We start from the raw sequence: 71,925 nt of genomic DNA, 5'->3' as shown, positions 1-71,925 counted from the left end.
ACAACTGGAATTATAACTTTCTCTCTGATTTCAGACAACTCTCCTTCTACCACTTCATAATAACTCAATAAGCTGCAATACTTCTGACTCTCACTTTGCGAGAAAACTTCAGGTCTTTTTTCAAAGTGCTGCATTTATTGTAGCATTTATATTAGCTATTTAACATGTATAAAACTGTGCTACCATTTTTATTAGATTCCTATTTTTTTATTGAGGTGACATTTGTTTGTAACACTATATAAGTTTCAGGTATACAACATTATAATTGGACGTCTATATACACCACAGTGTGCTCAACACCAAAAGTCTAGTTTCCATCTGTCACCATACAATTGACCTTGTTTACTCATTTCGCCCACCCCGCAACCCGCTTCCCTTCTGGTAACCACCAATCTGTTGTCTGTATCTATGAGTTTGTTTTTGTTTTGTTTTGTTTGTTCATTTATTTTATTTTTGTTTTTATATTCCATATGAGTGAAATAATATGGTATTTGCCTTTCTCTGTTTGACTTATTTCACTTAGCATAATACCCTCAAGGTCCATCCATGTTGTCACAAATGGCAAGATATAGTCTTTTTTTCTGGCCGAGTAACATTCCATTGTATCTATATACCACATCTTTGTTATCCATTCGTCTGTTGATGGACACTTAGCTTGTTTCCATATCTTGGCTATTGTAATTAATGCTGCAGTGAGCATAGGGGTTCATATATCTCTTTGAATTAGTGTTTTTGTGTTCTTTGGATGTATACCCAGAAGTGGAATAGCTGGGTCATAAGGTAGTTCTGTTCTTATTTTTTTGAGGACTCTCCATACTGTTTTCCATAGTGGCTGCACCAATTTACATTCCCACCAACAGTGTACTAGGGTTGCTTTTTCTCTGTGTCCTCTCCAATACTTATTATTTCTTGTCTTTTTGATAATAGCCATTCTAATGTGTGAGGTTATATCTCGTTGTGGTTTTGATTTGCATTTCCATAATAATTAGTGATGTTGAACATCTTTTCATGTGCCTATTGGCTGTCTGTGTGTGTTTTTGGAAAGATGTCTATTTAGATCCTCTGTCCATACTTAAATTGGATTGCTTGTTTTTTTGTTGTTGAGTTATATAAGTTCTTTATATATTTGGATATTAACCCCTTATCAGATATATGGTTTGCAAATACGTTCTCCCATTCAGTAGATTGCCTTTTCATTTTGTTGATGGTTTCCTTTGTTGTGCAGAAGCTTTTTAATTTGATCTAGTCTCATTTGTTTTTGCCTTTGTTTCCCTTGCTGTTGGAGTCAAATCCACAAAAACATCACTAAGACGAGTGTCAAGGAGCTTATCACCTATGTTTTCTCCTATGTGTTCTGTGGTTTCAGATCTTACATTCAAGTCTTTAATTTACTTTGAATTAATTTTTGTGTATGGTATAAGATAGTGGTCAAGTTTTACTCTTTTGCGTGTGCTGTCTAGTTTTCCCAACACCATCTATTGAAGAGGTTTTCCTTTTTCCATGATATGTTCTTGGCTCCTTTGTTGTAAATTAGTTGTCCATATATGTATGGGTTTATTTCTAGGTTCTCTATTTTGTTCCATTGATTGCTGTGTCTGTTTTTCTGCCAATAATATACTGTTTTGATTGCTATAGATTTGTAGTATAGTTTGAAATCAGGGAGTGTGATACCTCCAGCTTTCTTCTTTTTTTTTCAGGATTGCTTTGGCTGTTCAGGGTCTTTTGTGGTTTCATATGCATTTTAGGACTTTTTGTTCTATTTCTGTGAAAAATGCCATTAAGATTTTGATAGGGATTGCATTGAATCTGTAGATTGCTTTAGGTAATATGGACATTTTAACCATGTTAATTCTTCCAGTCCATGGAATTTCTTTCCATTTCTTTGTGTTTTCTTCAATTTCTTTCAACATGTCATAATTTTCAGTGTACAGATCTTTCATCTCCTTGGTTAAATTTATTCCTAGGTATTGTATTCTTTTTGCTGCGATTGTAAATGGTATTGTTTTCTTAATTTCTCTTTCTGATAGTTTGTTGTTAGTGTATGGAAATGCAGCAGATTTTTGTATATTGATTTTGTGTCCTGCAACTTTACTGTATTCATTTATTATTTCTAAAAGTTTTTTTGTGTAGTCTTTAGGGTTTTCTATCTATAAAATGATGAAATCCACAAATAGTGACAGCTTTACTTTTTCCTTTCCAATTTGGATGTCTTTTATTTCTTTTCCTTGCCTAATTGCTCTGGCTAGGACTTTTAATGCTATGTTGAATAAAAGTGGCAAGAATGGTCATCCTTATCTTGTTCCTGATTTGAAAGAAAAAGTTTTCTATTTTTTGCCATTGACTATGATGTTATAGCTGTGAGTTTGTCATATATGGCCTTTATCATGTTGAGGTACTTTCCTTCTATACCCATTTTATTGAGTGTTTTTGTCATAAATGGCTACTGAATCTTGTCAAATGCTTTTTCTGTATCTATTGAGATGATCATATTGTTTTTATGCTTCATTTTGTTAACGTGGTGCATCATATTGATTGATTTGCAGATATCAAACCATCCTTGCATTCCTGGAATAAATCCCACTTTATCATGGCAGATGATCCTTTTAATATATTGTATTCAGTTTGCTAATATTTTGTTGAGGGTTTTTGTATCTATGTTCGTCAGACATATAGACCTGTAATTTGTTTGTGGGCATTTTCCTTGCCTGGTTTTGGTATCACGGTAATGTTGGCCTTGTAAAATGAGTTGGGAAGTGTTCCCTTCTCTTCGATTTTTTGGAAGAATTTGAGAAGAACAGGTATTAAATCTTCTTTGAATGTTTGGTGGAATTCACCAGTGAAGCTGTCTGGTCTGAATTTTGTGTTTTGGGAGGTTTTTGATTACTGTTTCAATCTCATTACTACCAGTCATTCTAGTCTAGATTTTCTATTTCTTCATGATTCAATCTTGGAGGGTTGTATGATTCTAAGAATTTATCTATTTCTTCTAGGTTGTCTAACTTTTTGGCATATGGGCTGTTCATAATTGTCTCTTGGGATCCTCTTATTTCTGTGACTTATTTCATTGTAACTTCTCCTCTTTTGTTTCTGATTTTATTTATTTGAGCCTTTTCTTCGTGAGTTTAGCTAAAAGTTTGTCAATTTTGTTTATCTTTTCAAAGAATCAGCTCTTAATTTCATTGATGTTTTCTATTGTCTTTTTAGTCTCTATTTCATTTATTTTCACTGAGATTTTTATTATTTCCTTCCTTCTACTGACTTTGGGCTTCATTTTTTCTTTGTTCCTAGTTTCTTTAGGTGTAAGTTTAGATTGTTTATTTGAGATTTTTCTTGTTTCTTGAGATAGGTCTGTATTCCTATAAACTTCCCTCTTAATCTCGCTTTTGCTGCATCCCATAGATTTTGGTGTGTTGTATTTTCATTTTCATTTGTCTCCAGGTATTTCTTGATTTCTCCTTTGACTTCTTTGTTGACCCAATAGTTGTTCAGGAGCATGTTGATTAACCTCCACATATTTGTGATTTTTCCAGCTTTCTTCTTGCAGTTGATTTCTAGTTTCATTCCCTTGTGATCAGAAAAGATGCTTTGTATAATTTCAGTCTCCTTAAATTTATTGAGACTTGTTTTGTGTCCCAACATATGGTCTATCCTTGGGAACGGTCCATGTGTGCTTGAGAACAATGTGCATTCTGCAGTTTCTGGATGAAATGTTCTGTATACAGCTATTAAGTCTAGCTAGCCTAATGCGTGTTTTAAAGCTATTTCCTTGCTGACTTTCTGTCTGGATGATCTATCCATTAACGTAAGTGAGGTGTTAATGTCACCTACTATTGTTGTGTTGTGGTCAGTTTCTCCCTTTAGGCCTGTTAATAATTGCTTTACATATTTTGGTGCTCCTATGTTTGGTGCATACATATATTAATAAATGTTATGTCTTTTTGATGGGTTGTCCCCTTTATCATTGTATAATGTCCATCTTTATCTCTTGTTATCTTTTTTGACTTGAAGTCTATTTTGTCTGGTATAAGTATGGCTACACCTACTTTCTTTAGGCTACCATGTGCTTGGAGTATCATCTTCCACCTGTTCACTTTAAGTCCATGCTTGTCTTTAGAGCTCAGATGAGTCTCCTGAAGGCAGAATATAATTGGGTCTTGTTTTTTAATCCATCCATCCATCCACTCTGCCTTATGATTGGTGAGTTCAGTCCATTTACATTTAGGGTAATTATTGATATATGAGAACTTACTACTGCCATTTTATCTTTTGCTTTCTGATTGCTCTATATCTCTATTGTTTCTTTTCTCTTGTGTTTCTGTCTGCCATTTTAGTTTAGTAGTTTTCTGTGATGTTTTTCTCAATTTCCTCTTTTTTTATGTTTCATGTCTCTGCTGTAGATTTTAGTCTTATGGTGACTATGAGCTTTGTATAAAACAACTCATAGATAAAATAGTTCTTTTTCTGCTGATGGAGCTTATCTTCATTTGCCTATACAGGTTCCATCCTTTTCCTCATTCCCTTTATGTTTTTATTGTCACAAATGAATGATCTTCTTTTATATTGTGAGTTTGTTGTAGTTAGTTATTTTTAATGTATTTTTTCCTTTAACCTTTATGCTTTAATTAAGTGTTTAACACCCTATTCTGTAATAGCTTTGCAATTTTCTGATTATGTCTATTTATCACCTTACTGAAAGTTTTGTGTACTTTTTTGCCTTTTTGTTTCAGGTAGAAGTGCTTGTTTCAACATTTCTTGTAAGTCAGGTCTAGTGATGATGAACTCCCTCAGCTTTTGTTTGTTTGGGAAAGTCTTTATTTCTCCTTCATATCTGACTTATAACTTTGCTGGATAGACTATTCCTGGCTGGAGGTTTTTATCTTTCAATATTTTGAATATGTCATTTCACTCTCTCCTGGCCTGTGGAGTTTCTGCTGAGAGACCCATGCAGCCACAGGTCAGAGGGCGGAGAGGCTGGAGCCCCATTTGGAGGAGGTGGAACAGAGTAAGAGAAAACTTCGCTCCCTCCCCAAAAGACTGTGATCTGGGACCATGCATGGCCTCTGAGAGGGAAGGAAGAGGGGAGGGGATGCTCATTTGTGGGAACATCAAAGATCCCTGAGATCCCTTGCAGCCTACAGGAAAGCCCCTACTGAGGTGAAAGCTAATGTGGGGGTGACCTCATCAAGCCAACACCCCAGGAAAGCAGATAGTGAGGACAGAACAAGAAAAGCCCAAGAGCACACAGAAGAAAGCTCTCCCCCCCAAACCCTTCCAGCGCCACTCCAGCACCTAGGATCCTGGCAGATCACAGAGAGCTCAGAATACACAGCTCTTGACCCCTGCCCAGTGGTGATAGGTGGTAACTGCAACCAAATAATAGCAGGATGTGAAAGAACAAAGCCATGCCCTCTAGCAGTATCAACAATTATATTGAATCTCCAGACCAGAGGGAAAATGACAAATGCCCAGAAATCAGTCCTGAGGACATAGAAATATGTAATCTAAATGACAGAGAACTCAAAATAGCTATCATCAAAAAATTCAATGAGTTAAAAGACAATGTAGAGAAACAATTCAACGAATTCAGGAGGTACTTCAAAGAAGAGATTGAAACTATAAAGAAGAATCAATCAGAAATATTGGAGATGAAAGACACAATTGATGATATAAAACAAAATATGGATTCCCTGAATGCTTGAGTGGACACCATAGAGGAGCAAATCAGCATAAAGAAGGATAGACATGTTGAAATGCTCCAGATAGAGGAGGAGAGAGAACTAAGACTAAAAAGAAATGAAGAAAGTGTCTGAGAAATATCCGACCCAATTAGGAAATACAACATAAGAATTATAGGTATTCCCGAAGGAAAAAGAAGCAGAGGGCTTGTTCAAAGAAATAATAGCAGAGAACTTCCCAAACCTAAGGAAGGGGATGGAAATCCATGTGGAAGAGGCTATCAGACCTCCTAAATATGTCAATGTAGAAACTGGCAAAAGAAATTGACAAAGAAAAAATACTAAGGGCAGCAAAGCAGAAGAAAATAACCTACAAAGGAACCCCATCAGGCTTTCAGCAGATTTCTTTGCAGAAACCTTACAGGCTAGGAGAGACTGGAATGACATATTCAAATGTTTGAAGGACAAAAACTTTCAGTCAAGATACTCTATCCAGTGAAAATATCCTTCAGACATGATGCAGAAATAAAAACTTTCCCAGATAAGTAAAAGCTAAGGGAGTTCATCGCCACAAGACCCACCTCCCACCAGAAATACTCAAGAAGGCCCTCATACCTGAAAAAAAAGGGAGAAAGGGGTTACAAAGCACAAGTAAGGAAAAAATAGGTAGACAAAATCAGAAAATTGTAGCTATATATCAGAACAGGTTGCAAATATGCAAGTATAACATTAAAGATAAAGGGAAGGTAAACACCAAAACCAAAGATAATCTTGTCATTTTAAGCACAAACTCACAACACAAGATGGAATAAGATGTGAGAAAAGCAACTTGGGAGTAGAAGAGGAAAGGGACTGAATTGATTTAGTCTAAAGAAATAAGTGGCCATCAGAAAATGGACTCTCTTATCTACAAGATTTTGAGTACAAACCTCATGGTAACCACTAAACAAAAAAGCAGAACAGAGACACAAATAATAAATAAGGAGAAAAAAAGAAACACAACATAAAAAACTACATAACTCAATTGCTAGACTGAAACACATGGGACAAAAACCAAAGGAAATGCAAGAGAACCAGAAGATGAGTGATAAAATGGCAGCATTAAGCCCTCATATATTGATAATCATCCTAAATGTAAATAGATTAAATTCTCCAATAAAAAGACATAGAGTGACGAGATCGATTAACAAGCAAGACCCAACAATATGCTGCCTCCAGGAAACACATCTCATCTCCAACGGCAAACACAGACTCAGAGTGAAGGGATGGAAGACGATACTCCAAGCTAATGGCAAGCAAAAGCAAGCAGGTGTCATAATACTTGTGTCAGACAAAGTAGACTTCAAGACAAGACAGGCAAAGAGAGACAAAGAGGGGCAGGATATAATGATCAAAAGGACACTCCACCAAGAAGACATAACACTTATAAATATCTGTGTACCCAACACAGGAGCACCAAGGTACATAAAGCAACTACTAACAAACCTAAAAGAAGATATTAATAATAATGCAATAATAGTACGGGACCTCAACACTCCACTCACATCAATGGATAGATCATCCGGACAGAAAATCAACAAGGAAACAGTGGAATTAAATGAAAAGCTAGACCAGTTGGACTTGATAGACATATATAGAATACCCCATCCAAAAGCAGCAGAATCCGCATTCTTCTCAAGTGTTCATGGAACATTCTCAAGCATAGACCATATGCTGGGAAACAAGGCAAGCCTCAATAAATTTAAGAAGACTGAAATACCAACAAGCATCTTTTCCTACCACAATGCTATGAAGCTAGAAATTAATTATAAGAAAAATGCTGAGGAGGGGACAACGATGTGGAGACTAAACAACACGCTATTGAACAACTAATGGATCACTGAAGAAGTTAAAGGAGAAATCAGAAAATATCTGGAGACAAATGAAAATGAAAACATACCATACCAGCTCATATGGGATGCAGCAAAAGCCGTATTAAGAGGGAAATTCATCACAAAACAGGCTGAACTTAACAAACAAGAAAAATCCCAAATAAGCAATCTCAAACTACACCTAATTGAATTAGAAAAAGAAGAACAAACAAAGCCCAAAGTCAGCAGAAGGAGAGAATTAATAAAAATCAGAGCAGAAATAAATGCAGTTGAAACAAAAAAGGCAGTAGAAAGGATCAATGAAACAAAGAGCTGGTTCTCTGAGGAGATAAACAAAATTGACAAATCCCTAGCCAGACTTACAAAGAAAAAAAGAGAGAAAGCTCAGACAAATAAAATTAGAAATGAAAGATGAGAAATAACAATGGATACCATAGGGGCTGGCCTGGTGGCACAGTGGTTAAGTGTGCATGTTCCACTTTGGCGGCCCGGGGTTCACCGGTTTGGATCCCGGGTGTGGACATATGCACTGCTTGTCAAGCCATGTTGTGGTAGGTGTCCCACATATAAAGTAGAGGATGATGGGCACAGACGTTAGCTCACGGCCAGTCTTCCTCAGCAAAAAACAGGAGGATTGGCAGTAGATCTTAGCTCAGGGCTAATCTTCCTCAAAAAAAAAAAAAAAAATTAAAACAAACAACCAACCAACAATGGATACCACAGAAATACAAAGGATCCAAACCTGCGAATCCTGGGCCGCCAAAGCAGAGTGTGTGAACTTAACCACTACCCCACTGGGCTGGCCCCAAGAGAGAGAAACTTTTCTTTTGTTTTCCAGTAGGTGGTGATATAGCACAAGTTTTTGGTTTCTCCTACCTGAGCTGCCTCTGGCTATGTTTGGGAGCCAGCACTTTCCACCCTCCACTGCCTCTGTCAGAGGTGTCCCTGGTGCCCTCATCATTGCTGCTTGTGCCTCTGGGGTTGCTGGTGCCTTGCTGCTGCTGCTGTCACTGTGGTCGTGGGCATCACTGCCAGAGTTACCAGGATGGTGGGTGCCTACACTGCATCCGGGGTCGCCTTGGTCATGGGCACTGCCAATGTGATGGGGACAGGGAGAGGGGAGGGAGCTAGGGTTGCTGGTGCCTGCGATGCATTCGAGGTTGTTGGGTTCAAGGCATTGCTGCCACCATGGGCAGGAGGGCTGGAGTCATGGGCGCCACTGTGACAGGGGAGACTGGGGTTGTGGGTCCTGCTGCTACTGCTGCCCAGTTCCCTGTAGCCATGGTGCCACTGTGACTGGGGCCCAGAGTCATGTGTGCCGCCTCCACTGCTGCCTCTGAGTTCTCTGGGGGTGTGGGAACACTGCAGCTGGTGGGGTGGAGTTGTGGGCACCAGCACTGTTGGGAGAGCCAGGGTCACGGCTCCCACCTCCACCATTGCTAGTGGGTTTCCTGGGGCTGTGGGCTCAGCTGCCACAATGGCGGGGTGGGGGACGGGGTCACTGGCACCACCTCTGCTGTTTCCCAAGTTCTGTGTTCTATGTGTTCCAATCCACTCACCTTCAGATGTACACATGTGTGTATCCCTCTGACATCCTGGTGTGCTGAGCAGAGGAACCTGTGTTGGGTTATGAATGTCCTACTAGTTGTAAACGGAAGGGGAGAGACAAAGAGAGCATCTCATGTGGCCATGATGCTGAAGTCCCCTAGATCCCTCTTTTTTTTTATGTGTCACTGATGAAGCGTTTGAGTCTTTTGCCCCAACACCATTTTTCCCTAAGGCATATGATTTCTGTTGCATGATTTTTCATAGTGCAGTGATTTTCAGGAATGCCTGTGTCATGTTATAGCAGAACTGGCTGTACCACAATTTTTTAATCTATCCACCACTTGATGGACATTTGGGTTTTATTTTGAATAAAGGTTGGGGATATTTTGAATAAAACTGTTGTAAACATTTGTGTACAAGTCTTTGGACATAGAGAGGAAAACAGTGGGAAATCAGAGGGAGCAAATATAAAGGTCCTGATGTGGCTGGAGTGGATGGAGCCTTGACCATGTGTGCATATGGGAGCACTTGGTATAGAGCTCACTCTTCATTTGCACTCCAAGCTCCCTGGTTACCTGTTGTATTCAGTGCCATCAAGACCTCCTTTGGACTGACATTTATTTTCAATTCTAACAGTAATAAGTAAGGAAAATGAGGAAAGGGAAAACTTTCTTTTAGAAGAAAAATTATAGTGTTCAATACAGTTAGATATGGAATATGTCTGTTATTTTCTTATTAGTTTGTTCTTGGTATATGGAAAATGTTAACCTTCATATAAGTTGTGTATATCTTTTCTAAAATTGGAAAGTGGTTGTTATTTCCTATTTAAGTTGCAGAGTTCTGGTGTAATCTTATGAGTAACTATTCTTTATTTTCTAGCATTAGGTAGTGTCACTGCCCACTGTCTTCCTGAAATTTTCTTTGTAACTTAACAAGATGTTGACAGGGATTTATTGTGTTGCAAAAAACTGTTGTCTTATTCAAAAAAGACCACGCTGTATACCCGCTCCGGAGATGGTATCCCATGGAGATGGCAGGACTAGCCCTATACCTCTCCCCATGTCTCCAGTCAACCAAAGCAGGAGATTGAAGAGAGGGGAGAGGAGAGAATCATTGCCCAGGGCAGGGAGTGTTACAGCTTCACTGCTCCCATAAAGGCAAAGGAGAGAACTCCAACATGAATATTTGTAGAGATTGGAGGTGCCATCAAGGAAGGGGGCGGGGTTCTTCTCAATATCTAGTTAGATTCAACATAGACAACACGTTTGGTGATGTGTCCTGAGTGTGTCTGAGAAGGGTAAGGAAGCAAGAGAGATGGCAAGCAGAGACACTTTGCCTGCACTCTTAATTTTGGTTTGATAAGTATGAGCAAAGTGAAGATGCCATAACAGGTAGAGGGACTTGAAATATTTGCCTTTGCTTGCACTGGTTGGCTGGAAGCAGAATCCCACATCATGGAACAGGGAATGTCAGGTTAAATCTGTTCCAGGTGGAACAACACCTTGAGAGAAAGGTTAAGAGCATGGGACATGGACCCAGGTTTAGATCCAGCATCGCTAAGTACATAGCCATGGGGAAGTTAACCTTAGCTCTCTGAACTTCTGTTTCCTCTTCTTCAACTGGGGCAGCTACAGTATAAGCATCATAGTTATATTTTGAGGACTAAATGAGCCAATGCATGAGGCTCTTCATTCATATTAAACTCTCAATAAATGTCATTATTTTTAGAAGTATTCTATTCAAGAAACTCGATTTATTTAAAAAATGCAAAGATGCACATGAAGGAATGTCTTGCTTTTTTGTTCATGTAGAATGCTCGTTTTATTTTAGGGAATATAAATTATGGTTTAATTTTGTTTTCACTTTGGTTTTTCAGGATGCTATCTTCATTGTAAGGCATGGTGGGATGTCTTTTCTTTTTTCACTTCTCCAATTTTCTTGAACTTCCCCTTTCAACCTTCCCAATCAGTATTATCAATGTTCAAGAAAATAACCAACACAATGGCCATAAGTCCAAGCCTTACTTTTAAACAAATGAAAACATCCCTATTGTTCAAAAGGCTATAACATAGTGCAAAGATCAAATGTTTGTGGAAAAATGAATATTTATAAATTCTTGTTTATTGATGATTTGGTCTAATGTCTAGAGAGATTTAGCACATCATTCAACATCACCTTGAATCACTGTGTACTGAGATTTTTTAGAGAAAACATTCAATAGAAAACATAATTTGAAATTGGAAATATATAAGAAGGATGAAATAATTTAAACAAATAAAAATTTAAGCATGGAAGGGTCCAAAATTTGGTTAGTGGGAGGTGAGGTTTAGACCCATAAAAGAGGTAGCTTCTGGAGTTGTGGGTGCCATTTTTCTGGCTTAAGTCCCTGATCCCCAATCTACTCATGAATTTGGCTCTTTCTTTCTAGACCCCTCAGATTCAGCTGCAGGTTCCTGATGTACTCCTGGACCCAGGCACAGACCAGCTGACCTCTTTCAGTATGGATGCTATGGAGAAGAGTGGAAGGGTTAAGAAGGCATAGCCAGCAGGGAAACTTATGGGCCCATGGTAACCCCTCCATCCCTCTTTCTGACTTGACATCTCAGGGTCTGTCACTTTCTCAGCAATCGGCTCCCATAACTCAGGGACCCCAATTTCCCTTGAATATATCAAGGGGATCTCCTCAAATAACTTCTCTCTTGCTGTCACTTCCTCCCCTCTCTTCTGCATTTGGTCAGCTCCTCCTGACTTTCTGCTGGCCCTGGACTGGCTCAGGAAATATCTCAGGGTGTCTTCTGTACCTGTGATACTCCCAGAAATCTGAGCATTCCTAGAATGGTGCCTAATCCACCTCCCTGTATCCATGGGGGCTGCTTCTCTCCCCAGGGCCTCTCAGTTTTTCTTCCCAGGAGTGGGAAGGAGGAGTGGCCCTTACAGGACACTAGGCTTAGAGTGCTGGCTGCTGGTCTCATAAGAGTTGGCTACAAAATCTTGAGGGATCTTCTAGGGGGTGTAAGAGAAACAGTGGGAGGCTGGGGAGTCAACAACTGTAGGAGAAGGCACAGCAAGAGATTGAGTCATTCAAAAGCCAAAGAAAATCAACTTCTTCTTCCTGCCTCCAACCTCCAAAAAACTTAGAAGGAACTAGAAAGACATAGCATTTCTTAAAGTAGGGCAACTCAAATGACCTGGGGCATATGCTTTTTTCCTAGAAATTTCCCTGTCTTTCTCTCTCTCTTTCTTTCTCTCTCTCCATTTTGGTTTTCATTCTTACTCTTTAGGGCACTTAGTTGACTAAAATGTCTTATCTGGCTTTCCATATTTTTGGGAGAGGGAAATTCATTTAGCCTGTGATGTCACAACACAGCAGAAATCAAGCTGGGATATTTCTTACATCAGCAAAACAAAAGGGCTTTTGGGAACAGCTGACGTGAATCTAAACATACCTGTGCTAATGGGAAATAAATAGACCTGGAGTAAGCCTCTTGCCAATTATTCAGTGAATTCAGCCTCAATTATCTTATGTATAAAGTGGAATTAACTTCCTCTGCTCATTCTCTCTGAACCACTTGGTAGAATATGATAGCCTGAACCCTTTTGAAATAGGGACCAGGGCAATTCAGACCCCCATGTCAAATGTGCTACTTTTACTCAGGTGATCTTGGTCATCAGTGCATGTTTGATGCAGTCTCATCCAGAGCCATAGAGGATGACATCTGGAAAAGGAAGAATGGACGACAGATTCACATGGCATTGAGGAGGTCTGGGAGCAGAGGGCCATGATGGGTCTCGAATGCCTCCATGATGCTGGGCAGGCAGGGGATTCTGAGCTTGAGCATCAGCACAACAAAGATAAGGCTTGGGTCTTCTTCTTGAAAGCTCGTCTTCTTGGAAGAAAAGCGTTGCAGAACCCTCCTTTTTGGGTTCAAGCCATTACCCCTTCTCTTTACAGAGAGCCCCATGGCATCAAAAGATGGAAACTGGGGATAATTGGAGGGGAAGATTTTAATCATAGTGTTGGTGTCATGCTGAGAGTTGTACAATCCAGGGGTTGTCAACACCCTTTGGTTAACACAGGAGTTCAGATTATCAGCAAGGATAACTCAATTTCTCCATTGATTGGTGGTACTTCTGAGGAAATTATTTGCTCAGTTTACTGAGGTCATTAGAAGAAATTATTTCCCTAGTTAGTATGTGATCAGGACTTGGCATTGCCACGGGCCTCCCTGCAAGGACAGCTATATCTATGAAATGTGGGCCAACTGTTTCTCTCCTGTAGAGCAGAAGGTGCTGATGTTATTTCACAACTGCCCTGACCACACACATGTGATATAAATGATGACGTCACATGCAGTCCAAGTCATAAATAACCCTGGCCATCTGGGCTGCAAGACCACTTCTAAGGTAACTTCCTTAGTCACATGCCTGGTGCCTGGGCTGGACTGGTTGAAGGACAAGCTTAACTGGGGCTGTCAACTGGAGCTGTCTACATGTGGCCCTCCCAGGATGGCAAAGATGAGTGTGCCTGGTTAACAAGGTGGAAGACATATGGCCTTTTATTACTCAGCCACAGACGTCACATTGCATCTCTTCCACCATAATCTATTAGTCAAAGCAGCCACAAGCCTGTCTAGATTCGAGGAGAGGAGACCCACCTCCCACCTCTCCATGAGAGGAATGTCAAGAAATCATGGCCATGTTTTTAGACCAGTAAGGTATCATTATATCTGTAAATATTTGTATTAGTTTCTTATTGCTGCTGTAACAAACTACCACAAATTTAGTGGCTTAAAACCACACACATTTATTCTCTTATGGTTCTGGAGGTCGGGCGTCTGAAATGGGTCTCAATGGGTTAAAACCAAGGTGTTTGTAGGGCTGCATTCCTTTTTGGAGGCTCTAAGGGAGAAGCCATTTTCCTGCCTTTTTTTTGGCTTCTAGATGCTGTCCACATTCCTTGGCTGTAGCCAGAAACAGCTAGTCAAGTCTTTCTCCCATTGCATTGTTCTAGTACTGACATACCTGCCTTCCTTGTAAGGATCCTTGTGATTACATTGGACCCACTCAGATAATACGGGATAATCTCTACATCTCAAAGTCAGTTGATTAGCAGTCTTGATCCTCCTTGCTGTGTAATATAACATAGCCCCATGATCCAGGGATTCAGACATGGACATCTTTGGGGGGGCGGCATTATTCTGTCTACTGCAATATTTCAGTCTATATCTTTAAAAATAAAGATCAGAAAATATAACCACAATACCATTATGTATTTTCCATCTGTATGTCCTCTTTAGTGAAATGTCTGTTCATGACTTTTGCCCATTTTCTAATTGGATTGTTTGTTTTTACTGAGTTTTGAGAGTTCTTTAAATATTCCAAATACAAGTCCTCTTTCAAATATGTGGTTTACAGATATTTTCTCCCATTCTGTGGTTTGTCTTTTCATCTTTTTGACAAGGTCTTTTGAAAAGTTAAGCTTTTAAATTTTGATTAAGTCCCATTTATCAATTTTGCCTTTTATGGGTTGTGCTTGTGGTGGCAAATCTGAGAACTCTTTGCCTAGTCTTATGTCCTGAAGATTTTCTCCAACGTTTTTCTCTGAAAGTTTTGTAGTTTTGTGTTTTGTTTTTAAGTCCATGATCCATTTTGAGCTAATTTTTGTGGAAGGTGTGAGGTTAAGGTCAAGGTCATTTTTTTTTGCTCTATGCATGTCCAATTGCTCCAGCACCATTTCGTAAAAAGGCTCTCCTTCCTCCATTATTTCTTCCATAAATATTTGGTAGAATTCGCCTATGAAGCCAGCTAACTATGATGGTTTTTTTGCAAAGGTGTTTCTTTTTAAAGATTTTATTTTTCCTTTTTCTCCCCAAAGCCCCCTGCTACATAGTTGTATATTTTAGTTGTGGGTCCTTCTAGTTGTGGCCTGTGGGACGCCACCCCAGCACAGCCTGATGAGCGGTGCCATGTCCGCACCCAGTATCCGAACCGGCAGAACCCTGGGCCGCCGAAGCTGAGTGCGGGAACTCAACAACTTGGCCATGGGGCTGGCCCCTGCAAAGGGTTTTAATTACTAATTTAATTTCTTAATAGAAATATATCTATTCATATTTTCCATATCTTCTTGTTACATAGTCTTCTTGTGTCACTAAATTATATTCCTGATAAGGGAGAAAAGAGACTAGTCTCCAAAGGAACAGCAAGATTTAGCAAGCATGTACCAGCCTGAGTTGGGGGGAGAACTTTGTGGTTGGATTTTGAGGGTGCTTGAGTTAAGGGAGCCAGAACACAAGACTTGATAATGGGAGCTTATTGACTTGGGGGTGCTCTTTCTGGATATAGGCTGTAACTTCCTGCCAAGCATCCCAGGGATAGGTGCACATTTGCCATCAGGAATGCTCCAGAAGCCTGGAAAAAGCAATGGTTCATGCTGGGTGAAGTTAAAATAACTCAATTGCCACGACAGATGGAGGAGAAAGGAGTGAAAAGTTTCGTGGAAGTGGGCATGCTGGAGGGGATATACTATGTGAGGCTGGAAGACCTACTAGATTATGCTCTGTGGGAAAGCCCAGACAACGCACTGTTTGCCAGAGCCATCAGGATTCACTGTGAGAGGGGCACCAGCATCTCTAAAAGGTTCAGTGGTAGCTCTCCTTTGTAGACTAGGGCTTATGGTAGGAGTGGCTGTGACAAAACTTGGCCCATTGAAAGCAATAAGGATGATGCCCTCCCTCTTTGACTCATCAAAATCGTATCTTAGCCATTATCTCTTCAGATACATCTGCTGTCTCATTCTCTCTCTCCTCTCATTTTGGGATTCCAATTAACCAGATGACAGATACCCTACACTATCATCTGGGTTCACTTATCCTCTTTTTAATTTTCTATTCTTTTGTTTCTCCTTGCTTCATTTTGATATGTTTTAGTTTTACCAATATTTCTTTGGTTGTGTTTAATCTCCTCTGAGTTTTTATTTCAGTTATTACATTTTTCAGTTCTAGAATTTATTTTTGACTTTTACAAATCTGCAATGATACTCATTCTAGTTTCCAGTTCCTTGCCAAAAAGTTCAAGCTTCTTTTATGGCATTTGTTGCATTAGCATCTGGGATCATGTTTAAAAAAATGTCAGAGTTTGAGATTTTCTAGACCACGCAGGTGTCTGAAGCTGGCCTCCTGTCCTGTCAGGGGCTGGTTCACTTCTAATTTACTTTTACTCCTAAGCCATCAGCCCAGACAGAAGATGGTTTCCCAAGGTCTGTTCACTTGTGCAGCCCTGGACTCTCAGTTTTCCTCCAGCCAGTGGAGGCTGTGAGAGATCCAGCTCACCTTCGTGGGCACCTCTTCTGAGCTGCAAACATCCTCAGTCTAAAAGAGGTCTCTAGTACCAGGCTTACATCTGTGGATTTTTCTTCTCTCTCTGAGACCTTAAACCAATACTTCCTTACTTCTTGTTTGCCTAGGGCAGGCTCTCTCTTACAGAGAATTGTGCATTCCTGGTAAATCTGTTTCAGGTGGAACATGGGCACGTTGAGAGATTATTTCCTGGTGGTTAAGAGTGTGGGACTTGCTCCAGTCTGCAGGTTTGATCCCAACAATACTATCTGTGTGACCTTGAGCGAGTGTCTTAAACTGCATTTCCTCATATGTCAAAGGGGGATAATCAGAATATATACAACACAAAGATATTTAGGTTTTGAAGACGCATGTAAATCCTGTGGCACAGGCTGTGGTTCATAGTAAGTCCTCAAAAACTGTTCGTCTTTGTTCTTGAGAAAGCTGAACTTACGAAAATGCATAAATACGCATGATAGAATTGTTGCTTTGGTGTTCATTTAAGTGGTGGATTCCCCTAGTGCATATGAATTTATGTTTGTTTTTAATACTTTGCTTCTTTTTCAGCCTGTGAGGAATGTGTCACCAGCATAAAGCCTGGTGTCCTCGGAACAACACTCATCCCCTTTCTCTTGCCCCTGCCTTGGTTGCCCCTAGTCATTCCCTCTCATTTCCTCCAGCCAATGAATCTGATTTGTCAGGGAAATAGAACAAGACAAAACAAAAGAATAGCCGGAAGTCCAGGATTTATTTAAGAAAACAAAAGGGATCTTTATTATTCTGACATTTTTAACAGAATAAAGGGCTCATAAAAATTTAGTAAGCATCTGGTGATGGCTTTGGTCCCATATCTACCCAGAGACAAGAGCACAATCATTCGCCATCCCCCTGAATATGAGTCAACTGCTGTATGACTGACTGGGAAGGGGCTTGGGGATAAGGGGGTGACATATGATTCCTCAGAAAACACCAGATGAATAAAATGATTTACAATATTGAAATAGCTTAACTGAATTAAAGAAAGTTTTCAGAATGTGGTTAGGAGAGGCTGTAGGGAACTTCTGGGGTTGCAGGGTCATTGCCTTGGTTCAGGTCCCTGCTGCCCCATCTACTCACACATCTAATGGATCCCGTCTCCTCCAGGTCCCTGATGTATTCCTGGACCCAGGCCTCGCTGGGATTGGCACAGATATGCCGGCCCTTTTTGGTGAGAAAGCTGTGCAGAGGGTTGAAGTATTATATAGAGAGTGAGTAAGGACCTTCTTAACTACCTGTGGCCCCTTCATCTTCATCCCTGCAGGCAGCTTAGGGCTAGTCCACCTTATCAAGGAATCATTCCCCAAACCTCAAGGACCCCCGGTCCCTCCCTGAGAGATTTACGGAGATAACCTCAGGCCACCTCCTTTCTGCCGTCTCTTTCTCTCCTCTCTTCCCTCTGCTTCTGGGCATGTCTTCTTTGGCTCCCTGCTGATCCCATCCCATGTCAGAAAACAGCCAGGTGGCCTTGCTCTGTGTCCTGCACTCACAAGAGGCGCCCAGAGGGCTGGGCTTCCCAGGCCAGCCTCTTACCTACCAGCTGGTGCCCTTGTAAGCTGCTCCCTCCTCCAATTCCTGTGGACACCGCCCAATTCACCTTGTAAGCTGCTCCCTGCTCTAATTCCTGTGGATACTGCCCCCCCACCTTGTGTCCTGTGTCTTCCCAGGGATGGGCAGGAGAGCTGACACATTACACTATGTTTGGAGCACTGGCCTTAAAATGGGCAACCACAAGTTTGCGGGAGATCTGCTGGGGGGTGTAGGAGAAGCAGCAGGTGGGTGGGGTGGAAACCCTGTGGGAGGGAACAAGGACAACAACGAGCTGCTCAGGAGCACAGGCAAGCCAGAGAGGGTCAGGATGAGGTGGAGAGAGATGGCACAGCTCAGAGTTGAGGCTTGGGGGAAAAGGGAACTGGAAATAGTTTAGCGTTTTTGTTCGTTTTTCATTAATTTCCCTAGCCTTGTTTATGGTTTTCTCCCTCCATTTTGGTCTCTCTCTAATTCTACAGGGAACCAAACACTAGACAGTCTACTCCCTTCTCCTAACTCTTTTTGGGGAAATGTTTTTTCTAATCCATTAAATTATATGATAGCTGAGTGAGAGTAGCTGAGGTGGTTCTGAAACTTACTAGCACCAATAGGATCTAAATAGACCTAGATTCTACCTCATGTTAATAGTCCAATAAATTAGACTTCAATGATCTTGTCTAGAAAATAGAATAAAACCTCTCTTAATTCCCATCCTGCAGCTCAGATCAATAGACTCCTTTTGAACTCTCTTGAAGAAAACAGCCATGTCATTTTGAAACCCCATTTGCGGTTCTCAAATTTCACATGGGGGTTTTCAGGCCGTGGCACTTGGAAGATGTGGACTGACTTTTGGCCAGAGTGTGGGGAGCAACTGTTAATGTGGACAACAGATTCACCTTGTTCATAGGAACAGAGGGCCATGGTACAGAGGAGGAAAAAGATGGTAGCCCCAAGGACCTTCCTAATGGGCAGGCAGAGGATTGTAGGCAGAGCAGAGATGGGGCTGGGAACTCACTCCTGCGGGCCTCCTTCTGGGATCTGAGCTTTCTGCCCTTCTTGTTATAGGCAGCCCTGGGCCATGGGGACATAGAAATTGGAGTTGCCTAAGCAATAAATTTTAGGTATAGTGGTGTTATGTGAGTTGTCTAACCCAGGGTTGCCTGTGGTTACTAGAGAGTTTTAAGGTGCACACTAGAATGGTTCAATAGCTAATTTGATTGAGGTGCTTATGAGGAAGTTGTTTCTGCAGATGGGTGACCAGGATTTGGCGTCACCCAGGATCATGCTTAGCTGTTTCCTCTTCACATGACAGCTTTCCCTCTGAAGTGAGAGGTCACAGCCTCCTTCCATAGAGCAGAGTGCTCTGACGGACTTCCACAATTGTTCTGACCGGATAAACATGACATGTGTAGTAATGCCACTGAGTGTTGAGTGATATAAGTCAAGCTAGCCACACCCTAGATGGAAAGAACAGAATTGGAAAGCCTTGAGGTACAAGAATGGTAAAAGTAAGGATTAGCCCTCCAGTAATGGGTCTATTTATCAAATATTCACCATAGACCTCCAGTGAAATCTGGATTTCACACTGGGGTGAAGGTCAGCAGCCTTAAAAACATCCATACTCTTTGAACAGAAACTCTACTTCTCAGAATCTATCCTATGGAAATAAACTCACAAATGGGGAAAATTTTAGGGACAATGTTGTTTGGCGCAGCTTATCTATGGTCAAATGATTGACACCAAACTACATACGCTACAATATTAGAATGATAAGGTAAATCCACTGATGGACTATTAGTCAGTCTCTTAAACAAATAGAATAACATGAAAATACTTGATTTTAATATTAAATTTCTGGGCCGGCCCCATGGCTGAGTGGTTAACTTTGTGCGCTCCGCTTTGGCGGCTCAGGGTTTTGCTGGTTCGGATCCTGGGCGAGGACATGGTACCACTCGTCAGGCCATGCTGAGGTGGCGTCCCACATGCCACAACCCGAAGGACCTACAACTACAATATACAACTAGGTACTGGGGGGCTTTGGGGAGAAGAAGGAAAAAAAAAAGAAGATTAACAACAGATGTTAGCTCAATGCCATAACAACAGATGTTAGCTCAATGCCAATCTTAAAAAAGAAAAATTATTAACAAGCAAGATGCAAAATTTCACATGTAATGTTATTTTAAGAATCTTGAGGAGAAAAAAAAAGAAAGAAAGAAACCCTCCTGCCTCTGCCTATCTGCTCCTCAGCCGGTGACCCAGGGATTGTCTCTTCTCCAAATGCCCTGCCTCTCTCCAGAAAGGAGGGATGGTACCGACATTACACAAGGGTAGGGGCACTGCATGTTGCTGTCACCATAATCATCAAGAAGCTTGGGATGGATGTGAAGAAAAATGAGAGAAGCAGCAGGCAGTGGGGTGTCTGCCTCAACTGTGAGGAAGTGGCAACCAAGAGCGTGAGAAAAATCAGGTCAACTACTCCCACCCTCTAAGGGGGCCAACAAGAAGTTGATGAAGATGCCACTGCTCAGCGCTGCAGAGTAGGGCACAAAAAGAACCAAGGAAGCTAAGCATTTCTTCGTTACCTTGAATTTTTATTTTGAATCTCTGCCTCTGTCTTGCTCTTAGTCTCGAGCTCTCTCTTCAGGGAAGACAGTATTGGAACAGTTGTTCCAATCTCTTTTGGGGTAACTTCATCCAGTCTACTGAGACATTTCCCAGCAAGATGCTGCCTTCTGTAAATCACCCAAAGGGTAGAGCTCTTTGGGAGAGCTGAGGGGAGTCTGCCATTTGGCTCATCCTAGGAACCAGCTGGACCTGGCATTTGCATCTTGTTAATTACTGGGTTAGGTCTAAATTTTCCAAAACTAGAAATGGGTCGTAGCCTTCCTCTACCTCTCAGATCCAGAGACTAGGATAGATAAAACTCCATGGGAAACAGCCCAGAACATTTTGAAACTTTCTGTGAAGTTCTTTGCTTTCACTTAGGCCATAGGACTAATCTCAAGTCATAGGACTTAAGTGATATGGTTTAGACGTCTGTCCAGAGTGTTGGGACACAACCCTAAAAGGAAGAAGGGACAAGGTTGAGGGAGTCTTGTGGTACAGACAAGACTAGTGAGCTGAGGGCCGTGGGGAGGAGATGGTCAATAAGGGCAGCCATGGAGACCTTAACAATATTGGGCAGGCAGAGGAGTGTGAGCAAAGCCAAGACAGGACTGGGCACTTGCTGCTGCCTACATCTTTCTGGGTTCCAACCCATGTCCTTGTCCCTTAATAGGTTACTCTAGAGAATGAGGAACTGGATGCTGGGGGTGGCCAGAGGGGAAGTTGTTGCATGGTATCATGTTATGAGTAGCACATGCCAGGGCACTTGGGGTCACACGGAGGTTCAGGGGATACAAAACAGGCTCAATTTCTGACTTGTTGAGGCTGGTTGTGTGAAGACATTCTAGATAGTGAGAGGAGTGGGGATGATGTTAGTGTTAGAGCTATACGTAAATGGAGACATCTACAGATTAACAGTTCCTCCCACAGAGCAGATCTCACGCTCGGCCTCAGCCCTTCAGACCACATAGGGTGACATCTACAGCATCCTGGGCACACGAGTCATACTTAAACCACAGCCTGGGTGAAAAGGACCATGACATCATGTTGTCAGAGTACTTCTAAGGAAATGATTAACCAACGGGGGGAAGTCAGGAGTTGTTGTCACTGGGGGACCAAGCTTAGATGGTTCCTTCTGCTGAGAAGAGATGTATCTGTGAACTGCCTCGTTCCCTTTTCCCTTCCACAGAGCAGGCATTTCTAGTGTTCTTCACTGGTGTTTTGACTGCATAGGTGTGACATATATAATGATGCCACAGAGTCTTAAATAGCCCGAGCCTTGTTTGATCCAAACCCAGATGGACAGAATGGAATTGTGGAAGCCTGGGCTATGGGCATGACAAGAATGATGAGGTCAGCTTTTAATCACTGTTTCATTTGTCAAACATTCACAAGTCCCTAAAATATGCCATCACTGGGTTTAACAATAGGGAATAAAAATGAACATGCATTGGATATGGAGTGTCTATATCAGGAGACTCAAAGGGCCTCATTTTTTGACCCAGAAAGTCTACAGCTAAGAAAATATCCTATGGAAATAATCTCATTTATGGGGAAAGTTTTATGCATATAGATATTTGGCACAGTTTATTTATGACAATTAGAAATTGGAACCAGTCCGAATGTGCTTCAATACTGCATGACAATGTTAACGCACTAGGCTGATGGCTAAATAAACTAGGCAGCTCTTAAGAATGCTGGGATGACTTGGAAAAATTTCATAATATTAGGTATAAATAAGAAAAATACAAAATTACATTCATATCATCATGTCCTCATGTAATAATACCCTCCTGCCAGATACACAGTAAAAAGAAGTGAAAAAGCAAGTAAGCAAACAGAACTATCATAAGCCTAGAAAAAAGTGCACTGGAAAGAAATAAACCAAAATGTCAATAGTATTTAGGTTGGGGAATAGAATTTTTCCTACATTCAAAGAAAGAAATTATACTCAGATTATGCTTCAGAATTCATATACACCACAATAAGATAGGAAGAAGGTAGAGGAAAACCTCTCACATCCTTACTTGCACTTGTCTTACTGGCTACCCAGCTTTCAGAAACAAAATAAGTTTTTATTCCTTTCCTTATTTTATACATTTTAAAATTATCTTTTACTACTTTTGGGGGCCTACACTTTACATTACAAATTGTGAAAAAACAATTTTAATTAAAAACACTGGTAACATTACGTTTTCTCTGCTCCTATGAGACTTCCTCCTACGCCTGTGGATGAGACTTTGTGAAGATGTGATCTGAGCAGCAGCAGCCATTTTGTAACCATGAAGTGACAAGCCCAAAGAAGAAAAGCCAACCAAACGATGGGGGAAGGGGAGATGGTTCAAGAAGAAAGTCCTTGATGATGTCATTGAGCTGCTGGACAAACCCTGGGAATGCCATCTTGACTCTGCAATAAGAAAACAGGAAATGTTCTAGAACTTTTGAGGAATGAGGACTTCCTTCTTAAATTTCTTTACTTTCTCCATTTTTAAGGGCTAATTATTACAGGAGGTGAATATGCCATAATTTATTTAATCGTAGGTCATCTTTTAATTGTTACAAACAAGCTGTGACACCACCATTATGCATACAACTTTCTTCATCTTTGTGTCTATCCATAGGGTAGATCCTTGGCAGAGCACTTTGCTGGTCAAAGGGTAACAACATTTTAAGGCTCGTCATTCATATTAGCCCCCAATTAGCCCAGCTAACCCAGGGACCAGCTGTTTTGTGTCGTCTCAGCCTGTCGATAGTGATGCTATGGGCTAGAAATGCCTGTGGCCGCTCAGCTGGTCCGTACTACTTGTGGCAGCCCCCACAGACATTTCCCCAACTGGATGCAACATTGTGGCTACACCAGCCCTTGCGGTTCTTGTGATTGCAAGATGCCCCTCAGCAACAACGATCAGGGAACTTTGAAAAGACGTGGTTTATTATTCATAAGTCCTGGAGGGTACATGGCATGCCTGAGGGCCACACAGCAGAGTCGCCGGGAGAGAGAAAGAGAAGAGAGAGACAAATGTGGACCTGGGGTTCTGCCTTTATTGGGGTCAAATGGGGTGCCTAGGGTTTTGTGGGTTCACTCTTTATTGGTGAATTTAAAACATAAGAGTGGGAATTAAAGAGTAGAAAGAGGAAAGCAGGGTCACTCAGGTGGTTAGTTAGCTAGGTCACCCAGGGCTTTCTAAAATGGGAAATTCATGGGTGGGGCCACCTGGTTCTTTATCTAGTTGTGTAGCTGGCAAAAGGTTTATTTGAGAGGGATGTCTCTGAAATGGGTGCCTCTCAGCAATCAAAAGCTTAACATCAGGCACTTACATTACAATCAAAAAAGCTGATTGTCAGGCACTTATGCTACACCAGCATCTTGTAGAGAGTCATGAATGTTTGATGAATGAGCCAAAGACTGAAAGGGCAGCCTCAAGTTTGTCATCTGTAGCTGAGGCTTCCCCAGTTTTGCTCCAACCAGGATGTGATTTTACTTTGGGTTGTGCTTCTCAAGACCCCATGGCATTATCATCTATGCCATTGGAACAGCGTGGGTGGCAAAGAGGAGGTTGAGATCCGTGGGAGAAACGCTTGATCTACAGATCTGCTCTTGTGAGAAGGCACAAGCCAACCTGGTCTCAGGGTCACACCAGCATCTCACCTCCTCTCACTTTGAAAACCATTTCCCCATCAAGTAGGCAACCAAACCATAGTTGCAAAGAGCCTGAACCTTTGTGGCTACCTAGAGCTCTCCCGGCTTATGCAACTCATAGCGTGACACCAACAACATGATTAAATTTTCCCCTCAGACTCCCCAAGTTTCCATCTTCTAATACCCCAAGGCTGCCGATAAGGAGAAGACATGGCTTAGACCCCAGAAGGAGCCAGCAGCTGCAGGTCCCCAAGTCTCGACTCTACTTGGCCACCACTTGACTTCACACTCTGCTGCCCAGCAACATGGAGGTCCCCATGGCTGCCCTTGCTGTCCTGCTCCTCACTGCAGCCCTCTGTTCCCACACCTGTGGGTCTGTCCTCCCCTCTTCCTCGCCCTGTTCCTCTACTCTCAGGCCATGGCATGGATCACAGTGCCAAAGTCTTGTGTCCAGGCTCCTCTAAGTAGAGAAATTCAGAGGGATTTCCTGCCCGAGGTGTTTTAGCAATTCTATTCTTCCGCTCTGAAAGAGTGGGAATAAGTCCCATTTTATGGATGCGAAAATTGAGGCCCAACTGGGATTCTGACAAGAGGTGGAATCTGTGTCCACTTGGCTCCTAGTAGTATGGCCTTGGCTCTCCTCATGAATTCCAGAAGGAACTCCCCAGTGAGAGACAGAGCAAGAAGGAGTTTGTTCAGAAAACTAAATTCTCTGAGTGAGACATGGAGACCCCAAACCAAAACAAAGAGAATGAGAAACACTGAAAGAAAGAGAAACACAGAAATAAAAATGTCAAGGAAAAGAAGAAATGCCAACTTCCTCAGGGATCCCTTGGCCCCCACATCCCCACCCCTGAACAGTGCCGTCTCCTTCCAGTTCTGCCTGACCCTCGAGGAGCAGCTGGCTTGCCTTTTCTTCTGAACAATGACTTAGGACCTTTCTGTCCTGTCTCACAGTTGGTGCTGACACCCCGACCACCTGCTGCTTCTCCTATATCTCCCGGCAGATTCCATGCAAATTTGTGGATGACGATTTGAGACCAGCAGCCAGGGCTCCAAGCCCAGTGTCGTGTCAGGGCCAGTCTTCCTGTCCATCTTTGGGAAGGAGACTGGGAGGTGTAGAGGGAGGCACCCGCCCGGAGGACTCAGCCCTCTGATACCCATCGGAGTGCAGGACACCAGGGGAGGTCCCTGCTGTGTTTTCTGACCTGGTCTGGGTCGTGCAGAGATTCCTGGAGGAATTGCCCCTGGGCTGAAGGAAGAGAGGGGAGGAGTGACAGCAGGAAGTTGGCTTTCTGAGGGGACTCCCTATGAGACACAGGGAAGGTCTGTGAACTCTAAAGTTACAGGGAAATTTTATGAGCATGTCTGGGGCAGAGAAGGATGGAGGGGTCACGTGGGCCCAGGATTCCCCTTCTGGATTCCTCAGTGTGTCATCCTTCCACTCCTTTCCACAGCTTCCATACCAAAAGAGGCTGGCAGGTGTGTGCTGACCCCAGTGAGTCCTGGGTCCAGGATATGTCACCGACTGGAGCTGAGTGCCTGAGTGGCTTGGGAGCTATAAGGAAGCTGTTACATCTATGGACAGATTGGGGAGCAAGCACCCGAGCCAGGGCAAGAACCCTGGAACTCTGGAAGGCACCTCTTCTAGGGCTCACACCCCCACTGCTAGCCTCTCTCTGAGGCCCTCCTTAACTTCATTTTTAGTTTATGTATCTTATTTAACGTTTGTCATCTGTTTCCATTGTTGACTTATGTGATGTAATGAGTATTTTCTATGATATCCTCTTCACCATCCCTCCTCCTTCCTCTTCAGTTCTCCTCACACTCAATATATGGATCCATCAGTGTGATTCGCTCTGTTGGTGGAAACTGTATTATATATATCTAACAACAAATGCACATTGAATGGTTTTACCCAGCACTGCATTTCAAAATATGGAAGTCACTTATATAAAAGGTGAACCAGCATTTTCCTTGTGATGACTCTATTGATTTTATTTTCCCCACTGATCAGAATCACAGGTTGAAAGGAATACTGGGGGAAGAGTAGGAAGTATGAAATATCTGGTAACCTACTCGGGGTGAATACCTCTTATGGAGTCTGTTTCCTGTTGGAGATTGATGCCTAAGGAATGGCTTAAGTGCAGAGCAGAGCTTTTCAACCTTGGCTTCACATTAGAATCACTTGAGGGAGCTTTAAAAACTCCATCACCAGGACTTCACTCCAAAGTTACGAACTTCATTGGACTTAGCTGGGGCCTTGGCATCCATAATTTTAAAACTCCTGAGATGATGTTATTGCTCAACCAGTGTGAGAACCACAGTCCAGGCGCTGTCACAGGCTGTTTTGGGCCAGTCTTGGAGATTTAGAGGATAGACAGCTCCCTTCCAATTTTTCAAGGTTTCTCAATCTGTTTTTGGTCAATTCCATTGAATGGTTAGTTAGAAGCAGAAGAGCTGTCAGCCAGCGTCGCTTCTAGAACTGGGTTTCGGAACGCCTCTCTTGCAGCACAGAGCCGGGAGCTCTGGTCATCCTTTTCACTGCCACACCGACTCCTTCATTTCGCGGACTTCTATCTCCACATTGCTCTCTGCTGCTGAAACAGTGCCACACTCGTGGAGGTCACTATAGCTCCCTGCCTCTGCGTGCCAGCTGCGCCTTCACAAGAACGTGATTGTTAATTTTGTCCACAAAATAAAAACTTAAAGGAGGGGTCTGAGAAGGGGGTGGATCAGGCAGTTTATGGACCTCACTTTTGTTTTTTCTTCTAGTGTCCCGTCTTCCCATTTGTGCTTATAGCAGAATCTAGAGCAAACTATTTTTTTTTTCCTTCTCTGCTATCAGAGGAGCCAGTTTCCAAGTGAGCTACTCTCTTTCTTAATGGGCCTTACTGATTCATGCGAGAAGTAACCAGTCTCTGACATCTTGAATTCCATTTTTGATGCAACCTTGGTAGGCAGATGGCCTTGGTAAGAATATGTCACAGGCCGTGGGGGTAGCCAGCTGCTGTGCTAGCTGGAGGTGTCCTCACTGACTTTGACCTCAGCTCCTGCCCTCAGCCAGCTCCACTATTCAGGGTCTGCTGCTTGCAGCACGGTAGTCTGTATCAGTTAGTGTTTGCATTATAATATCAGAAAACCTGACTCAATCTAGCTTAAACAATAAAAGGAACTTGTTAGCTCACATAACTGAAAGTTCAAGAAGTACCATTAGCTTCAGGCAAAGCTTGATCCAGTGGTTCTTAAGCCACGTTTCTTTCTGAATTTCTGATCTCCCTTCCATTTGAAAGCTTCATGGCAGGACATCCAACTGTAAAGTGAGTCACTTTGCTTGTAGGCACTTCCAGTTTTTACAAGTTACCCCCTCAAGACCCTTTCATTGGGCTTCAAGAGGACAAGAAGTAATGACCTTTCCTCCACAGAGGTGGAACCCATTAGGCTTGCCATTCTCCTTCCTCTTGCCATAGACATAGAATGAACGTGTGGATTTGCTTGAGCCAACTGAGCAGGGGAGAAGAAAACAAGAGGCAGGGCGGAGACAAAGAGTGTTGGGCCGCTGCTCTCCCACCATACAAAGTGAGTCTTCCATTGGTCAAGCAACCCTGTGGAAGGTAGCTGGGCTTCAGCCTTCTTCAGTGACACTCCACATGGGTTTTGGAATCCTCTGTCCCATCTTGTTTGGGGGAGACCCAGTTTATGCCAGTTGTGCCAGCATAACTACGGACAGTGTCTGCCTGGACTCTCAAAATGCTCATCCTACCATTAGGAGATCCGCTGCTTGAAGGGATTCCAACAGCAGGGGCTGCTGGGATGGTCTCAGGTCTGACAGGTCCCTGGCTGTGTGGGCAAAAGGTGCTAAAGTCCAGTCTGCACTTCACCTGTAAGGTCTTGCACCTGGCACAGGGCTGGGTGTGCTCCAAGGCGGGGCCTTTTCTTAATGTGCTCAGGGTAGCAAAGGCCCAGGTGTGCTGCCAGTGGTGCCAGCTGAGGGCAGAGGAGAAAGGCGTTGGTTGAGAGTGGGACATCAACCATCAGGGAACTAAGCAGAAAAGGGAGCCACAGGAGCCCCTCCATGCAAAGAGCTGCATGTGCCACCCCAGAGAACATTAGTGGCCTGTCAATACTAAAAAGAGAAGCAGAGATAACAAGCAGAAGGAGACAGGGACTACATCTATGGGCAGTTAAGAGAAGTTTTCTCTTTACTCCATATCACTGCACACAGACCACCCCCTCCACGCCTTATCAGAGGAGTTAGGCCTCGAAAAGAGAGGAGGGGATGGTCTCCAGAACCAAACTAAAGCCTCATTGCTCTCCAACTCCTCTGAGCCTCTTTTGCACTGGTGCGGGGTTTGGAGGGTGGGAGAAGAGGAGATGAGATCAAATTTGAGATTGGAGTTTTCAACTGAAGGAATTTTAATGACTGAATGTGACCAGTAAGTTTTGGGATCAGCCCAAGATGATGCTGAGGTGAAGCCAATGGTGGGAGAAAATTTCAGTATTTTATGTTTTATACTCTGTAAGAGTCAGGATAGGCTAGGCTGTACCCAGGTAACAAACAAACCCCCAAAGGATTAACAAAATACTGGCACAAAATCTGATGTAGGTTGGATCGTTGGTTCTCAAAATTTTGTGTGCATCAGGATCATCTGGAGGGCTTGTCTAAGCAGAGATTCCTGGGTCCCAGCCTGGAGACTCTGATTCTGCTTGTCTGGAATATGACTCAATATTCTGTTTTTCTAGTGAGCTCTCAGGTGATGTTGATGCTGCCTGGCCACAAACTATGCTTTGTGTAGTACTGATCCCAGAGCAGCTCTCCTCCAAGTGGTGACTCAGGAATCTAGGCACGTCCGTCTTGTAGCTATAGATGCTGGATGAGAAAGGAGATGGAAAAGCCATCCTGCCTTTAACTGTCTTGGCCGTGGAGTGACACACATCATTTCTTTATACAGTCTGCTGACCAAAATTAGTCATATGAGCCCAACCCAGCTGCAGTGCAGGGAAACACATGGGCTATTTAGGGAGCACCAACTTCCCTGCCACTCACTCTGAAACAAGGGGTTAACCAATGAAAGAGGCCATTTTATAAAGAATGGAAATGGATAAAAGTCATATTTGCCAGAGGAAACCACATTTAACAGGTTGAAATGTATCACCTCAAATGTCCTTCTAATGTTTATGTAAATATATATAGCTTTAACCCAAGCAAATACTATTATTATATGTAGTTCTAAAACACATATATGATAGTACAGATATTGGTATAGTTATAGATACATATATGGAATGTATATTCTATATACAGTTTTACATTAATATCAATACCTTTTCATCTCAGTACATCTATGGCTTCTTCATCCTTTTCAGTGGTTTCAGATTTATTATGTGGCTATACTACGATGTTTTAAACTACTCCTCTTTTGATGAATTCGTTTTCTCTTGTCACTTTTACAAGCAGGGCTGCAAAGAACATCTGCGTGCCTATACTTTTGTGTGTTTAGATAGCGTTTTTTTCGAAATAGATTCCTAGAAATAAGATAGCTAGATCAAAGAGCGTGTGCATTTTAAAATTTGCTAGAAACTGTATCATTATTCTTCAAAAATCCTGACTACCAATATTCCACTTTTTGATATGAAAAAGTAGAGAATTGAAAACAAAATGAAGTAGGGCTTACAGAAAGTTAACATATGCAATAAAAAAAAGTTAACATATATTTGCATTTCTCATAAGTATGTTGAATTTCTCCCTTTTGAATTCTGCAGCAGAGATCCTGGCTCAGTCTAACTTTCTCATACTTAAAAGCATAATCTAGGCCAGAAGTCAGCAAATTTTACCTGTAAAGGGTCAGATAGTTTTTGGCTTCGCAGGCATGCAGTCTCAGTTGCAGCCATTCAACTCTGCCATAGGAGTTGGGAAGCAGCCACAGACAATGTGTGATAAAATGGATGTGGCTTGTTCCAATAAAACTTTATTTATAAAAACAGGCATCATGCTGGATCTGTTCTGAGGACTGTAGTTTGCTAAACCTGATCTAGATAATTGGTCTAACAAATAATTTGGCCTCTACAATAGAAGTCTTTTTGCATATATTGGCTGATTATCTTTTTCTTCTTTAATGTTAGCTGCTGAATTTGTGGAGCATAAATTCTAGGAAAATAATGTCCGGGTTACCTGTCTATTACCATATGTACCTTATTAAGAGTGGTAAATACTTACTGGCTAATTCAGTGGTTTTTGGTCTTCTGTAGGCTTGTAAATCACGGTAAAAAATCTGGTAAAAATCCAGATCCTTAGATCCAAACCCAAGAAATTCTATTGTGAACAATTTATTTTATTTTATTTTTTTTGAGGAAGATTAGCCCTGAGCTAATATCTGCTGTCAATCCTCCTCTTTTTTTGCTGAGGAAGATTGGCCCTGAGCTAACATCTGTGCCCATCTTCCTCTACTTTGTATGTGGAATGCCTGCCACAGCATGGCTTGATAAGCAGTGCCATGTCTGCACCTGGGATCCAAACTGGCAAACCCCGGGCTGCTGAAGCGGAACATGCAAACTTAACCACTGAGCCACCTGGCCAGCCCCTATTGTGAACATTTTAAACAACCATCTCAGGTGGTTTGGGGATGCTCTGAGTAACACTGGCACAGGTTTGCATCTTATTTATATTATTTATTAGCTGAATGACCACAGGCAAGTTGTTTTAACTCTCTGAGCCAACATTTCTTCTTCTATCAAATGGGACTATTAATAATGCTTAGCCCTTGGTGAAATTGTTAGGATGTAAAGGGCAATGCATAATTCTCAAGAAAGCTTGATTTATGAGAAAAATAAAGTTAAATGCATGAATATATTTTAAGAATGAATTAACCTAGTACATATACATTATACACTAGGTGCATAATATTTTATAAAATAATCATTGTTTTGTAAAATAATGTTTTCTTTTTAACTTTCAGGAATATGTAGATAGAATTATCGTTGTCATTTCCTTCCTGCTGACTTCCCCTTGGCAGATTTTCCTCCTCTGTGTCCCCCATCACTTTTCCAACCAGAGTTCTTGACTTTGTCACAAAACAAAAGCAACAGAATCACCAAAATTTTGACAGGTTTACTTTTAAAAACAATTCCATTATTTCACACAGCTGAACACAGAAATGGTAAATAACATTCTATAAATATTTGTTGGTTGATGGTTTTGGTACAATTTCCTCTAGAAAAAGCTAAACATAACCACTCACCGACACACTGAGTATGTGCCAACCACTGTGTGATTGGAGGGGCTGAGGAGGGGCGGTGGAGAGAGGGCTGTGATGTCTCTCCCAGCAAGCAGTCAAGAACAGGTGGAAATACACTGCAAAAATTAAATAGTCTAAATAAGTTAAAATTTACAGTAAGAAGAGTCCCAGAGCCTGGTTGCTTGGCAGCCAGCCCACAGTAGAGGTAGTTTTGGGAGTTGAAGGGACATTCCTTGGGCTCAGGTCCCTGCTCCCTAATTTGCCCACAGATGTGACCGGTTTCTTGTTGCTTCCAGGTCACCCAGGGCTTCATCTCCAAGGTCAATGACGTACTTGACACCAGGAGTTGGTGGAGTTGGCACAGACCTGCTGCCTCTTTGGTTTGGAAGCTGTGAAGAGGAATAGAGTTATAAAAATTGAGGAATCAGCAGGGAGTCAGCAGAGGAATAGAATTATAAACATTTCTCCCCCAGCCCTCTCTCCTGGGGAAGTGCAGGGTCTCCCCACTGTCTCAGGACCATTTCCCCAGCCTCAGATCCCTAGACCTTTCCTCAGTGACTTAGGGAGTCTCCTCAGGCAGCCTCCTCCTATTATCATGTCCTCCTCAATTCCCTCTGCCTGGGGCAGCTCCTCCCTGGCTCCCAGGCCCTGGGTCAGAGTAGGAAACACTTCCATGGCCTTTCCCTGAGTCCTGCTGCCAGATGAGACCTCAAAGCTCTGGGTTTCCTAGGATGGCCCTCCTCCACTTGCTGACGCCTTTGGAGGCTTCTTCTCACTCCAAGTCTTGCTGGCTCCACCCCTGCATGTTTTGCCTCTCCCCAGAGATGGGCAAGAGGACCAGCCCTTACCTGGCCCTGGCTGCTGGTCTCATAACAGCCATCTACCATTTTGCTAGAGATCTGCCGGGGGACTTGAGAAAGCGGCAGAACCTCAAGAGCTTGGGCCCACTCTGAGGGAAGGGGCAGCCTGAGCCTGAGCCATTTTTCATTGGAACAAGTGAGCCAGCTCCTTCTGCCCAATGATAAAGGCAGAAGAAAGACGGAGATAGTGTGGCTAGCTAGTAAGGATTTAGGGATGAGGAGAGTTGGAAAAAAGCTGGGGATTTCTTGTTTCACCAATTTTTTTCTTTTATCTCTTATTTTTTTTTCTGAGGTTTTGTTGTTCTTTCCTCTGGAACATATTCCTTTGTTTCTTCATTTTGTTTGACCCTCTGTTTACTTCTATGTGTTGGATAAAACAGCCACCTCTCCCAGTCTTGGGCGAATGGCCTCATAGAGGAGATGAAACTTGTTGTTCAGCCCTGCCTTAGCTCTTGGTTGTCTCTTGAAGCTTTGTGATTGTCCAAGCAGCCTATTTTAATTTTAGTGGCTCCCAGTTGTTGAGGGTGTGCAGGGACCTGTCAGTGCCCCAAAGAGGGGACATCTTAGTCAGCACCTAGATTCAGGCTGATTGGAAGCCAGACCCTCAGGCAGCAGTTTTTAAAGTGTGCAAATATATACACAGTCCTGTAGGACCTCAAGTGTAAGTCCCGTTGGCCACCAGACCAGGCGATCTAGAGATGTCCCCTGGGTAACAGTCCCAGGCAAAAGTTGGGGCTCCAGATGAGTGCATAAGCTCCTTCCTGGGAGATACTGGCGAGCTGTATGGAGTCAGAGGGAGAGCGCAAAGGTGGCCTGCGGGGCTCTGTTCCCTGAGGTCACCTCTGTAGACTCTGGATGTGCAGCGGCCCTGAAGCCTGCCCCTCAGGCTGAAGCACCAGGACAAGCAAATAGGCTCTTTCTCAGAGAGACTGGGGTGTTTCAGTCTGCTGTCTGTGCAGCGCCCTGGGGGTGGTAGCAGGCCAAGAACTGACTTCCCAATTGTTATACCCTCACGGGACCCAGGAACACACACCCCCTGGCCACCAGAGCCAGGTGATCAAAGGTTGTGCCCTGGGTGGTAGCCACAAAACCCAGGACACCCGAGATAAAAAACCGGGGCAACAGATGCGTGTCAAAGCTCCCCTCTGGGAGATACTGGTGCTGTGGAGTGTGGCAGAGGAAGTGTCAAGATGGCACCCTCCAAGGAAAAAAAAGAGATGGTGCTTGCGGGCTTTAGCAAGGCAGAGCGAGAGCACAAAGATGGCACCTCCGGGCTGGAGGGTAAAGATGGCGCCTGAAGAGAAAAGAAAGAAAGAAAGAAAACATCCAGAGTGGAAAAAAAAAAACTGCCTGCCTGCTTTAGTAAGGGAGAGGGGAAAATGGGCCTCCAGGGCCCCTGTCCTGGAGAGCCTCTCTTCAGGCCCGGCCCCTGGGGCCAGCGATTTAAGATCAGCAAAGGAATCTCTTTGACGTGATAAAGCCTGGGCACTTTTCAAAGGGCTGCTTCTGCGCTGGGCCCTGGGGCGAGTAAGTCTGTGCTGAGCCTGTAAGAGGTGTTTCTCAGTTTGCTACAACCCTTTGGGTCTCCTGGAGGTGAGACCTTGGTTTTGAAAGCCAGACGTTTTGGGGGCTCCTCTCTCATGCGCAGGTCTTAAAAGCTGGGGTGGGTGCCTGACGCGGTGGCATGAAGCCTTCATTCCTCAGGGAGAAGCTCCCGGTTTGTGAGTTGCCTCCCGATTGTGGGTTGCTGAGCCAGGGGTGAGGTTTATGGGGAGACCCCATCTCAGCTTCTCCTATCCACCTCCATGTCGCTCTTTTCTCCTTTGCCGATGTGAAGTGGCTGCTCGGCTGGTTGTCAGGTCTGTTTCAGAGGAAAATGTTCTGTAAGTAGCTGTGGATTCCGTGCGTGGGAGGAGGTGAGTTCAGGGTCTTCCCACCTCACCATCTGGGATCGCCTCTGTCTCTTACTTTGCTCTAATCTTACATATGGTCTCTATCTCTCTCTCTACATGGCATGCAGCTAAATCAACAGTTGGCCTCTTATTCTAGTTCTATTTGGTGAACTTCGTCTTGTCCAAGAAGAGATTTTTTCCAGCGAGAGACTATCTCTGTAAGTCACCTATTAGGTGGCACTGAGGTGAGTTTATTACTCGGCTGATTACTGGGAATTGAAGCAGTTGAAGCTGGATTCTGCCTCTTGTTGAAAACCCACTCAATTTTCCCATTCCCAAGATAGGACACGCCCCCCACTCTGCCTTCCAGTTGTATAGAATAGAAAGATAAAACTTTGGAAGGAAAAGCCTTCTGAACAGATAGCACAGGGCATTTTGAAAACCCCTTGGGAAGTTCTCTACTTTGCTTGAGTATCTCTGTCCATAGGACTTTGGTGATGTGGTCTGACTTGAACCAGAAAGTGGGGGAACAACAGAAAATGGGAGCAGGAGAAGATTGTGAGAGGAGGCCCGGGAACAGAAGGCCACGGTGAGGAGGACCATGGGGGCCCAAGAGTGTGGGCCAGAGCAAGACTCGCTGTTACCAAACTCCTTTTGGGGTCCACACCATGTCCCCTACTCATAACAGGTAAGCACTGGACCTTGGCGACATGGAAACTGGGAGTGACGTGACAGGAAGTTTTGAAGCACAGTTGAGTCTTGTTGACTTGTACATACAAGAGGGGTCTTGGGTAACCACAGGGCTTAGGGTATTGCAAGAAGGGTTCAAGTGCTCACTTGACTGGGGCTGTTTATGGGGAAGTGGTTTCCACAGCAAGAGGAGGTGAGATGTTGGTGTCACCCTGGAACCACACTTAGCCAGTTCCTCCTCACTAGAACTCTGTAGTCATAGTTTCCCCCAGCAGAGCAGAAACTTCTATGTTATTCCACAGCTGTTCTAATGGCATAGATGCGACACACGTAATGATGCCATGAGTCCTGAGTGGCACAGGCCAACTGAAACCATACCCAGGTGGACAAAGCTGTATTAGCAAAGCCTGGGCTTCAGAAGTGATGCGGGAACAGCCAGCCTTTCAGACACCCACTCTTTCAAGAGAGATTCATCAACAGCCTCAATAAGCACAAAACAAAGGACATAAGGATGTGTTAGATATGGGTGCTAATGTGCACAAGGAAACTTAAAATGCTTTCGACCAAGATAATCCATGTCCAGGAATCTATTTCCTATGTAAGTAATTCAAATATGGAAAAAAGGTTTATGCAAAAGAACATTTGGTCCTAGCATATTGATAGCAATTTAAAATTGGACTCAATTTAAATTACCTACAATATGGGAATGGTGAAGAAAATCATGGTATCTTCACTTGATTAGCTATTCAGGAGGCTTTACAAACAATGCAATAACATGGGAAATGCTTATGTTGTAATGATAAGTTTTAAGAAACCCAAGAGGCAAATTGGCTTATTTTAATCAGGACCCACCCAGTGTCTGGGGATGTGGTCAAGCCCATATAATATTTTTTGTGGGTGGTGTTCCCAGGAAAGAAGGGGAATAGAAGCAGTGAGTATGAGGTATCTCCTGTCACCCGCCACTCTGTCCATCCGATATTAAAGGACTCCCCTCTCTTTCTCAACATGGGCAATCTCAGTAATGTTGACTCACTATCTGAGAGTGCTTCATTTCCCCTGTCCTGGGTCGTGTGCTTCTATGAAGCAGGGTGGGGTGGTGCCATGGCAGGGCCAATTCTACCCCACTTAGTATGTCCTGGAGTGGACATGTAGCACTATTTTCTACTGGCTACTTCAGTACCACAAAGAGCCTAATGTCTCTTTAGCTTCAGATTTGGGCCATAGTCATTTAGAGAGCAACAGGAAACACACGTGTCAGCATCTTCTTAAAAATAAAGTGATTCAGGAGGGTGGAAGACTAACAGTTTCTAATCTAGAGAGCAAAGGAGAAGAAATATTCATCACATACCAAGTGTCAGTGCCCTTCATATATCAGGAAAAAAATCCATTGGAAAAAGACAAGCACATTATAGTGAACACATGTGTTTCCCGACTAGCATCTATTCTCCATCCCTCCTCATACCAGGAACCTGAGCTTCCTTTGGGAAGTCTCTCTTCCCCATAATTCTCAGACTTGAAGTTTACGTGAAATTTATCCAACCCACAGATCCAGGTACGTGCCTTGATTAGCTTAAGCAAATCAGTGAAACCCATCCCCATAACCATAAGGATTGGTTAGGAATTGGGTTTCTGACCTAAGGTCAGTCAAATCTGAAAGAACCTGGTGACTTTTCACTGGGGACACAGGCTCTCTGTCTTCCCTGCAGAAAATCAATAAGGGTTCATGTAACACCGGAAGGTGCCAGCAGCCATCCTGGGACTCCCACCTGGAAGGGAGATCCGAAAACAGGACCTGCACATCCAGCTTTGCCTGGAGGCACGGCAACCCCTGTCCCCTTCAGTCTTGGAACTGCAGGTTCATTTATTCAAGCCTCTGTATGTTGGGTTGGTTTGTTTTCCTCCTTGAAACTACCAGCATCCTGAGAGATACAGTGACTTGTATCTGTGCAGAGGTATGGGGTCTGTTCAAAGTAGCCCCTGACTGAAGTGTGGGATTGGCTGAACTGAAAAGGTAGGAGGGAATTTGGTGAGGACCTTGGTAAATGGAAGTGCTTTTTAAACTTGGGTCTGCGTTGCATCGGAATTACCCAGAGGCTGGTTAAGACACAGATGGCTGGGCACACCCTCTACAAGGGGAGAGGGGCTTACAATCTGCATTTCTAACCCATTCCCAGGTGATGCTCGTGTTGTCGTCTGGGCACCACCTTTTGAGAACTGCTCTTACATGGTGTTGCCGCTGTTGTTTGAACGTCTGTCGGATCTTGGTGCTAAGACCCTGTGCCAAATAGTAAGGCTGCAACGTTAAGGAGTTTGACAGGAGAGGTTCTGAATCTTGGACTATAATAGCTACTTCTTGCATCCATCAATAGGGTCCTTTAAGAAGGAGTTCAAGCTACTTTGAAAAGGGCTCATCTGAAAATTGGAAAAGGAAAAAAATTCAGCTTTGCTAAGAAAGGCCTTTCCAAGCTGCCCACTGCGAGCCAGTAATCTGGAGTCTCTAAGGGCTGTGATTGCAGAACTTTCTACTCCACGCTGAAGTTAGTGCAAGCAGAGGCAGGGAGGTGAGAGACCTAACAGGAGAGAAGGCTGGGTCCAACTTCAGCCCTAACACCCTCCCCACCTTGTCCTATGAAAGAGTTACCTTCCTGCCTTAAAGTGGGCCATCAGCTCCCTCCAGAAGGTGCAGGGAGGACGTGGCTTAGGGCCAAGCATCAAATATTTATCACTTCCCCACGTTGCCCCACCTGTGCAGGGGCCAAGATGGGGGCAGAGGTCTCTCAGCAGAGGGCTAGGAGGTGGGGTGAAGGGGTGACTGCAGTATGGAGGCCCGTGCTAGGAAGCACACATTCCCAACCCCAGTTAAAATGCAAAATATGTGATGGACAAGCTCTCTGCTTCTGGTTATCTAGCCCATGGAATTGCTGTGAAGCAAAGAGATCAGAAACCTACCATCATTAGAAGGGCGTTACTTTGCCAAGGAAACCACAAGCCCAGCCCAAAACGGCTCTTTGATTGCTCAACACCTAAGGAAACCCCAGGCTCCTGGCTCACATGGGCAGAAGGTAGGCAGTGCCCAGAAAAGGACTCCTCCCCTGTGCACATCTCAGATGAGTCCAGGGAGGACATTCCCCAGGGAGGTCAGCCAGAGGGGCTGACAAAAGATCTCAGCCACATCTCAGACTCTGAATGCCCTATACCCTGGTTGACAATGCAATTCTCCTTCTCCCTTTTCCCTCAAGGGGTCTTTGTTCTGTTTGCTCTACTTGCTCACAATACTTGTCTTTAGAAAATGTTGGGCATGGTTGAGCTTCTCCTTTGGCTTTGGATTGCCAAACCTTTAGAAAGAGTTCAGTGTGAACGAGCAGATTTTGTTTGTCTTGAGATGCTGGAAGCCAATAGAGAAACAGTGACAGCTTGGCTTCTTTAGGAACGAAGGCTGTTCCTCCCATTCTCTGGATAGCGCCTTCACACTTCTTATGGGTGTGGGGGGTTGGGGATGGGGCCCCTCATAATGGAAGGGGATTGTAAAATGTTGCCTGCAAGGAGCTTTGTGTGTGTGTGTGTGTGTGTGTGATATGAATGCCTCGGGCAAAAGGACTCGTTCATTGCATTGCCCTCATTAGATAGAAGCCATATGGCATCATGTCTCTTATGACTGGCCAAGCTGAGCTCTGTCTTCTGTGTCAACTAGGAATCCCAACCAGGAAGTGGTTCCAATGGATGGAATATCGCCCATCAAAGGGTAGTTAAGATGAGACTGGAGAGGTAAGCAATACCTGCTCACTGAAAAATAAGTCAGATAAAAAGGAAGTACAGAAAATAAAAAGTCCCCATTCCTAAGAATAATAATGATAATACTCCCATTTCCTCTAAGAAACCACAGTTAGCTATTTGATATGTATCTTTCCATATATTTGCCTTTGTAAATACATATACACATCTGGCTTTTAAAAATACAAACAAAAATAATATCATTCTATACATATAGTCCTGTAGCATGCACGGAGAGTATATATGCATATACTAATGTAAACACATATACCTTTTGCACATAATGTGTGGGCACTTTCCATGGATATAGACGTGTGTTATCCTTTTTACTGACTGTGGAATATCCCACTGATGGGCGTCTCGATCTGCTGCTCATTTAATCCTTTACCGATGGTTGTTTCCTGTTTACAAATCGTGCTGCCAAGAAGATCCTTGTGCCTATATAGTCCTGTCCTTTGGTAGTGTTGCTACAAAATAGATTCCTAGAAATGGAATCGGGGCAAATGGTATCTAGGTTTTAATGTTTGCTTACCAGTAGTATTTAATTATACTCTAAAGAATTTGATCACTACAATTCTCAACTAATTTTGGATAGAAAAATTAGATTATTTTACACAAAACAAAATAATCATGGCTCATGAAGATGAATACATGTTTGGTTTTCACATGAGTCTTTTGAATTTCTCTTCCTGCTGTAAAAAGGACTTTAGCTCAGTGTACATTTCTTGTGGTTATCACTAACACTCAGGAAATTCATCTGCTCAATAACTCAGCTTTCACAGTGAACTTCTAAACAGAATCCTGCTCCGCATGTAGGATAACATGCATGTGGAACAGCTGGTAAACTTGGTAGGAATATCAATTCCTGGGTCCACACCTAAAGATTCTGATGTGAGTGGCTTAAACCATCATTGCTTGTGATAGGGGTACAGGTGGACTGGGGTTCGGGAAACACCTTGGCTAGTGGTTAAGAGTAAAGTCTGTAGTTACATCAAAGTCTAGTTTTGGAACTCAATTGTACCATTTACTTTCTCTGTGATCTTGGCCAAGTTGCTTAACCTCTCTGAGACACAGCCCCAGTTTACTCTTCTGTCAAATAAGGATGTTAATAGTACTTAAGCTGTACTATTTCATTGTGAAGATCAGATGGACACTGCATAAAAAGCACTCAGCCTAGAGTAAGTCTCAAATATGTTAGCAATTAAGAAAGCTCGATTTAATCGTAAATATGTACTACAAATTCTCTTCCTAATAGTATCCACTGGAGTAGCCACTTTTCCTAGAACACGTACATTGTGATTTGATTGATAGAATATGCATAATTTCAGTGATCCGGAAATGGGTGTCCAGCGTAAAGCAGTGTCTCTGGGGCAGCCCTTTCCGTTTCTCCTAATTTCCCTCCATTTCCCATCTTCCTGTTCTTTGCCTTTTATTCCTGTCAGCCAGTGATTCTGATTTGCCAGATAAACAAAACCAAACTCAATGCCAGTTTCCTTTTTAAAAGACCATCTTTATTATTTCTCCGGGCTGAACGCAGCCCCGGACAGAAACATCGAATACACATTTGTCAGCCTGGTGGCTTTGGTGCCACCTCTGCCTAGAACAAACTGATGACAGTCACTCAATTGTCACCAATCACAGTGCAAGTGAAGGGGGAAGAGAAGGGCAGTGAAGGAGGGGTCTTAGGATCTCTTGGAGCCAGCTCCAAATACAGTGTGACATTGAAAATAAATTACAACAATTAAATAGTATAAATAAGTGGAAATGTAAGACAGGAAGAGTCCCAGAGTGTGGTTGTTGGCAGCAGGCAGCCACGGGAGAGGTAGCAGTGGAGGTTACGAGGCTGTTTCTAAGGCCCAGCCCTGTGCTCCAGGCAGCCTGCCGAGGTCACTGGCCACTCAGGCGCTCAGCTCCAGGTCGGTCACGTACTCCTGGACCCAGGCCTCACTGGGGTCGGCACAGACCTGCCGGCTTCTTTTGGTTTGGAAGCTGTGGAGAGGAGTGGAAGGATTACACACTGAGGAAGCCAGCAGGGCACTCCTGGGCCCACTGGGGCACCTCCGTCCCACTCTCGGACCTGGCAGCTCAGGGCCCACCCACTTTCCCAGGGATCCTCTGTCTATCTGAGGCCAGAGGGCTGCGCTCACTGACTCAGGGAGTCCCTCAGAGGACCTTGCAGCCACTTCCTTCTTCCCCTTTCTTCCCTCTGGGCTGGGCCCAGCCCTCCCTGGCTCTGCCAGCTCCTGGCCAGGTCGGGTCACATGTTAGACCCGGGTCCTGCATGCTTGGTAGGCCCCAGGGGGCTGGGTCTCTCCAGGATGGAGCCCCTGGCCTGCCTGTGCCCTTGGGCACTGCCCCCAGCTCCACACCTCCCTGTCTCCCCAGGGATGGACAGGAAGACTGGCACTTACATGATGGCTGGCTTGGAGCACTGGCTGCTGGTCTCATAATAGTCGTTTATGAATTTGCGCGGAATCTGCCGGGAGACGTAGGAGAAGCAGCAGGCAGTTGGGGTGTCGGCACCGACTGTAGAGGAAGGAACAGAACGAGCCTGAGTCATAGTTCAGGAGAAAAGGCAAGCTCTTCAGTCTGACCCCTGAGAGGGGGAGGAAGACAGCCTTGCTCGGGCCATGGGCTGGGAGTCAAGGTCACTGGAGGGCGCTGGGCATTTTCGTGTGGAAATACCCCTGTCTGTGTCCTTGTTGCCATCTATGTCCTTCTTGCTCCTTGACTCTTTGTTTTGGACTCTCTTTCTCTGTGTGATTCAGATATCCAAACAGACTGTTCTCTTTTCTCATCTCCCTTCAGGAAATTTTGTCTGGTTCAAGAATTCATACCCAAGCAAAAGAGAAGCCTTGGACGTAAGGCGTCCAAGAAACAGAGCTTTTGGGGGGACCTAGGGTGAGTTAGAAGAAGAATAACCCACTGGGAGGTAACCAGACTTGGGTTCTACCTGTTGCAAATTCATTCATTTAGGTCCCTATTTTGCCATCTGTAAAATGGGACTGCAACTCCCCTACCCCAGCCTGGCTCTCAGATCTGGGGACTAGGATAGCCAAGACCCCTTTTATAAAGATGAAAATAAAAGTCTTGTAGAGAAATGCCAAGATCTTTGGTAACCCTTTAAGAAGTTCTCTATCTTCTCTTGGGGGCTCTCAAGGCCGCAAGAAAAGATTGATGTGGTCTGACCATGGCCAGCGTGGGGACACCCGCAGCAACAACAAAGACTCACATGGTACAGAGAAGACCTGGCTGCAGAGGGCCATGGTGCAGAGGAGGACGGCAAGGGCAGCCACGGGGACCTTCATGATGCTGAGCGGATGGAGTGTGGGCCCGAGTGTCAGCAGAGCTGAGGCGGTGCTGGGCACTTGTTGCTGCCTGCGCCCTTCTGAAGTGCGAAGCCATCTCCCCTGCTCTTTATAGGCGGCCCTGGCTGATGGGGAAATGGAATCCGGGGGTGAGAAGGAAAATTTTTAAGTATATTTGTGCTGTCATGCTGAGTGTTGCACAACTCAGGGTCCCCCACGACCACAAGGACTCAGGATATCCAAGAATAGCTTTTCTGAGCTATATGTTTCAGCCTGCAACTCAGACTTGTTCTGGTTTCTTGTGAGGAAATGGTTTCCCCCGTGAGCAGGAGGAGAGGGGTGTGTGTCGACCCAGGGCTATTCTTAGCTGGTCCCTTCCCATAAGAACTGATCTGTGTGTGCATGAACTCCCCAGCCCCCTCCTTCCTACAGAGCCAAAACTTCTGGGCTTCCTCAGCTGCTCTCTTCTTCCACACGGATGGGGTAGAGGTCATGTCGCCTTGGAGGGTGGCACGAGCCTGCCTTGGATGCCAGGAACCGAATTAAGGCGTCCCTGCTGGAGGACTAGGAGGATGAGGTCACATTTCCGTCCTGTCATCAAACACTCACTGAGTGCTTAGGGGCACCGGGTTAAACACTAACTGAGGATCAAAGATACATTAGACATGGGTGTTAATATGTCAGGAGCCTAAAAATATTTATACCCGTTTGAATCGAGAAAATGCATTTCTAGGAAACAGTTCTAAAGAAACAAACCCAAATATGGAGGCATCTTCAACCCTAAAGATGTCTGACTCAGCATCATCTGTAACTCTAAAATAAGGAAACCTAAATTTTCCTCCATCAGGTAATGATAAAGTAAATTACGGTATATAAACTGGATTGTTTGTTATTAAGCCCTTTAACTGAGTGAAGTGAAGTAGCAGAAATATAATCATAACATCAGTTGTAAAAAAGAGATGAAAAATGGTACAAGAGGAAGACTTGTACTAGTATATATGTGTATATACACACGTATATGACAAATATTATAACTATAGATATAGTTTATTTATATATAAACACTAGGCATAGAAAAATAGAAAGTATTGGAAATAAATGCCCCAAAGCATCAATAGTACTTATATTTGTGTGATAGATCTGTGGGTGATTAATTTTCTTGTTTTCCTCTTTTTCCAGAGTTTTTCCGTCTTCTTTTTAAAGTGACAATATTACTTTCCTGGTCAGCCCACAAATTACAAACACATTTTGCTTTAAAACATTTACAACAACACCAGTTAGAAAGTAGGTTGTTGTCAACTGTTTAATCTGAAAGGAATTTTTGATAAATTTACTGAAGTTTGCGTCCAGCAGCCTTTGCTAAAGTGAAGTCTTGATTTCCATTTCTTTGAACTACTTTAAGGAACCTGTATGATATTTGCATAAATAATGCCACATTCGAAGCAGTTTTCTTATTCTTTTCAATTCATAGTTTCAGTGGTGTGAAAGGTCAACTTTTTCAGCCAGATTATGTTCTTTTTCCTTTTCCATCCTTTATTATTTGATTATTACATAATTAATAAGCATAAATCACATTTTGTAAAGAGAAATGGACTTGGTTCTTTTTTATGGGCTTTGTCCTCTCGATGCCCCAGTCTAGGAGGAGCAGTTAGAGTGTATAAACAGGTGCCCTCAGCACTTTGCAGAATGTGCTGATTCCTAGGAGAGAAATAAATGAAAGCTCGGAACACCAAGAGGAGGGAGCAATGACCTCCCTTGGGAGGATAGTGGAAAGCTTCACGGAAAGGATGGAACTTTGGTTGGATCTCGAAAGCTACACAGGATTTGCACATGTAGAGATGGGTGGCAGTAGAGGTCCAGCTGGTGCAGAGTCACAGGTGTGAAACTGCTGGCTCAGAGGGAGGGGTGAGTAGTTCAGTGTAGCTACAGAATGCTGGAACAAACATGGATGATGAAGCTAACTTAGGGCCACACCGGGAGGGCCTTGAATTCCCCCCAAAAGGAGCTAGAACAGTGGAGGAAGTAGGACATAAGCAAGGAGAGCTCCCATCTTAGGAATTCTGTCCTTCCTGTGTCTGCAGCATTACTTCTCTTAAAACATATGGGCTGTGTTTCCATCCCATCCACGTGATTGCTGATGCTGGTCACAAGGGAGGTGAAGCCAAGGCCAGATCAGGGGCAATGGCTGGTTTTCCTGGGGCTGTAGCATCCAGGTGTCTTCCCTTGTCGCTGTCAATTCCAAAAAAGGACTCTCAATCACTTGTTTCCTCGGAAACTCCAGATCACAGACAGCGCCTCCTCCTCACCCCACCCCCTCTTCCCCAGCCCCCCAGTGATGCCCTGCGTTTCATTCCCTCATTCTCTTCTTGGGGAACCCCCTCCACGCTCGTGATTCAGTTTCTGAGTGCTGGCGTCTAGGAGTTGGGCAGGGTAAGAAGGAGGAAATGGAAACTGCTGAATCAATCACTTTTCTGATAATGGACCTAACTGTCTACTTCCCTGATTACAGCTTTACCACATTCTAATAATAATAATAATAAGTTATTTATGTGATTTTCACCTCAAAAATTTAGATTATGTCCTGTTGATTTTAAACCCAATTCATACTATGTCTTCTTGGTTGATTTAAACCAAATCCTAGCACATGATGATTATCACATGGTGAGTTGTCTGAAACAGTCTCTATTTCGTATAATTTTGTTCTTTTCAATAATGGTGCTTTATCGAAAATAAAATTCTACCTTAGTGTTTATATATTTGTAAGACTTTCCATATCAATCCGAAACCCAGAAAATAGCCCTTTATCATATGTGTTTTTCCTGGATTGGAAAACAACAGACTTGTATGCAAAGTCTGCGCTTAACATGCCTACGTTGAATTTGAATAACATGAGGAGCCTCAGGACAGTCGAGGTGGAAGGGTCTTAGTAAGTAGGTGGTGAAGTGATCTCCCCAGGTGAAATGACTCGCCTGGATCACACAGAGGGAATCGATCACTTTTATTCCGCTGTCTCCATTATTTAGCATTGTTATCTCCAACGATAACCACAATGCCTGACGTGTAGTGGAGCTTTATAAATATGTGGTAAATGGATGAATAAATCACTGACTTCACTAAAAGTATGTGTTATATCCCAAGTCCCACTACGGAGTTGAAAAAGGTCTTAATCTTTGGGGGACAGCCCAAGGTCTCTAAGGTAGTGGTGACAAAAGTAGCCAGCAGTCGACATGGTGGACCCTCCAGCATGAAGACACTTGATTTGTGTCCTAGCTTTCTGGCTCATTCTAGTCCCCACTTCAGTCCAGCAGAACATCTTAGCCACAAGTACAGGGAATCCTGGCTGAACAATTCATGTTCGGCAGCATCTCTGCCGTGTCCTGCTCTGCCTGCCTCCTCACTGCCTCCCATGCCCTGGCCCTGCTGGACTGGTTTCCTTCCAGTCTCTGGCCCTGCAGCTCCGTTTCCCCAGGCATCAATCTCAGCTCTCTCCCTTCGGCAGCAGTGGCCCCATGGATAGGATCACTGATAATGATGTCCTTGTTTGGTGCAGCTTCTGCCTCCTTTTTTCAGGTGTGGTCCACAGAGTGAGGTTGGAGCAGGCTTGGCCCCGCTTTTCCTGTAAGGTGGAGACAGTATCCTGGGGACCCCTTTCTAGCATCCTAGAGAGACAATGGCTCCTTGATGCAGCCCCTTCTTTCTGCAGCCAGGCCCTTTCCTATCTTGAGTTCTTGTCATTCTCCTCTGGCCACTTTTTGGTGTGTGCAGCAGATCAGGGCATACATCCTGGTGTTGCATTAGACCCCTCCCCTGTCTCCCTGCTCCTCCTTCTGTATTCTCTACTCAGTAAAAAGCATCCCCTCCTACCCAGCTTTGAAGCCAGAATCCTGGGAGTCACCCTTGACTCACCCCTCCCACTCACCTCCTACATCTTTTCAATCACTGACTCGACTGTGTATTTGAAATTAAGTGTGTCTACTTCTCACCATTCCCACTGCCACTGTCATAGGTCAGGCCCTCATCATTTCTTGCCATGGCACCTCTCAGGGTGTCCTGTCAACTGTTTCTTCTTCCAGTTTTGCCTTTCTTCACTCTGTCCTGTCACACAGCATCCAAAGTGATTTTGCTGAAGCTCAAATCGGTCTCTGTCTTCTGCATTGTTTACAGCATGAAATGGAAGCTTCTCCCCTGTGACCTGACCCCTGCCTACTTCTTTGGCCTCATCTCTTGCTGTGTTCACGTTTCATGGAAACCGAGACTCAGCCTTCTGAACTACACGCGGTTCCTTAAGAGTGCAGATCTCTTCTCTGCTGTTTATGAATGACGTGTCAACTTGACAAAGCAGAATGTCCCCTTTGTATAAATCCCAGGGCAGAGTGAAACACTATAAGCACGGGGACATCCCGTGACAGCCACAGAGATTAAGATTCAGGTCACATAGGGGCTGGCACTGTGGCCTAGCAGTTAAGTTTGGCATGCTCCACTTTGGTGGCCCGGGTTTGGTTCCTGGACGTGGACCTACACCACTCATTGGTGGCCATGCTGTGGTGGCAACTCACATACAAAATACAGGAAGATTGGTACAGATGTTAGCTGAGGGCGAATTCTTCCTCAAGCAAAAAAAAAAAAAAAAAGATTTAGAACAAATAAGGAAAATTACTATTTAATTCTCTTAATTTTCTAAGGAGAAGAGAAAAATCCATAGATTTCACTGTTCAAAGACATGCAAAATGCAAAAGTGAAAGATTTGATTTTACATCATAATAACAGAAATTTGGCTGTTAAGCTTTTAACATAAATTTGTAATAAGCACGTTTTCCTTTTCTGATTTACTTTCATTCTGGAGCCAAACCTCCTTGGTGTCATTTCCAAATCTATTATGTATTAGCTGTGAGTTCTTCTATAGGTTACTCACCTCTCTGTGCTTCAGTTTCCTTACGTGTGAAAGGGGATAGTAATAGTGCCTATATCAGAGGATTGCTGTGAGGATTAAATACACTGATATCTATAATAGGATTAGAATGTTACTGGCTCATAGTAAATGTTAATTACTACTTTTTTTTTTTTTTTTGGCTGAGGAAGATTCGCCCTGAGCTAACATCTGTGCCAATCTTCCTCTATTTTTTGTACTCACCACTACAGCATGGTTGGTGAGTGGAGTAGATCCATGCCTGGGATCCAAACCTGCAAACCTGGGCCACTGAAGCAGAGCGCACAGAACTTTAACCACTCAACCACGGGGCCGGGCCCTACTATAATCATTATTAGTGAAATATTTCACTAAATCTATTTTATATATTTAAAAAAGTGGAGGGCTCTTGTTCTTTGCCTGATTAACGCCACCCCCTCACTCTTTCCTGGCTAATCATCCTTCAGGTCTCAGCTCAATTATAATAGAGAAAAGTTAGAATAACCTGAATGGGCTGACCTAAGTAACAGAATGGTTAAATAGGGATTTTGGTATATCCATGCAATGAAATATCATGCATGCCATTTTTGTATAAGTTTTGGTAGATAGAAAAGCACCATTTGAAGGAAGAAGGATGCTTCATAAGGAATACCGAAAGTTTTCTTGAACCCATCAAATACTGGTAAAGCTTAAACCTTCTCCCAGGAATTTAACATCCCCTAAGTAACTGCCCTCTGCCCTTGAGAGCCAATGAACAGGCTACGGTGAGTGACGGAGGGCCATTCCCATGTTAAGAAGAGTGGGGCTGCTGGCTGAGGGGTGGAGTGTGGCCATCCCTGGTGAACTGCTTCAACCAGCTCACTGTCCTCCAGACTCCATCCTGAACCCTGTATCCTTTGGATAATTGTGTATTTGTTTCTTCAATCTACAATCCAATTTCTGCTCCCATTTCCCCAAGGACTTGGCTACCATTTTGGCAAAACCACAGAGTTTACCTCTTCTTGGTTTATCATCTTGGCAAAATGACTGTATATTCTAGCTCACCTTAGCTTTCCAGTCTTAACATTTGTTCTCAAGGAGTTATCTAGTTCCAAGCATTCCAGCTCTTCAAGGCTAGTGCTCTTGTCCCTGACACCCAGGGGCCTCCCCAGCACTCACGCATCTCAGCACCCTCCTTCCAGGAGAGCACTGGATGTCGGGATTGACCACTTCTGTTTCCTGCTCCTCAGCAGCTTTGTAATCTGAGTCTGGTACCTTCAGAGACCCCCTACGTGTGTGACCTTAGAGGGTCACACCTGTAAAGGAAGTTTGGTCATCTCTGGACCAGAAGTTGGAAGATCTTGGGTCTTGACACACATCCTGTGTGACCTTGATCAAGTCTTTTGACTTCTCTAGGTTTTGCTTCCCAATCTGTTTGACAGGAAAACAGATTGGGATCAGAGAAAACCATGGATGCGGATATGCTAGAGGAAGTCAAAAAAGTACCAGGGCATTCACAAGGTCATATTACTGCTGTGGCTGCCAGTCCTGGCTGCAACTTGAGGAGGCTAGGAGGACAAAATGAAAAAATAGATGTGAAAGTGCTTTTAATGGAGTTATGAGCACAGTCCCAGACAAGGGTGTGGAAGGGGAAACCTCTGCCTTACCACCAGTGAGGGGAAGTGAAGGATTTCCCCTATCAGGAATGAGGGGATGGCCCACAGAATGCATATGGAGCTCCCTGGAACCATGATTGACTCTCGTTGTTGCTTCTCACACCCCTGAGCTGGAAAGAGTTGAGTCCTAGAGTTGTATCCCTTATGATAAAACCACTGGGTATGTGGGTTGAGGGCCGGGGAAAGAAGGGAATTACCACCCCATCGGGGCTGGGGAATCACATTTTGGAGAGAGTGTCAGAATGCCTGGTTCATTCTTACTTCATTTAGTTAAATGGAGTTCACATCCTGAGTCCATGTTACCTATCGCCCCCCCCGCCCCCCCCTCCCCCTTAAATCTGGTAGTTTGGACTGCCTCTGGACACTTATTAAACAAGTGTTTGCCAAACACCTACTGAGTACACAGAGATAAACAGAACAAAGTTTCTGCATCAAGGAGCTCCCTTTCCAATCGGGGAGACAACCAAATAGATAGGTGTGTTATAGGTGATACAATGGAAGTAGTTCACAGGGCTGTAGGAGCACAGAGGGAGATGCAGGATTCAGTTGGAAGAGAGGTCGGGGAAGGTCCTCTGGGGAAGATGAGCACTTTTTTTGTCATGTATCTGAGAGGCATTTGTTATCATTCTCTATCAACTATTACTTAGAAGTGGCCTCAATGTATAAATCTTGGAGGGCATTGATTTGGCTAAACATATTGACACAAGTCCTTTGTACTCTTAGTGTGGAATTTCACCGGTGTGAATGCAGCATTATTGTTGGGACCTTAATGCATAAAACATTTTACTTCCATGAGCCAAAGATCAAAGCAAGGCTAGGAAGCAAAAGTCACTAGTCAAACTCGTTGTGTGGCTCAATGCAGACTAATCACCCGTTCTTATCTATCATCTCTCCTGATGACCCAGAGCAGCTCGCTTCATAATCCCCCCCAGCTTGAAGACCAGCACGCCCCACTCATTCGACAGAGGTCTCCATGTCAAGGACTCCTCCTTAGCACACAATGGGATTTAGACTTGACTTGGAACTATCCATTTACAGCTGAGTGATAACCGTCTCCATCTTTTGAGCTCTCTGACAATTTGTTTCTACCTATGACATGACACTTACCTCATTCCATCTCATGGGATAGTTATTTCTGTCACTCTCAACACCATCCCTAGACTAAGAACTCTTTGAGGGCAAGAATGGGGCTTTCTTCAGCTCTCTCTGCCCTGACAGAGCAGATGACTACTCAATTGGGTTGAAGGAAATGCTATGGATAACAAAGTTGTGGGCAACACAAGACACATCTTCCTTCCCTTAAAGCAAGGTCCTTGATGCATGAAGATGAAACGCCACCAACCAGGGGAGACCATGAGAAATACTAGCATATGTGATATCAGGGATCATAGACTGTTAGAGAGGAGATGGGGCTCTTGGTGAAGAAAAGAACATTTGAAGGAAGACTCACACAAAGAAAAGGGCAAGGACAGAAAGGATGGTGGAAAGTAGAGTTTGCGTGTGTGTGTGGTGGGGTGGGGGGGAGTGGGAGAGTGATGAGGTGGGATGACATTGTACTTTGTTTAGTGACCTTGAAGTACTCCAAGATGCTGCTCTGACCCCTCCTATCCCACACCTCAACAGCACCCAGGAGGCCTGACTTCCTCATTTCACTCTTCATTTTTCTTTCTCAGAGCAGAAGCAGGTAGCAATGTAGGCGAGGGGTGAGCAGTTGGGTCAGAGTGCTGGAGCTGCAGTGGATAGTGATCTTGATCCAGTGATCCTAATTACCTCCGCTTGCCCCACCTCACGTGCTACTGTATCCTGACCTCTGTATGCTTCACCTAGTCACCTTTGGTCAACAGCAGCTGCCAAACCAGGAAGGGCTTTACGTGAACACGAGGAAATCCCTATGGACAGTTGGGAAACACCCACACGCTTAGATAATACATCTGATAAGCATGTAACATAGATAAACTCATTGCTAGGTGGCCAATCCCATTTTTGTACTAGAGGAACATTCCTTATCTGGGTCTTCCAAACTTGATTCTCACTGATTTCTTTCTCCTTTTCTAAGTGAACATACTAAAACCTTTATTTCTTTTCCATTCCCTCCTTGTTCTCAGACAGACTGACCCAAACTCCCCTCCTGAACTCAGCCCTAATAACATGGGTCTTTGTGAGTGGCATAGCCCATAGCAGTCAACAGTTTCCCTCTTTGTGGTCACATTCTACAATTGTTATGGAGATGATAGGGTAGGAAATAAAATGGATTTTAGAGTCAGATGAATCTCAGTTCAACTCTTGGCATTGCACTCAACAGCTGTGTGGTCAAGACATTATCAGTGAACTCTGCTCTCCTGTCTGATCCTCATGGCCTCCAGAATAGTCACATCCCTGCTCAGGGTTACGGTAGGATTAGATGTCATGTGTATAAGGCAGTTTGCCCAGTGCCTGGGACATAGTAAATGTTCAATAAGTAGAAGCTATAAATGTTCTTGAGTTGCCATGCTGGGTCCTGCACATTCAATGCTGGACTCTTTCTTTATGCCCAAGGAAACTTCCACGGCAGTAAAGTCACTCAGCCCAGCAGAAGGAGGCCCAGGAATGGACATGGAGTCTTGGTTCCACCTTCCTACTTGGGCCAGGCTGTGGCAACCCTGGAAAGACTGACGTAAAGCCTCCAGCTTCTGGAGAAGCCAACCACGGAGAAGAGCATGGTTCTTGCCTGCAAGCCCCTTCTAGCAGGTGTGAATGTTTCATCGTTCCTCTCGGGTTTGCAATTCTCTCCCCAGTCTCGGTCACTGTCTCTGGTGTACCACTTCCCTCTAGGGTGCAGCCCACTTCTTCTCCTCTCCACCTCCCTCCTCCTTCCTCTGTGATGACACGGCCCTGGGGAGGAGAAGCTGTGCAGAGCTCCTCACTGTCGGGCAACTTCAGTTTCCTTATCACCACCATGACATCATCTCTACCATGGAAATTCCACTCGCCCTCCTGTGCCCCCGCCTCTGTCCCAGTCTTCAGAATCCCTATAAAGAGGGTCTCCCAACTCAGCATCAGCACAGAACACAGTCGAGTTCTGAAGCTTCTGCGCTCTGTAGTCTCAGCTCTGAGAAAGCCTCTCCTCCTCCGAGACCATGAAACTCTGCATGACTGTCCTCTCTCTCCTCGTGCTGGTGGCTGCCTTCTGCTCTCCGGCCCTCTCAGCACCAAGTAAGTCCACTCTTTCAGCTGCTACTCCTAGAGGCAAGGTGTGAGCAGCATCCATTTTCCTAGTTGGGGCTGGTCCAGCAGTGGAATCTGGGCATGGGACAAGAGGGAGCTGGGAAGATTTTCAAGTAGCCTACTGTTAAATGTAGTGCCTAGTAGCCCTTCAGTAACATCCAAGTTCCTGTTTTCTTAAGAAATAGAAACCAGTAGACTTGTTTAAGCAAGTCGCTTCCTCTTCTGTGCCTTGGCTTCCCCATCTGTAAAATGAAAGGACTTAGACATGTGCTCTGAGACCCAATCCAGCTCCAATCTTCAGAATTCTTTCCTGATCCTCTCTGAGGATTCTTATTCTCAGAATAAGTCTCCTACTCAGTGTGGGTGGAATTGGATATAAGGGGCTGTGTTTGGGGATCTGGTAGCTCGACAGAGATGCCCACCAAATATCCATAATTAGAAGCTAGAATGAACAGCTCCGTGTAGAGCTTCCGTCTCATCCCAGCCTTTCTTTCCAGTGGGCTCAGACCCTCCCACTGCCTGCTGCTTCTCTTACACCCTGCGGAAGCTTCCTCGCAACTTTGTGGTGGATTACTACGAGACCAGCAGCCTCTGCTCCCAGCCAGCCGTGGTGTGAGTATCAACCCCAGGCCACTGGGGGGGAAGGGTGAGGGCAGGATTAGATAAGGGGCCTATTTGGGGGATGAGGGGCTCAATCAGGATCGAGGCAGGTCTCAGGGCTGAAGCCCTCCCAGAGAGCAGTGAGGAACAGGTCGTGAAGTCACCTGTTGAGTCCTGGAGGGGGCTGGGTGGGAGCTAAGGGGAAGGGGAAGGGAATTTCTGGGAAGGAAGTTAGCCAGAGGCCAGAGAACCAGGGAAAATCAAAACGATTACAGGACATGTGGGCTGATTTCTTAAACCATGCTAAGAAAAACATGGGAAAGTCACTTTTAGGGGCAATGGGAAATGAATGGGGAGAAATATCCATATCGATTGCAAAACTCCTTGGTTCCTAATCTGGACAACCTGGGAGACCACAGCTAAATCCAGAGTAAAAGTTAGAGGGAGTCTGGTTCCACTACCACCCCAGGAGGTGTCTTCCCACCTGCTAGAGCTGTCCAATATGAACTACGGTCAAGCAGAAGGGAATACCTACCACAGACAAGGTCCCATGGGATTCTAATCTGTCCACTCCTTGCTCCACAGATTCCAAACCAAAAAGGGCAGACAAGTCTGCGCCAACCCCAGTGATGACTGGGTCCAGGAGTACATGGATGACCTGGAACTCAACTGAGCCGCCCCAGGTGCAGGGCAGGAGGTCTCCAGGGAAGGTCACCTGAGCCCGACACTTCTCAGAGAGACACACGCCCTCAGTGCTCACGACTTTTCTCAGTAGTCTCTCTTAACTGAGTCTTTATTATGTGCTGTGTATATGTATTTGGTGTTATTTCCATTATTTATGTTTGCTTTGCCAAAGGACACATGTCCCCCATGGGGATGGTTCACCATCACTGTTTCTGTACTATTGCAGATACATGGATAATGCAGTTGATTCCATGTGTTTTCATAATAAAACTTTAAAAAAAATGTAGATAGTTTCTTTGTGTTTTAATTTGATTTGAGGTGAAAGGAATTGCCTGGTATTATTAATAGGGACAAACTACAGTTTCCAAAAACAACGAGAATGAGCAATTACTGAGTACTTAATAAGTACTCTGGGCAAAGTGCTCTAAAGACACACTCTCATTAATATTTCAACAAGGATTTTAACACCCTCAAGAAGTAGGGACTGTTACCCCCAATTTTACAGATTAGGAAACAGAGGAACAGAGGTGATGTGACTTGCCAAGGCTTGTATAGGTCTCTTTGGGGAGCATCAGGAAAGGATGACCCAAAAGGATAGCTGTGATGCTAAGGGTCATCATTTCAGCATCTTATAGGGAAATTGTCAATAGCAGCAGCAGCACAATATCAGGGGAAGATGAAATAGTTCAGAATCAGAAAAACGGGCCTCCATCACTTATTATCATCATATCATTAGGAAAGTCATCTTGCCTTACTAAACCTCAATTTTCACACCTGTAAAGTGGGGGTAATTTCTGCTTTGAAGGGCTGTTACAAGATGAGGTATAGAGGACCCATCATGAGGCCTGACATCTGGAAGATTCTCTTTCCCCCTCTGAGCTCAGCTTTTTCACTTAAAATGGGCATAGTGTCTATCCTCCCAGGTCATCATGCGGATTTGATTGGTTAGTGGGTCAGCTCTCTAAAGCCTGAAGTAAGTGTGAAGTGTTATGAGGACAGAAGAACAAATATCAGGTTTGGTTTTGGTGTGATGCAGGAGTAACCCAAAGACATGTCTCCTTAATAATCTTTCTATCAGAGCTTCCTATTATATGGGTCAGAGAGAACACGGTTCTGAAACAGAATTACGTGCACAATCAAGCCTTGACCCATTGGGACATAGAATTGTAGTCTATTAAAGTTGGGAGCAACCTCACACCATTTGGTTCAACCCTCTTGTTTTATGGAAACTGAGGGCCAGGCACTGAAAAGTGACTTGCCAAAGGCCACTTAGCAAGTGTGCGACAGAATAGGACTCTGGCAAGTGCTAAGTCCCAGGTTAGTCCCTTTTTCTTTGCTCCTTGTGACATGCCTCTGTGGTCCCCAAAAGGATGACTCACCGTGTAAGTAGGGTAGAGAGAGGGCTACCTTGAGAATGATCTGGGCGTTCTCAGTCCAATTCAAAAGCAGAATTGGCACCCTGTACTTCTCTAGGGCCATCAAACACAATTCCCTTCCTTGCCTTCCCCTCAGGCGCCCCCATCATCCCAGAGCCCCAGTAGAAACCTCCTTCAGTTTCCACAGGGAATGAGAAGGAGGTTAGGGGCAGAGCTGATCCAAAAAGGTTTGAGAAGAGGCTGGCAGCAAAGAACCTGCCTGGTCTGAGCTTGTGCTTTTCATCTGCCTTGATCTGAGCTGTCCAATATGTTAGCCACTAGCTACAAGGAGCTATTTACATCTCAATTAAATTTAATTAAAATTAAATAACTTTTAAAATTCAATTCCTCAGCCACACTAGTCACGTTTCAAATTCTCACTAGCTACATGTGGTTAGTGGCTACCATGATGGATAGCACAGACATAGAACATTAGCACATTTCCATCATTACAGAAAGTCCCATTGGTTGGTGCTGTCCTAGAATATTCTCAGGGCCTAAAGGAAGTGAAAAGAAGGGGAGTTGGGGTGGCCTGGAAGGTTAGGGTGTGGTCTTTGGAGCAAGACACACAACTCTATTCTGATTGAAGGGGTTGGGAGAGAGAAAGAATGATCCCAGGTCTGAGACAAAGGATAGCTCACCATGGTAGGCTGAATAATGGCCCCCAAGATGTTCATATCCTAATCCCAGAACCTGTGAATATTACCTTATATGACAAAAAGAACTGTGCAGATGTGATTAAGGATCTCAAGAGGAGAGATTCTCTTGGATTAGCTGGTCAGACCCTAAATGTAGTCATAAATGTCCTTTTAAGAGGCGGCAGAGGGACGTCTGACACAAACAGAAGAGAAGGCAATGTGACAACTGAAGTAAGATGCTATGCTGCTGGCTTTGGAGGAGGAAGGGGCAAAGAACTAAGGAATGCAAGAATGCAGCTTTAGATGCTGGAAAAGGCAGGGTAAATGGTTTCTCCCCCAGAGCCTCCAGGGGGAGAGCAGTCCTGTCAATACCTTGATTTCAACTCAGTGAAACAGATTTTGGACTTCTGACCTTGTTGGGGGAGAAGATGTGACTGCCAGTTGACCCTCCAGCTGGACCAGGGCAATTGGAGGCTCCCCACCCCCTCCCTTGTCCTTGGAGTGTGGGTTCCGCTTGCCTTCTCCATTCCCAGAAGCTGCTCCAAGGAGACAGCTTTGAGATAGAAATGTGGTGTTGAGACTCTGAATGGTATATGTGACTGACCCCAGTTAAAGCCTCTATATAAACTTTTAAGGTTTAGCAGGTGGGTGTGGAAAACTACTGGTCACCCAAGACAAGCCTCATGAGTAGGTTCCTTTGTTCATTAAAACTCCCACTTACCAATCTGGAGTGACCAGTCTGCCTCTTTCTTTAGTCTCTCCCCACACTCCTCACATGGGGCCTGGTTTCAGATTACATTCGGGAAGCTCCTGGGGAGGTTGTGAACCAACAGACCTCCAGAACTTTACGAGAATAAATGTGTGTTGTTTTAGGGCACCAAGTTTGTGGTAATTTGTTACAGCAGCAATAGGAAACTAATACAATCACCAACTTTAGAGTCACTGACAGCGACCCCCTCCAGCTCAGTGTGGAAGAGAATGAAACATTCTAGAGGGTGCGACAAACTTCCTCTTAGGAGAAACCCAGGGTGAAGCGGACGTATTCCAAGGTAATGGACTACAATGAGGTAAGGCACCTCAAGAGGAGAGTCTGCTTGGGTAGTTGAATACGAGGGCTGAGGCTTCACGAAGGGTGCAGAACCCACCAGCCCGGTTAAGAGAAAGCCGGTCTCTCCTTGAGACCCCTTTGGGCCTATGGGGAGTCTTGGATTCCTATCTGGAAGAGTCCATCCTCTCATTTGTCAAATGAAGTCCAGAGCAAAGCCATGACTTGTCTCTGGTTTCATTATTAGGCAAAGGGCAGGGTTAGGGCCAGAATCTGGGTCTCCTCCCTCACAATGGTGTCCTTTTCCCTACACCTCCCTGGCCCTGAGCAAACTGGAAGGGAAGAAATCTGTTCCGCAGAGGCTGCATCACCAGGCAAGGCTGCAGGAGCCCTGAATACTCTCAAGAAGAAATGCTTCACCCAGGAATTACAAATGACAGCCTGGAATCCTTGTGGTGGGGCAATGTGGGACTTCACCCATTGCATTATATGAGACTTTGGTTTTTGCTTTCTCCTCTTTGCATATAACTTCCTTTTCCTACCCTGAGGTGAGGGAGATGGTATCTGCTTACTTGACTTTCCGGTTGAGGTTTCTCCAGGTTTCTAGATGGAGCCAGAATCAGAACAGAGGAGGCAGGACATGGGATGGGAGCTACTGTTTGTGGAGTAACTCCTACATACCAAAGCTGTGTTTTTCTACTCTCTTGCAGTGCCTGCCTCCCCCATTTCCCTCTCCAGATGGGAGTGAGTCTGTTTCCTCCTGTTCTGGTTCATGCAAATTTTCTCTCCTTCTCTCCCTATCCCACCACAACCCAGAATCTTCTGTAATGATCCCATGAAATAGGCCTTTTCTTCCTAGGAGACCAGAAGCTAAGCAAGCAAAAGCAGGGCTCAAGGATGTGAATTGAGTTCAGGATGGCAAAAGAAACCACAGTTCTTCCTGATGACTGAGCCCCACGGCTACATAGCTGTCTTGAGCTGCTTTCCGCACTCACCCTTCACAAACCTGAGGGACTCTTTTCTGGTTGTCTCCTCTCTCTCTTTTCTAGCTATCTCCATCTGTTCTCCTTTCTCAACTCCTCTTTCCTTGGGTTCCCATTGAGTCCAGGCAGAAAGGAAAATGGGAAAAGATGCAGAAATTGAGAGACAAATTTCTGACTGCATTTTTCTACTTTTAAAATAGTTTCATATTTAGATGCATAGTCATGCATTGCTTAAGGACGGTGACACGTTCTGAGAAATGCATCATTAGGGGATTTTGTTATCGTGCGAACCTCTTAGAGTGTACTGAAGGGGAACAAAATTTGCCACCTCAAAATGTAGCTCTTTAACATGAGGATTATTTCAGGCTGATTATTATTATTATTTTTTTATATTACAAGTCAATTTTATTGATAACATTCATGAAACAATGATAGAGTAGGAAAATTTTTAAATAAAACTTGGAATTATAGTTCAAGTGTTTTTTTCTTTTTTAGTTATATAAAAGAAAAGTAGATAAAAGAACTGGATACAGTGAGAGATATACTCCTAAAAAGAGAAAATAATAGAGTTAGTGTAATTTAAATTAACATTCAAATAATTATTTCTTTGCTTGACATATTGGAGACAAGCAATTGCAAAATTATTTTAGGTTTATCCGCAAAATATGAAATTAACAAGCAGCCTCACAAATTGTCAAATAGATGAAAATCTAAACAATAAGATATAATTTTCAACTACTAAATTGAGCAAGGTTTAAAAATAATAAGGGAAAAAAGCAGTGTTGGCTAAAATATTAAGAAATGAACACTTTCATAAAATGGGATTTTGAATAACCACCCAAAATATTATTTTGGTAAGCATTTATAGAGAGTACTAAAATGAATATAATCTTTATTCCAGCATGTCTGTTTCTTAGAGTTCCTCTTTACAGAATTATTGGAGATACGGTTAAGATTTATGTGCAAAATTTGTAGTAGCATAATGTTTGAAATAACCGAAATGTCTAACAATAGGAAATTGGTTAAAAGACAGTATATTCAGGCTGATTATTTTTAAGAAACAAAAGACTCAGAAAGTTTTTCTTATTATCTCCTCCTTAACTGCCTAAAAGAATTTAGATTAAAAAAACTTGTCTCAGGAAGCAATCTATAACCTTAAGATAATACAAAGTAGATGGTAGAAATGGAGGAAGCTATAAAAGCTTGTTTGGTGGACTCACCTCCCTGTTCTTCTGTTTCTGTGTGGCCAAACAAGCTCTTGTTTGGCAAATGTTTGCTCCTTTTCATCTGCCTGTGAATTGCTTTCCTTCCCTTTGAAGTCCTTGACTCTCCCTACCTCCAGCAACTTCTTTTGTCTTTAGCTGAGGATGGTATTTAAGGTGAGGGCTTTGGAAGTTTTAGCAAGTTCTTTGGTTTTCCTGGGTTTCTCCCATGTATACATGTTGTTAAACTTTTGTTTGATTTTCTCCTGTTAATTTGTCTCATGTCAATTTAATTCTTAGACCAGGCAGAAAAACCTGGAAGGGTAGAGGAGAATTTCTTCCTCTTCTACAGCACTTACACAAACCTAGAGGGCATAGCCTACTACACACCCAGGCTATGTGGCACTAATCTTATGGGACCACCATTGTACATATGGTCCATTGTTGACCAAAATGTTGTTATGTGGTACATGACTGTACCACATACACGACTGTATGATAATTGTGTAGAACACACACATTCATAAGAAAAGAGAAAATTACAATTTTTTTCAGGGAAAGACAGTCTTGATCCCAACAGGATACTCTTAGGAACTCCTCCCTTCTATCAAACCACCCCCAATTAGGGGAACAGCACAGTCACAGAGAAATCATTTCTCCAGGCTGTATTAGCTGTTTCTGAATCTCAGGGCCCTGTGCCCCTTGGCTTCCCAAGGAGACCCTAGCCATTTACACTGACTCCTGATTCATCTCCTCAAGGAGTCCTTTCTTCCTTCTGCTAGAGACTGGAAGGAGAGGGGTACCAGCATTTACCAGGCTAAATGTGGCAGGCACTATATTGCATGGGTTTCATGTATAGTCTTCTTTAATCCTTGTAAAAACTCAGGTAGATATTATTCCAATTTTAAAGATGAGAAAACTGAGGCTCTGAGAGGTCAAGAGGTGGATCCCCAGTATGGGGACCCTGGTTTTGTCTTATCTTTCTCAGTTGTGATCTCTGCAGGCCAATTTGATTTTTATTAGCTTTTCTTTTCTATTACATTACTACACATGTCTACCTTGGACTCATTAAACCTCTCTTCCTTCCATCCTGCCTCTCTATATCTCCCTGATTTGGGAGGTTGGAAGAGCTTATCTTCTTCTCTGCTTTTATTTCTTGAAAAGAGCAAATCCTTGAATCTTCTTCCAGCCTGAGTATGGAGGAGACTGTTGTATCTGCGATTCAAGGTGAAGTCTGGAGATTCAAGCCCCTAACCAGCTATTAGAATTCCTGACAGATGAGCACCCATCAAGTAAGTTGATATCATGCACTCAATGATCTTAAAATTAATAATTTTTGAATAGGTAACAGTGGACATTGTATAAAATTCAAAAAGATATATAAAAAAAACTCCCTTCTGGCTCTATCACTGAAGGATCCAATACCCTTCCTTGGAAGCAGTGAATGACTGCCGCCACTCTTCTATACATTTATTTACAGATTCAACAGTCCTGTGAAGTGTCAGGAAATAGAACAACAAAAGGAATAATAAGGAATGCCCAAGCCATCACGGCCTTAGGTTTCTTTCTTATTTTTTTTTAAAGATTGGCACCTGAGCTAACAACTGTTACCAATCTTTTTTTTTTTTTCCTGCTTTTTATCCCCCAAATCCCCCCTGGCATATACTTGTATATCTTAGTTGCAGGTCCTTCTAGTTGTGGCATGTGGGATGCCACCTCCATGTGGCCTGATGAGTGGTGCCATGTTCACGCTCAGGATCTGAACTGGTGAAACCCTGGGCCGTCACAGCGGAGCACGCAAACTTAACCACTCGGCCACGGGGCTGGCCCCAGCCTTAGGTTTCTAACTTTTGTCTTGAAGTTACTTTAAACCTCTTCTTCTACACGACTAGACTTACAAAGTTCTTGCCAGTTGTGCTCTGGAACAAATTTAATTCTGACATAAAATATTTTTGGGAGGAGGAGAAATTTCCCCTCTTCTAACTCTTTTGAGTTCTTATGGCTGGACTAATAATACAATTGACACAAGACCAGATGAACAGAAGAAAAATCAATTTAATATGTATGTATTGGAGATCATAAAAAGATGCTCTCCATATGGGCAAAGCAGACTGTTTGTATATCTTTTTACACAAAGGAACAATAAATTTGTGAGGAATGACGGGACAAAGAAAATTAGGTTTAGGGTACATAATAAGAGATGAGCTTAAACATTTTAGGCTTGAGGTATTAAGTTTCTAAAAGTAACATGATTTGTTTATACAGGTTTCTCAGGCCTGAATTCCCTAGCTCTGGTGATAAGGATGTAGGGGGAGCACCTTTCATATGGGAGATTTATTTCCTGCTTTCAGGGGGAACAGAGAGAGGAGCGTCAAAAATTTTTTTTCTTTTTTTCACCTCAGCAGATTCTCAAGTAACTTTAACTCAAAATAAACCATATGCCATTGTGGGATATTTTGGAGTGGTCTGCCCTGGACTCCAACAGTTCCCTTCTCTCAAACTTCCCTGGAAGTTTTGCATATTAAAAGTTGCATTGAATTGATCTTTTAGTCTTGAAAATAGGTCACTTCTGTTAAACAGTTGTGTCTCATTTCAGGAGGTCATGATGCAGATGAGCTCCCAAAGTTAGGTCTATGGTGCAAAAAAATCAAGTATTTAATAAGAAGAATTTCCATGGAAACAAAGAAAAACAATGGTTAGTGGTTGGAGCAAATAATAAACCAGTTTCTGAGCCTAGGGGGCAGCTAGTCAAGAAGATTTCTAGATGTTAGGGTCAAAGCATCTGTTGCAGTTTGAAATGTCTCTGATGATGACATCAGGTAAACTTTCTGAGTAGTTTATGCAGTAACAGGCATGAACACTGTTTAAACATGGGCTATCATGGTGATCTCTCTTAAGTCCATATCAGTTTCTTCATCTTAAGGGCTTCAGGGAAAATGTTAGCTTTCATTCTCAATGATTCCAAGTCAAAAGTAGGAGAAAAATTTGGAAATGTTAGTTTGGAGAGCTGTAGCCAAATATTGGAGGAAACTAAAAGAATTTAGGATCCAGTCCAGGTTTTAGGTAAATAACAAAACTTCAAGGAAAATTAATAGCACTAGGATCAAATATCCACAAGTGGATATTATAGTTTTTACTGAAACATAACTTTTCTGTCTAAAATCACCTTCATTTTTACCAAAGATAGTCCAATTAAGACTAATTTGTTTGCAAAATAAGTCTAGTTTTGATAAACTTGGTTGAGTTATTTACATAAGTACAGCAAGAATAGCAACTGATCATTCAGGCCTTTTAAAATTTGCTTTGCTGGAACTTTTCATGAGGAATCTCCAGATTAAACTTTTAATGGCCTCTCAGGGCTAAGAAGCCAAGTCTAATATTATACCCACAATACCTATAGATTTGGGTGATTTCCTCTCTTCTTGAGGTTCCCAACATATCTTGAGTTTTCTACGACTACCAGGAAGTGCCCTTCTTTACTCACCTGGTTAGGCTGTCAGGAACTATGTAAATTAGGTACTAGACTATTTTTCCAAGAGGGTTTATTGGCTTCATAGAGCCAACTTTAGTTCCTTAAAGCTGTTTGGTCATATCTGAGTTTGTGTTTCTCTCAAACATGATATTCCAGTCAAAGCCTTGGTAATATGACCAATGTTTCTGATGGTGTCCTGTTACAAGGAGAACAAATTGTTATTCAACAGAAACAAATAAATATATTGTTATGAAAATAAGAATACCCACTGAGAGTTTCTGAAGTCTGGAGGGACCAGGTAGGGAAAAAAGTAAATGTTTCAATTCTACTTACAAAGGTGTAATTCACCAATTGCTATAAGTCATCGATAGGTTAAGAGAAAAGAAAAAAGCTTTCCTTAAATTTGGAAAAACAAAAGATGTAAAAAAAAGTAATTGTTCACATGAAAAGTTATAATAATTGTACTTATCCTCATCAATTCATTTAGTCCAGTGTAATTAATTCTTGTTCTGCTTGAATCAAGTTTTTTCCATTAGTTCTCCTGACTTTGCCTGATGAGTAAGGGTGATAGGAACAGTGATAACTCCAAGAAATCTACAAGGTTTTTGCTAAGACTCAAATGCTTTGCCCAGTGAAGTGGGTGCCTCAATCACTGGAGATTGTGGAAGGCATATACCTGAAGTGGGAAACACATTTTCTAATAGTTTCTTTGCCATTGTGAGGGCATCAGCTTTGTGTTAAGGGAAGGCTTTAACCCATCCAGAAACCATACATACAACAACAAGAATATATTGGTAACCTATACCAAGTGGCAGTTGAATGATGTCTAGCTGCAGGTGCTCAAAGGACCCAGAGTGGGGAGTTCTGAGGTCTCTGGGGCAAAAATACTTTTTCCTGTGCTTGGTAAAGGAATGCAAAATCTGAAAAATGGACATTTCCATGGAGCTGTAAAGAGCCACGTGGCCATCTTGGATTTCCCATGGCCCCTACTGTTTTTTAAATTAATATTCCTTATTTATCCATTTTAATTTCTCTGATTAAGGAACAGACTGCTGCCATGTTACTGGAGCATTAGGATAGAAAGAGCCTGGCAGTTTTTTTGAAGAAGCAGAATGGACTGCATCTATATGTGCTATAACCTTTATAGATTCTGTTGTTGCTGCCTTTGCATGAAAGTCAGCTGGGGCATTTTCCTGATATTTAGGTTCAGTCTTTTTAGTGTGAGCTTCAATTTGATGACAGAGACCCAGTTCAGCTTTATGAGTTTCCTTTCTATGAAGTATTTTTGCAAAAACATCAGAGTAACTATAAATGACAAAAGACTTAAAAATGACTCATTATAATGCAATTGACAGAGAAATTTGGATACTTCTGTGACATACAACATTTTAAGATAACTAGAATTATGACTGATACCATTATAATAGGACATATCATATTTTGAGGAATTTCACATAATTTCTAGAACACTTATGTACCTATGCAAATACACTATAAAGATGGCTTAATGTTACTTCTTATTTGACAATGCTTCCCATGTAATTTAACATATCAAATGTGGAATTGAAAAAAGGTGGAGTCTCTTATGTTAAGGTACTAAAATGGAGCTAGACAGACATGAAGAGGAGAGGAACAAATTTCTCCTTCAGAAAGAACTCTTGAACTCATCAGATGACTAAAAGATGTCTGCAAGACTTCTCAAGGATGATAAGATTATCGAGACAGAGAACTCATTTTCAAGGATGATTAGATTATCAGGACAGAGACCTCATTCCTATCAGAGTCATCCACCACATTCCTAAGTGTAATGGCTGTTTCAACCAACTCTCACTCTGATGATTACCTTGTGCCTGGAATTTGTTAAAGGATGTTCCCTCCTTTTGTTTTCTTTGCCCTTATTAGCCACAACCACAAAACCTTCCTTCTCCCTTTTAGCAACAGAAACACAGTTCAAGGGCTACTTGAATTTGTTTTTTTCCTGGACTGCAGTCTGAACAAATCCCAAATGAACTTCTTTTTGTATAAGTCTATTAGAGTCTACCTCATAATTGGTTGACACAAATAAGCCTAATCAGCTTAACAACTCTTTTGGAATCTTCCAGGTAGGGAAAAAAAGACTTCATTTAGAATATGATTTTGGGAAACTTGTTAAAATATAAACAAAAAAGGTCTTAAAGCACTTGCCAAAATAGGATCACAGATCATTATGAAACTTAATATTTATCTGTTTAACCAAAGTGACAGAAAGATTTCAAAGACAAATATAGATGGATACATAGCTGTAAAACTTTAGCTGTTTTTAATAGAAAAGATTCAGCTTTTAAAATAAAGCACAGGGAATAGTTTTGATAAAACATTAAAAAGTAAGGAAAAACTTTTAATAATCTCTTATCAGAAGCAGACCAATATTCCAAGAATACTCTGTTCTTTTAAGAGATGAAAATATTTACATCCCAGTTTTACATAAATACACTATTGATATTAAAGTTTATTTTTAAAATTCTTAAAATAAAAATTCAGTTTTTGCTAACTTGGCCACACAAGGTAATATTTTCTCTCTCTCTTTTACTTTCTTCCTCGCTTCTTATTTACTTTATTCTTTTAACAGAGAGAGAAACCAAATTTTAATCTCATACCAGCTTACTTTTGATATTAAAGCTCATTTACTTAATTAAATTCATCCACTCTTAGTCAGCCCTGACTATGCATAAAATGCCTTTCCAAAGATTTCCTTCTCATAAACCTTCTATAGCTTTATATGTCCATTTTAGTTTGTCCCTTGTTCTCTTTTTCATTCAGAAATAACCAGCTTTATTTGGGGACAAATTTTTTTTTTTCACTCAACAAAATGCATCTCCATTCCTCATACCTTTTCTTACCAAAAACATACATCTTATTTTCCTTGCATACAGAGATTTTTCCTGCATTATTGGTAGTAACTTTAATTATATATATTAATTGGAATTCTTAACCCTTAGGAACCTTAATTTCTAGTAAAAACTAAGAAGTAAGCAATTGTGAACTGTATGTTATATTTATATTATTTAGATTGGCAAATATATGAATACATTTTATAATTTCTAGATCATGTGTTTCTTCATAGTGGAATCTTTCAGTGTAGCATAGGACATGTTTATTAACAGACTCAAATTTATCTTTAATTTTTCTGCAATCAGGAGTGAAAAGTAAATAAATCTATGTTCAGTAATTAATGTTTTACTATTTTATCTGGAAATGATCTAGACATTCAATGAATTTCCCATCATTTAATTTAATTTTGCAAAAGTCTAAAGTTTCAAATTACCAAAAAGATTTGGGGAAGCTATTTTTAAGTACATATACTGTAAAACATAATTATTGTATCTAAAAATTCTTATTGTATTGATATCTACATAATTCATTTGTTGTTAACAATCATACTTATATTATTCATGAAAATTGCATGAGACATTAAAGCAGTTAGCCATCATCTTATCTTTTTTCTTGTTGACAAATTTTATAACAGAGATGACTTGAGCTTATTTGACTAATAACTCAGGTAGAATGAAAGTTGCATGTCTTCATTATATCCAATGCTGATAACTCTGAAGACACGCCTATTTTAATTAAACCAACAAACTTAAAAAAGCTTTTATTTACCAAACATTATTTTACATTTGAAAATATTTTGAAATGTTAATGTTAATTTGAAAAATATTTGGGTTAGTTTATATTATATTTAGAAACAATTTATATAAGCACTTACTTTAAATTAATTATATAGAGCTCTTTAGAAATTAATTTTAAGGAGATCTCGTCAAGATGGTGGCATAAGTAGACTCTGAACTCATCTCCTCCCATGAACACAACCAGGTTACAACTATTTTTGGAAAAATTACCCTGGATAGAAAACTGAAAACTGGATGAAAGGAACCCCCACAACAAGGGACAGTCCTGACTAAGGTGGAAGAGGCAGAAATTCCTGCTGGAGAGAAAAAAGCCACCTTCAGGAGCAGCGGAGTTTCTCAGCCGGCCAGGCAGGAGCCACCCTAAGGTATGCAGCCCTCCCTGGAGGAGTGAGGTCTGGAGTAGGGGCTGATACTGCTATAAGCATCCTTCAGACTCAGCACTACTGAGACGAGGGTCCTACTATCTGGCTTTGCTGGTTATTAATTGCAGCAGGGATACCCCCAGAAATCTATCAGACGAAAGCTGAAAAGACCCCAGTCTTAAAGGGCCCACGCACAAACTCACCTGTCTCAGCAACCTAAAATGACTAGAGAGAAGGCTGACAGTCCTTTGGTGAAAAGAGACTCACTTTGGGGGTCTGGGGGCATCTCAGTGAGAGGGGGGACTTCTCTGGAGACTGAGACATTGGTGGGAGCCATTGTTCTGACCTGGTCCAGGCATGCTGACACAGACCTGGGCAGACGCCATTGAGGTCCTTCCCCTGGCCTGTTAACCCAGGGGTCTGCCAAACCCACTAGAGCACAGATTTGATAAAGTTCAGCCAGGGCAGGCAGCCTGCCCTAGGGACTGGCCCCGCCCAACAGTAAGCCCTCAGGTTACTTGTCAGCCTGCATTGACTGAGTGCCTTGATCCTCTACAGGCAGAGGAGTGTGTCCGCCTCTGTGGGGCAGGGCCTGTGTGAGGACCAGGTGAACTGTGGGGAGCATTGGTGTAGAGGTGGGGGCCTCTGCAGTGGGGCATTGGGGTATGCTCCAGGGAGTCGAGAAGTGTGCACGGACCAGGACTGTGTTGACAGTGTTGTGGTCCTGTGGGGGGGTGAGGCTTATCAGTGGCAGAAGACCTGTGCTTCACAAATAGCCATAAAAAGGAGCAGCCCCACCTTCCAAAGCCTGAAACAATTGAGTGCTCCTGTGCCTAGGCCCAGACCCACCCAGCTGCACTCCCAAGAGAACTGACAACAGCTTTGTAGGCATGAGGCTTATAGCAACTGTAAGCCCCTGAGCCTAGCAACCAGCTACACTGGGTACCTACCCAAGTAAGAGGAAAACTGCAACAGGAGTGTGCTGTTAGACCTTGTAGTCAATGGTGCTGAGGCTCCCTAAACCAGATTTACAAACAGCTAGCCAGGGAAGGAAAGACTACACTCCCTGTGTACCTGCATTAAGAGCAACCCTGCCACAGCAGAAGGACACAAGTAGCCCACAAAGGGGTCACTCCTGGATCATTTGGACTGGTGATGAAAGGGAAGCACACTGCTGGGCCTCAAAAGGCATCTCTTACATAAGCCCACTTCTCCAAGATCAGGAGACATAGGCAACTCACCTAATACATAGAAATAAGCACAGAGAAGGAGGCATAATGAGGAGACAAAGGAATACATTCCAAGCAAGGGAACAGGACAAAACCCCAGAAAAAGGACTAAATGAAACAGAAATAAGTGACCTACCCAACAAGAGTTCAAACAAAATCTTAAGGATGCTCACAGATATTGGGAGAATACTGGATGAACACAGTGAGCTCATCAACAAAGAACTGGAAAATATAAAAAAGAACCAATCAGAAATGAAGCATACAATACTGGAAATAAAAAATTCACTAGAGGGACTCAATAGCAGAGTAGAGGATACACAAGAATGGATCAGCGAGCTAGATGAAAGACTAGAGGAAATCACCCAAGCTGAACAGAAAAAAGAATAAAGAATTAGACAGAATGAGAACAATCTAAAGGAACTCTGGGACAATATCAAGCATGCCAACATTCAGATTATAGGTGTCCAAGAAGGAGAAGAGAGAGACAAAGGGGCAGAAAACTTATTTGAAGAAATAATAGCTGAAAATGTTCCTAACCTAAGGAAGGAAACATACATCCAAGTACAGGAAGCACAGAGAACTCCAAACAAGATAAGCCCAAAGAGGCCCACATCAAGATACATTATAATTAAAATGTCCAAAATTAAAGATAAAGAGAGAATCCTAAAAGCAGCAAGAGAAAGGCAATAAGTGACATACAAAGGAAAGCCCATAAGGCTATCAGTGGACTTCTCAGCCAAAACCCTACAGGTGAGAAGAGAATGGCATGATGTGTTTAAAGTACTAAAAAGAAAAAACCTACAGCCAAGAATACTGTATCCATCAAGGTTCCATTCAGAACGGAAGGAGAGACAAAGAGCTTCCCAGACAAGCAAAAATTAAAGGAGTTTATCACCAAGAAACAAGTTCTACAAGAAATGCTTAAGGGACTTATTTAAGTGGGAAAGCAATGAGCACAAATAGGGATAAAAAATTATCAAAAAAAAAAAAAAAAAAACCCACCAGGCAATAAAATCACTGGTAAAGGTAAAAATATAGTAAAGGTAGCAGATCAATCACCTGTGAATATAATATGGAAGTCAAAAGACAAAAGTACTAAAATTACCTATTTCAATGATAAGAGGGTAATAAATAGACACACACAAAACAAGAAATTAGATATGATTTCAAAAACATAAAATGTGGGAGGAGGGGAGTGAAAAAGTAGAGCTTTTAGAAGAGGTTAAGCTAAAGAGCCTAACAACTTGATACAGACTGTTATATACATAGAATATTATATAGGATCCTCATGGTAATCACAAATCAGAAACCTATAATAAGTAAGCCAAAAGAAATAAAACATATCACTAAAGAAAGACATCAAACCACAAGGGAAGAGAGCAAGAGAAAAAGAAAGGAAGAGAGAAGAACTACTAAAACATCCAGGAAAAAAGGTAATAAATGGCAATAAATACATATTTGTCAATAGCTACTTTAAATGTCAATTGACTAAATGCTCCAATCAAAAGGCATAGGGTGGCCAATTGGATAAAAAAACAAGACCCATATATATGCTGCATAGAAGAGACACACGTCAGACCTAAAGACACTCAAAAACTGAAAGTGAAAGGATGGAAAAAGATATTCCATGCAAATGGCAAAGAAAAGAAAGTGGGGGTAGCAATACTTGTCTCAGACAAAACAGACTTTAAAACAAAAACTGTAACAAGAGACAGAGAAGGGCCCTACATAATGATAAAGGGAACAATTCCAACAAGAAGATGTAACACTTGTAAATATTTATGCACCCAATGTAGGAGCACCTAAATATATAAAGCAATTATTAGCAGACATAAAAGGGGAAATAGACAGTAACACAATAATAGTAGGGGACTTTAACACTCCACTTACACCAATGGATACATCATCCAAACAGAAGATCAATAAGGAAACACTGGCATTAAATGACACATTTGACCAGATGGACTTAGTGGATATATATAGAACATTCCATCCAAAAACCACAGAATACACATTCTTCTCAAATGCACATGGAACATTCTCCAGGATTGGTCACATATTAGGCCACAAAACAAGTCTTAATAAATTTAAGAAGATCAAAATAATACCACGCATCTTTTCTGACCACAAAGGTATGAAACTAGAAATCAACTATAGGAAGAAAACCAGAAAAGCCAAAAAAATGTGGAGATTAAACAAAATGCTACTGAACAACGATTGGGTCAATGAAGAAATCAGAGGAGAAATCAAAAACTTCCTGGAGACAAAGGAAAATGAAAATACCACATGCCAAAATCTATGGGATACAAGAAAAGTGCTTCTAAGAGGGAAGTTTATACCAATTCAGGCCTACCTCAACAAAGAAGAAAAATCCCAAATGAACAATCTAACAGTGCATCTGAAGATACTGGAAAAAGAAGAACACACAAATCCCAAAATCAGCAGAAGGAAGGAAATAATAAAAATCAGAGCAGAAATAAATGAAATAGAGACTGAAAAAACAATAGAAAAATTTAATGAAATCAAGAGCTGATTCTTTGAAAAGATAAACAAAATTGACAAACCCTTAGCTAGACTCACCAAGAAAAAAAGAGAGAAGGCTCAAATAAATAAAATCAGAAATGAAAGAGGAGAAATAACAATGGATACCTCAGAAATACAAAAGATAATAAGAGAATACTATGAAAAGCATATGCCAACAAATTGGATAATCTAGAAGAAATGGTTAAGTTCTTGGAAACATACAACCTTCCAAAACTGGACCAAGAAGAAGTAGAGAATTTGAATAGACCAATCACCAGTAAGGAGATCGAAATAGCAATCAAAAACCTCCCAAAAAATGAAAGTCCAGGACCAGATGGCTTCCCTGGTGAATTCTACCAAACATTCAAAGAAGACTTAGTACCTATCCTTCTCAAACTCTTCCAAAAAATTGAAGAGGAGGGGAGGCTTCCTAACTCATTCTATGAAGCCAACATCATCCTGATACAAAAACCAGACAAGGACAACACAAAAAAAGAAAATTACAGGCCAATATCACTGATGAACATAGATGCAAAAATCTTCAACAAAATACTAGCAAATCAAATAAAACAATGCATTAAAAAGATCATACATCATGAACAAGTGGGTTTCATTCCACAGATGCAGGGATGGTTCAACATCCACATTTCAACGTGATACACCACATTAACAAAATGAAGAATAAAAATCACATGATCATCTCAATAGACGCAGAGAAAGCATTTGACAAGATACAGAGTCCATTTATGATAAAAACTCTAAATAAAATGGGTATAGAAGGAAAATACCTCAACATAATAAAGGCCATATATGGCAAACCCACAGCAAATGTCATTCTCAATGGAGAAAAACTGAAAGCTATCCCTCTAAGAACAGGAACCAAACAATGATGCCCACTGTCACCACTCTTGTTTAACATAGTATATTGCAAGCCCTAGCCAGAGCAATCAGGCAAGAAAAAGAAATAAAAGGGATCCATATTGGAAAAGAAGAAGTGAAACGGTCACTCCTTCCAGGCAACGTGATTTTATATATAGAAAACTGTAAAGAATCCACTAAAAAACTTTTAGAAATAATAAATGAATACAGTCAAGTTGCAGGATACAAAATAAACATACAAAAATCAGTTGCATTTCTCTACACTAACAATGAAGTAGCAGAAAGAGAAATTAAGAATACAATCCCATTTACATTTGCAACAAAAAGAATAAAATACCTAGGAATAAACTTAACCAAAGAGGTGAAAGATCTGTACACCGAAAACTATAAAACATTGTTGAAAGAAATTGAAGAAGACACAAAGAAATGGAAAGATATTCCATGCTCTTGGATTGGAAGAATTAACATAGTTAAAATGTCCATACTTCCTCAAGCAATCTATAGATTCAACACAATCCCTATCAAAGTTCCAACAACATTTTTCACTGAAATAGAACAAAGAATCCTAAAATTTATATGGAAAACAAAAGACCCTGAATAGTCAAAGGATTCCTGAGAAAAAAGAACAAAGCTGGAAGTATCACACTGCCTGATTTCCAAATATACTACAAAGCCATAGTAATCAAAGCAGCATGGTACTGGCACAAAAACAGACACAGAACGATGGAACAGAATTGAGAGCCCAGGAATAAACCCACACGTTTATGGACAGCTAATATTTGACAAGGGAGCCAAGAGTATACAATGGAGAAAGGAGAGTCTGTTCAATAAATAGTGTTTGGAAAACTGGACAGCCACATGCAAAAGAATGAAAGTGGACCATTCCCTTACACCATGCACAAAAATCAACTCAAAATGGATTAGAGACTTGAATGTAAGACCGAAAGCCATGAAACTTCTAGAAGAAAACATCAATGTCTGACATCGGTCTTAGCAGCATATTTTCAAGTACTATGTCTGACCGGGCAAGGGAAACAAAAGAAAAAAATGAACAAATGGGACTACATCAAACTAAAAAGCTTCTTCACGGAAAAGGAAACCATTAGCAAAACGAAAAGACAACCTAACAATTGGGAGAAGATATTTGCAACCGTATATCAGACAAGGGTTTAATATCCAAAATATACGAAGAACTCATACATGTCAACAAAAAACCCAACAACCCAACTAAACAATGGGCAAAAGATCTGAACAGAGATTTCTCCAAAGAACATATATGGATGGGGAACAGGCATATGGAAAGATGCTCAACATCATTAGCTATCAGGGAAACGCAAATCAAAGCTACAATGAGGTTTCACCTCACTCCAGCCAGAATGGCTATAATAACAAGACAGGAAACAACAAGTGTTGGAGAGGATGTGGAGAGATGGGAACCCTCGTACACTGCTGATGGGAGTGCAAAC

General features: G+C 42.6%; 2 protein-coding genes across 4 annotated transcripts; one reads left to right on the top strand and one right to left on the bottom strand.

The window, feature by feature from the left end:
• The first annotated feature begins 34,353 nt into the window (after nucleotides 1-34,353).
• Nucleotides 34,354-53,329, top strand: LOC100057859 (C-C motif chemokine 4). Of its 3 annotated transcripts, none has more exons than XM_070227605.1 (5): nucleotides 34,354-34,913; nucleotides 38,607-38,680; nucleotides 51,091-51,747; nucleotides 52,257-52,371; nucleotides 52,945-53,329. In XM_070227605.1, the coding sequence occupies exons 3-5, from the start codon at nucleotides 51,672-51,674 to the stop codon at nucleotides 53,030-53,032; spliced, it is 279 nt and encodes a 92-aa protein (XP_070083706.1). In that variant the 5' UTR covers nucleotides 34,354-34,913; nucleotides 38,607-38,680; nucleotides 51,091-51,671; the 3' UTR covers nucleotides 53,033-53,329. The 3 variants fall into 3 exon arrangements, with proteins under 3 accessions (XP_070083706.1, XP_070083705.1, XP_001503938.1); XM_070227604.1 differs by lacking the exon at nucleotides 34,354-34,913 and adding an exon at nucleotides 37,825-37,977; XM_001503888.6 differs by lacking the exons at nucleotides 34,354-34,913; nucleotides 38,607-38,680 and adding an exon at nucleotides 41,847-42,143.
• On the bottom strand, nucleotides 40,181-42,074 carry CCL3 (chemokine (C-C motif) ligand 3). Its single transcript, NM_001114941.2, is given in 3 exon segments — nucleotides 40,181-40,675; nucleotides 41,098-41,212; nucleotides 41,919-42,074. Coding segments are annotated over 3 exon segments (282 nt in total). The 5' UTR covers nucleotides 41,995-42,074; the 3' UTR covers nucleotides 40,181-40,584.
• Nucleotides 53,330-71,925: the final 18,596 nt, after the last annotated feature.

Source organism: Equus caballus, chromosome 11, assembly GCF_041296265.1.
Source record: "Equus caballus isolate H_3958 breed thoroughbred chromosome 11, TB-T2T, whole genome shotgun sequence".
NCBI lineage: Eukaryota > Metazoa > Chordata > Mammalia > Perissodactyla > Equidae > Equus > Equus caballus.
The sequence above is the reverse complement of the archived record's forward strand: the minus strand, read 5'-3'. Positions and strand labels throughout refer to the sequence as shown.

Excerpts from the sequence above, each read along its gene's own strand:
- LOC100057859 (XM_070227605.1), top strand. The coding sequence starts at position 51,672 with ATGAAACTCTGCATGACTGTCCTCTCTCTCCTCGTGCTGGTGGCTGCC. Across the intron at positions 51,748-52,256 it reads TCCGGCCCTCTCAGCACCAA|TGGGCTCAGACCCTCCCACT; the intron begins GTAAGTCCACTC and ends CTTTCTTTCCAG. Across the intron at positions 52,372-52,944 it reads TGCTCCCAGCCAGCCGTGGT|ATTCCAAACCAAAAAGGGCA; the intron begins GTGAGTATCAAC and ends CTTGCTCCACAG.